The 72,089-nt window shown below is 33.6% G+C and overlaps 4 protein-coding genes across 4 annotated transcripts; 2 read left to right on the top strand and 2 right to left on the bottom strand.

Moving 5' to 3' along the window:
* The first annotated feature begins 10,993 nt into the window (after nt 1-10,993).
* LOC133183190 (membrane progestin receptor beta-like) lies at nt 10,994-13,135 on the top strand. Its single transcript, XM_061318140.1, has 2 exons — nt 10,994-11,133; nt 11,720-13,135. Exons 1-2 carry the CDS (start codon nt 11,127-11,129, stop codon nt 12,733-12,735), a joined length of 1,023 nt encoding a protein of 340 aa, XP_061174124.1. The 5' UTR covers nt 10,994-11,126; the 3' UTR covers nt 12,736-13,135.
* A 5,178-nt stretch (nt 13,136-18,313) lies between these two features.
* On the top strand, nt 18,314-26,624 carry LOC133181646 (double zinc ribbon and ankyrin repeat-containing protein 1-like). The gene is made up of 17 exons (XM_061316197.1): nt 18,314-18,401; nt 19,474-19,589; nt 19,842-19,995; nt 21,602-21,728; nt 22,038-22,134; nt 22,324-22,400; nt 22,540-22,640; nt 22,784-22,898; nt 23,058-23,159; nt 23,364-23,580; nt 24,224-24,327; nt 24,444-24,609; nt 24,895-24,968; nt 25,095-25,175; nt 25,497-25,630; nt 25,838-25,912; nt 26,020-26,624. Exons 2-17 carry the CDS (start codon nt 19,481-19,483, stop codon nt 26,180-26,182), a joined length of 1,896 nt encoding a protein of 631 aa, XP_061172181.1. The 5' UTR covers nt 18,314-18,401; nt 19,474-19,480; the 3' UTR covers nt 26,183-26,624.
* Nucleotides 26,625-26,902: 278 nt separating this feature from the next.
* On the bottom strand, nt 26,903-29,850 carry LOC133181656 (steryl-sulfatase-like). Its single transcript, XM_061316211.1, has 5 exons — nt 29,439-29,850; nt 29,107-29,229; nt 28,274-28,972; nt 27,896-28,180; nt 26,903-27,330 (listed from the first exon to the last, which is right to left on the bottom strand). Exons 1-5 carry the CDS (start codon nt 29,704-29,706, stop codon nt 26,975-26,977), a joined length of 1,731 nt encoding a protein of 576 aa, XP_061172195.1. The 5' UTR covers nt 29,707-29,850; the 3' UTR covers nt 26,903-26,974.
* A 6,789-nt stretch (nt 29,851-36,639) lies between these two features.
* On the bottom strand, nt 36,640-66,189 carry LOC133181491 (uncharacterized). Its single transcript, XM_061315982.1, has 27 exons — nt 66,168-66,189; nt 65,854-65,928; nt 64,966-65,181; nt 63,942-64,459; nt 63,472-63,621; nt 62,969-63,150; nt 61,081-61,267; nt 60,666-60,784; nt 59,948-60,056; nt 59,517-59,714; nt 59,129-59,176; nt 58,817-58,999; nt 56,778-56,930; nt 56,356-56,553; nt 55,685-55,812; nt 53,485-53,608; nt 52,774-52,964; nt 51,667-51,763; nt 47,090-47,306; nt 45,178-45,353; nt 44,794-44,952; nt 43,198-43,343; nt 42,941-43,083; nt 39,503-39,600; nt 38,744-38,894; nt 38,374-38,388; nt 36,640-36,813 (listed from the first exon to the last, which is right to left on the bottom strand). Exons 1-27 carry the CDS (start codon nt 66,187-66,189, stop codon nt 36,749-36,751), a joined length of 4,068 nt encoding a protein of 1,355 aa, XP_061171966.1. The 3' UTR covers nt 36,640-36,748.
* Between the last annotated feature and the right edge of the window lie 5,900 nt (nt 66,190-72,089).

Genomic DNA, 72,089 nt, shown 5'->3' with positions numbered 1-72,089 from the left:
CGAAGGTAGTCTTGCCATGCTTCGTTGTGTTCAACGCTTGTGTTGAAGTCACCCAATACTATGAGGTTCTCCAATCTATCGAGGTATTCAAGCATGCTTTAGAATGTATCTTTCGATTCATCTGAAGCTGCAAGTGGTGGAGTATAAGCATAGAGTATGTTGAATGGACCATCAGTAGTGTTTTTGACTATGAGGCGGTTAGTTCTTGTATGACCCAGCTGGACTTTATCCAACAGTGTGTTTCGCACAGCGAAGATAACAGCGTACTTTTATTTTGTTAAAAAACATTCTGATTGTACACACAAGTACTCTGAAGTTGACATTAAAAAGATGCTTGAGTTTCTGATTGACAATATCTATGTGGTTTGTGGTGACCAGGTCTTACAACAATCTATTGGAATTCACATGGGTACCAATTGCTAAACAAGAATATCAGCAGTCTCGTTTAAAGTCATCATTTCGTAAGTTCGTAAGTTTTTTGGTCGATACAATAACCTTGTCAGCAAATACAATTTATCATTGAGTCAAATGCTGACGTTTTTCATACTAATTGTTAGGATATTATTTACACACTGAATTGTCGACAGATTTTCCCGTTATTTCCCGATCATGACAAGGAGCACACGGCGGGTGTGACCGGTCGGCAGGGGATGCTCACTCCTCCATGGCACCTGATCCCACCTCTGATGTTTTGGAGGTCCGTGTTTGCTCTGCTCCTATTTTGTATTGTTTAATGGACTTTTGGGTTTAAATACTGTTCGTTATCTCCATATATTTCATATATATATATATATATATATATATATATATATATATATATATATATATATATATATATATATATATATATATATATAGACTTTTTGACATCATGGACAGCTGCTTTTTCAATAGAAATGTATAACTCGTAAATTTACGTGCTTTACCTTGTCATTGGTCATTTGCAATATTTGTTAAAAAATATTCTGATTGTACACCTAAGTAATCTGAAGTTGACATTAAAAAGATGCTTGATTTTCTGATTGACAATACCTAATGTTGTTTATGACCAGTTCGTCCAACAATCTGTCGGAATTGTCATGGGTACCAATTGCGCCCCTTTATTAGCAGACCTATTTTTGTATTTATATGAAGCAGAATATGTCCAAAATCTTATACGTGAAAAGAAAAAAAACACTTGTTGTGGCCTTCAACTCGACAATTAGATATATCGACGACTTATTGTCAATTAACAATGATTATTTCCATTCTTATGTCGATACGATATATCCCGGTGAGCTTGAAATAAAAGATACCACAGAGTCTGACACATCTGATTCATATTTTGGTATTTTACTAGAAAAAGACCTTAATGATTATATAACAACAATGCATTATGATAAACGTGATGACTTCAACTTTTCATCAACCTCTCTTGCTTAATAGCAATATACCTTTATCACCTGCATATGGGGTTTTTGTCTCCCAGTTGATTCGAAACGCAAGAGCATGCTCTACGTATGAACAATTTCTAAAACGAGGCAAGCTATTGACAAACAAGTTGATAAAACAAGGATATCAACAGTCTCGTTTGAAACCATCATTTCGCGTGAATACTGTTCGTTATCTCATTATTTCAATGTAAAATATATTTAGCAGCAATACATTCTCTGATGAATAATTTATTATAATTCAATAATTCGTACAATGCAGATGTGCATTCGATGCTTTGGGGGTAAGTCATTCTTTTTTCTAGAATTTGAAGAACTTTTAAAGTTATTCAAGCTTTTTTTAAACGAATGTTGTAGATTTTCTAAAAGAAAATCTTATTTTTATAAAGCGTTATATTTTGTGTTTGAAGAATTTTCGGTTTTTGACACCACTTACGTATTTGTAGTAGACCAAATAATTTAACTTGTTTTATTATGGCAATTTTGTACTATTTTCTGTTTACAAGGAGAAGACAAAGTTAAAAAAAAAAGAACTTATCATTATCCTTTTGTCTTTCAATAAAATAAGTTCAATTCAAAATTCAAAGAATGAAACTTTCACTAAAATAGAATAAATGTGTATGTTTAATAATCTTGGTCATCAAAAATCCAGAATAATTGATTTTTTTCTTACTAACAAGCCTGTCAAAAATCGTATGGCGTCTAGGCTTCACACAAATCTCTGCGCATGATCACTTGCGACAGCCGAGCAGACGACTTGTACTTTCACGGGACATGTGAGGGCTTTGATTAACCAAGCGCTGAGGATGATAGTCTTTAGGTTGATTCGTAAATTGGATTTTGATTAAAGGAGACTGTTGTCGACCACCAGCGTTTTATATTTATTACCCGAAAGATAGAAGATGATCCCAGATAAAAAACACATAACATTCACCGATAAGTCGCAGCCTAATTAACGTTTTGTTATTTTATTTTTTACAATGACAATATATCTATTGATCTATTATCCGGCTTTCCTTGGATAAAAGATGACCCCCGAGCATCAATCATCTGTACTTGGGTGACAAAGTTACCGACAGGAAAAGTTAATATCAATACACGTTCTTATATACATGTATACTTCTGGGTGGCACTTAGTTAAATAGATTAATACTTTATAATGGAAAATTTTTATTACAGTGATTACAAATTGCACACGTGTAAAAAGCAAATAGGATCCTCAATTACAAATTATTAAAACACATAAGGCCATATTTTTCACAAATACTTGTCGCCGAGGAAAGACAGACGAATTTTTTTTTTTTTTTTTTTTTTTTTTTTTTTTTTTTTTTTTTGCTTTTTTCTGGTTCAACATTGATATTTATAATCCCTGTATGTCGTTCACGATTAAACTTAATTATAGGGGAATTCACAACATTAACAATTTTTATAACTTTAATTATTATACATTTAATGTTATACTAAACGATTTTATAGGTCAAGATAGAAGTGATTATCTCGCTTTCCCTTGAAGAAAGGTATTACGGTACAACAATACAATAATCGATGCCTTGTGTACCATGGCCAAAAAGCGACATTTTCAAAATAAATTTTATCTAGAAAATTATATACATACATACATGTACACTCAATTCCAAGAAACTATCTTCAAAATCCAATATACTAAAGCCATCTTTAGAAAATTGTTTGCTTGCCCTCTCCCGACCGACTGGCTAAAAATAGCCCGACTCAAAACTTTTATTAATCCAGGAAACGATTATTTTTTTCTGACTATTCTCATCCCTTAAACGTGTATGTTGCATGTTTTCTGGGATAAAAATCACACCTACTTACCGACCCAATGTTTTTTTACCCCGAGTCGAGAGAGGGCGAACGAACATTGTTTTAAAGGTGGCCTAATCTTAAAGATTCAAAATATAATCTGAAAATCCTAAATAATAACAGCAAAATTCAAGATAAGATAAAATAAATGTAATTAAGGTTAAATCTCCAAAAATTTAGAAATGTTTTCCTGAAACAAGAAGAAAAAAATTGACAAATAATATAATGAATATATTAATATATGATATAATAAATATAATATAAAATACATAGTACAGTAAACTTCTTTAATAAAGTACCCCAAGAGACTGATTCTACACACAATTACTCTGAAATTACATGTAGTATTAAAACAATGCTGGAGTTCCTCAATGACAACATCTATGAAGTCTTTGAAGACCAGGTCTTCCATCAAACTGTTGGAATCTCGATGGGCACTAATTGTGCTCCTTCATTAGACGACCTGTTTATATAATCCCATGAAACAGAATTCATTAAAAAGAACTTGCACTGAGAAGGAGAAAACACTTGCTGAGGTCTTCAACTCAACATTCAGACATTTCGACAACCTTTTATCAATTAACAATAGTTACTTTCATTTATATGTCGACTCGATATATTGCAGTGAGTTGATTTGATTTCATAAAAGTCAATTGATACCAAAATAAGGACTTGGTTTGATATATTGTTTGATATTTACCAAAAAAAATCCATTTTGAGCGAGGCGAAGCCGAGGTCAAAATTAATATTTTTCTGGTGAATCACCACCAAGAGAATCCATTTTTGTTTTATTAATTAGTCTGGATTAGAATAAATAAGACATGGAGGCTGCATGACGACACCAATCTCATTAACGAACTTCTGTAACTGAAATATTTAAAAAAAAATGTCCAGATTACAACTTATAACTTCCGTATTTTCCTTTCGTTGGTTGCAAGACATTATTTTCCGTCGAAATATTTTTGATAATAATCCGGGGATAGGTGTGCCTAACGTTTTTCCTGCTTCCTTTTCCCTTTTCCTGCTTCAGCTGACTCGGGCCGTTGCAACCATTTTTTACAACCTTACATTAGGTTATTTACTTCATCAATAGAAAATAACAAGCAAGAAAACTCTTCAGATGATGAAATAAAATGGAAACTGGAAAAGTGCTGCTTAATAATTAAACAACTAGAGTTAAAGCAATAAACTTCTAAAATATTCCAGTCCTAATTTCCTCTCTCATTTTTCTAATTTTTACCCATATTTAATCTATTATTACAAAATTCTGAATGATAGGAACTCTGAACTATTTATAGCCTAAGTTACTTATATTGCCCTTAATCTGTTGGTATGGAAATTATATGAGGTCAATGATCAAAATCTTGAGATATGTTTTTTGGAATGGGTTTTGTTTGTATTTTTGATATTCTTTATTGCATGCCATTTAATTATTTGAAACAATACAGGAGCTATAACACACCTATTATTCGCAGAATGATGTGGGAAAAAACCCCACATAGAATCTTAACTTTCAGAGTAAAACTGTAAGAACAAAAAATGTTGAAAAATTAAAAATTAAAATTAAGTCATAAATATTTCCTCTGAATCACTATAAATTTACCTATAATGTTGCATAGTTTCTTCAACAAAGTACAAAATTTAATTTAATATTGATATTTCTTTATTACATTGTTATTTTGTGAAATATGGAGATAAGGAGCAGGATTCGAGCTCAAAGTCCATTAAAACAGTACAAATTGGGAGCAGAGCAAACACGGACCTCAAAAAACATCAGAGGTGGGATCAGGCGCCAAGGAGGTGTCAGCAACCCCTGCCGACCGATCAAACCCGCTGTGTGTCCCTTGTCATGGTCGGGAAATAAGGGGAAAATCCGTCGACAACGCTCCATAATTAATATGAACTTATCTCGTAAATTTTTTATGTATATTTCCGGGAATTATTTGAGAATTTTTAAAAATAAACATTTATCGAAAATATTGCATTAATATTAACATATAATTGAATGCTTCTTTTTAAACAAACGCTAATACTCCTTTCTTTCTTATGAAACATGCAGTTTTCATGAATAACCTCTCTTTTATTTTACTTACTTCCTATTGACTGCTGTTGTTCAAAACGAGTGCTTTTGAGAACAGAAAGTCTATTTAAGATATATATCATCAAGGGATTATAAAACTTGGTGATATTTCTGAAAGACTGAGTATTTTACTATCTACTTTATTGTGCGGTACAAAATATTGAAAATTGGTCCTCTATGGAAATTTACATTTACAGATCGATGGACACGTTGATATCTGTTTAGTAATCTAGAGAAAAAGCAAAGAAAAAATATACTAACTCCTTTTCCCCTTTTTCTATATTCTATATTTTGTCCCAAGTAAAACAAATGTAGACAGTGGAATACTCAGTGTTTCAGAAATGTCACTAGATTTTACATTCCTTTGATAATACACAACTACAATAGGCTTTCTATTTTAAAATGCAACTATTACCGAAATACCCTGGTTTGACGATACTGCAACAAAATTTGGGGGAAGGGGGACCAGCCTTTCACTGAACATTTTCAACAGTAAAAGACACGTTTGTGAAAAATTGACCCCACCCCCACCCCTCCCCGATACTACGTGCCTGCTAAGTATTTAGTATTAAGTATTTCTTGAAAACTGCACATAAGAAAGTAAGAAGTGTTGTATTGCACTGTTGACGATTAGTATTGTATATAGGATTTACTAGATTGATCACTGTTCACGATTAGTATTGTATATAGGATTTACTAGATTGATCACTGTTCACGATTAGTATTGTATATAGGATTTACTAGATTGATCACTGTTCACGATTAGTATTGTATATAGGATTTACTAGGTTGATTACTGTTCACGATTAGTATTGTATATAGGATTTACTAGGTTGATCACTGTTGACGATTAGTATTGTATATAGGATTTACTAGATTGATCACTGTTGACGATTAGTATTGTATATAGGATTTACTAGATTGATCACTGTTGACGATTAGTATTGTATATAGGATTTACTACATTGATCACTGTTGACGATTAGTATTGTATATAGGATTTACTAGATTGATCACTGTTGACGATTAGTATTGTATATAGGATTTACTAGATTGATCACTGTTCGGTATCTTTAATTTTTTCCTTATTTAAAAATATCAAACATTTCCAGCTTTTTTAATATCCAAATCCTTACATTAATATTCAAGTTGGGTTTCTTTTTCTACATACATTATCTAGCAGCAGTCAATTAATTAATTAATTTTTTTTATAGGTTATCAATGAGATACCTATCTCTTTTTAGTACTCCTTGCATTTTGTTCTTTAAAATACATTGCATTGTAATTAGATAAATAATGATTAAAAGTTTAAAAACGAGAATAAGTTGTCATGGTCACTTAATAACTGTAATGTCAATAAATAAATCTCTCTCTCGATCGACATTTCCGGTGTAGTACATGTAATATTACATGGACATATCACTAAGCAATATTTCAAGCTAAACGTAAAAACGATTGCATCAACTTCCTACTTCCGTGAGTATGTACATTATCAATCGTATGCCTGTATACACACAAACAACATCTGATTAAATATCCATGGAAACAGATCGATTTTTATATATCAACTCATATCGACAAAACGTTGAACAAAGTGAAAAGTTAATTAAAGAAAATGGTAAGTTCAGATTTTTTTAATTTTCTAAAAATTGATGAATGAATATTGGGTCACTGAGAGATATCCACCTGTTTAAAACACATTTATGTTAGAGAAAATTTCATATTGCAAAGTCATCTGTGCCCATGCTCTGGAGATGACTAGCCTAAATATTGTCCATGTTCAAATGTACCAATAAAATAATAAAATGACATCTCAGCAGATAGTCGCCCGCGTGGCACAGTGGTTAGAGCGTTTGCTCTAGAGTCGCGGAGTAAGAATTTGATCCTTCCGTCGCGGGTTCGAATCCCACTGTGGGACGTGGAGACCGATCCTTCGGATGAGACCGTATAAACCGAGGTCCTGCGTCGCAGTAGGTGCTGGCATGAAAAAGATTCCTCACTGCTCAATGGCCCAGAGTACCCAGTATAGGTCAAAATTTGCAGCTTTCCACCGGCAAGTGGTGGCGTCTCCATATGAGTAAAACATTCTCGAGAGGGACGTTAAACAACAAACAAACAAAATTGATTAAGATTATTCGAATGTAATGCATTAATTTAAAGATATCGCTCAGTAAGTAGCTCTGGGAAATATTGCTTTTCTTTTTACAATCCATGGAGAGTACGTCTCCGAATATGTTTATTAAACTTGCACGGATGATACAGTTCAAGATGTATACTATGGATATTTTTGTATTCCATTGTCCCTACCTCCGTTGAGCTTGACCATCAATATAAATGAATCTTCAGAATCTTCTCCTTTATTACTGGACATCTAACAAGAAAACTTGTGGCATGATTTTAATGAGTACTCAACATTTTACCACAATTGCAAAACTTCCTGGCACCCGGGTACATGGTTAAGGCGTTAGGATGCGATTTTATTGGTCATATATTGAAAATACATTATATCTTTGAAAATCTTCTCTATATATTCAAGGACATAAATCAGGCAAACTGTTCTCATGATTATTAAAAACTTAGCATCCTGCAAAATTAGGAAATTCATGGCTTCCTAGTTCATAGTTCAGGTCCCAGAGGGGGGCAAAGATGGTCATATATTGAAATTAAATACGTTAAATCTTAATTTGAAAATCTTCTTTACTCTTGGATATCTAGCAGAAAATACTGCATAAAACTCATGTCCCCTGGATTCGTCGTTCAAGCGCCAGGGTGGGGATAACTGTGTCATACATTAAAAAAAAAATACATTTGATATTTGAAAATCGTCTTTAATTTTGGACATTTAGCAGACAAATTATCAAAGATCTAAATATATTAAAACAAATACCTTATCTATTTTTAATGTTTTATTCGAGTTGGCAGGTATTGTCCATAATGTTCTTCACAACAGTGGTCAAAGGTATGATGAAAAAAATTACATATTTGAAAATCTTCCCCTTTACTCATTGACATCCAGCAGGTGAACGTTTTGCAGGATTACAATGAGTTCTTAAATTTTTACCAAAAACTGTGAAATCCATGGCTCCTGGGTCTCTGCTTCAGGCACCAGAGTGAATTAAAAATACAGCGTTGTAAATCTTCTTTTCTTTATAGTTCTTATTGTGGACAATTACTTAGCGAGTATACTGTATGATTACAAAGAGTACTTCACATTTTACCAAAATTGTAAAAGACATGTACCCTGGGTCCAACGCTCAGGCCCCAGGCTAAGATGGTCACGTATTGAAAATATACAAATAGTGTAACTTTGAAATCTTTGCTTGAGGAATCTAGCAGAATTTTTTGTGTTTGCATGATTATAATTAACCCTTAGCCAGAATTGCACAATTCACATCCCCTGGCCAATGTTTCACACTCCAGAAGGGTGAGGCTACATTGGTCATTCAGTTAAGAAAATAGTAATGAAGATTTTCAAAGATGACAGCTAGAGCATGTCCTTGAGTATCGAATAATATGACATAAACACCATATGCAGGTGATAGCGGAATATTACAACATAAATAAGGAATGTTGACAATAAATAAGCTGGCCATCTCGTTCTTCATACAAATTAGTTGATAGTTGGCCCTTATCGTCTATAGTCAGTAAAACATCCAAATTTGAAACAGATGTGACAGATTCTGTGCTGTTTTTTATTTCGAGTTTACTGGGATATATATAGAGTCGGCATATGAATATATGAATGAAGTATAACGTCGTCGATATATCTGAACGTCTAGCTGAAGACGACCACAAGTGTTTTCTTCTTCTCACGTAGAAGTTTTTGAATAATTTCTGCTTCATAGCATAATAAGAACAGATCGACTGATAAAGGAGCACAATTATTTGCACAATTAGCAGCTATCCCTCTACAAATACAAAATCAATATCCCCTTAGTCCAGGGATCAGACCCTAAGGTTTTGCTAAGTTGGTCATTATACAGCCAATACATTACTCTTTTTACCTCTACACAATGACACCATAAGGTGCAGTACCTGACATCATCAATAATACTGTCATATTGTACATTTTGTATTTACTATCAACCCATCTTCACAATTTCAAGGTATATTTTGTGTGAAACACGTAATCACATATCCATTCCGTTGTGAATGTTCTACCGCCCAATAGATTCTAGTTACATGTACAAAAATTTGACACTATCATTCCACTAACAGCGTGTCACTTTGTTTGGTAAAGCGTGCTAAAGTTTGAAATGTTGATCACCGTATTTCTCATCGACTGGAAGTTTGATTTCAAAGAAATTAATACTACTTTGCACATGAAACAGAGAGCCCAGCAATACACTGATAATAATGACCAATCGCATTGAATGATAGTTTGCGAGTACGACATTTGTAGTAAGCAACAACACGTGGCCAGTCAAAGACCATTGCTGGCTTCTCTGTTCATATGCAATTAAAGAAGCATTCATTTCATTGAAATCAAACATCCAATCGATGAGAAATATGGTGATCCGATTCCACTGAATAAAGTTTAATAATACTTTCACAGAATATTTGTTACATAGTGCCATTGTGCACCTCCTATTTTACTTTTTGATCGGACATATATTTCGGGTTTCCCCCCCTGACATTCTTTCTATAATATTGGGGATGCCCATTTATCCACAATTCTTCCTATATTACTGAGTAAAATTAAATGATACTTTCACAGAAACATTACATCGTGCCATTTGCACCTCCTGTTTTACTTTTTCGTTTGACACATATTTCCCATAGTCCCCAAGGTTTCCCATAGAAAAACATCTTAGACAATGTCATTCTTTTTATAAAATCAGGGGTACGCATTTCTTATCCACAACTCCTCCTATACCATTACATAAAATTTAAAGATACTTCACAGAATCTTTATTACATAGTGCCATTGTGCACTCCTTACTTTAGGTTTAGATCGAACAGATATTTGGATTTTCTCATAGCAAGAAATGGACTCATATGGAAGCGGGGGTATCATTTTGTGAGCTCATTGCTCACAGTTCCTCTAGTTATATTTAATACGACACTCATGACTTAGATTTGTCTAAAAGTATGTTTGAAAATTTATACTATTGGCATGCTATTTTTACAAGTATACAGTCGATTATTAGCAAAAAAGTTCTTTTTGCAATTCGCAAACTTTAATGGGATTCAGCTAAGAAATCCATTGACACCATTGAACGATAAAATAGTTCACCCTTTAACTGATAAACAGACAAGAAACATGAAAAAATAAACAGGGGACAAAAAAACATTTACTTTATTAAAGACCATTTAACCTGTAGGATTTTCAACAATAGCTACACACTAAAGCATTCATTAAATATCGGTCATTATGGTAACAACTAGTATTTTTATCTATGATACTTTTATGTTAACCATTGAATTGGATGTACACATGTGGAACCTATCGATTTCTTATCCACGTGTTCTCATTTACAGTACATCGTACAAGTGGGAATAAACTAACACGAATACGAGCGGGAGTAAACGTCTGCTGCTACTGAGCATTTCCCGCGGGAAAGAGCAATCTTAGTAGGAACGGTCTCTTCTGGAGCTGCAAAAGTTCAACAAGAGCCAAAATGGTCGACGATAAGGGGAGTCCACATAGGCCTTATCCTATTGATTCTTATCATTATGGTTTACTGTGAAGAAGCCATTGTATCACAAAGGAAATTTGTGTTCATTATTTATGAATTAGATAAAGAAAAAGCTGAAAGTTTGACGAACACAGACGGGACTCTGAATGTAGAGCTATGAAAGGTAAGAATTTATGTTACAGTATATCAGTCTGTCGTTACAAGTTGTGCTTTATGCTTCTTTTATTATAATAGTGAACGTCAAATTGTAGAATAATGGAAAACATGCATCTTAATTAAAGTATAAGACAGATATGATCCCATAATACTTAGGTAAACAGGTCTCTGTTTTTACTTCGTTCATCCGAAGTAACACAAGAGGTTGTGGTATACAGGGTATTAAAGAGACTTTCCACATCACAAAGCATTACATTTTACGATCAAGTTTCTGAAACATATTTAGATAGCCCTTGTGTAATTGTCACAACCAATTACATTTATGAGCTATTGAATAAACAAAGGGGTTTAATTTGTTGGTTATATTCTACTTTAAAAGATTAAATCTAGTGGAGTATAATTTTAGATATTTAACGATTTTAAGATAACAATGTTTTGTCACATCTATTCAGCAACTTACATGCTGGTTTGAATTGCAAGTTTAGGCGGGAATATAAATTTTCACATTGTGTACATCAACTTTTAATCTGTCAGGAGATTTTTTTCTACTGTGGTGTTTTATCTAAATTAATTTAAGTTTTTATTTTTTACAGTTTTCCACATTTTCGACATGAATTTGATTGTGGAAATTCAAAACTATCTGAAACAAAAATGGTGCTCTCCTCGGGACACACTTCATGTTTCTAAAGTTCCAAAGGTATTACGGGAACCTGCCATCTTTACGGGTTATCGTCCCGTCAACAGGTCGTGGCGATATTACTTCTTCAGTCTTTTTCGTGTCCACAATGAAACTTTTAACGTCTGGAGCCACCTTGTAGGCATTTTAGCGATCTTTCTACTACTTTGGAATCTCTCAGACACCTACGGATTTACAAGGAATAAGCATATATGGCCAGTCTTAACATTTGGCGTGTGTGCGATCATAACAAGCATGCTTAGTTCTGTCGCCCATTTATTTCATTCCAAATCTACGGATGTTCATTATACGATGTTCTTGCTAGACTATATTGGAGTGACGTTTTACTCTTATGGTACCGGTGTTATTGCAATGTATGCCTGTTCAACAAAAACATTTTACGACAATTGGTCACAGCACTACCTCCCAGCACTAGTTATTGCCTGCTGGCTTTCTTACATTGTTCTGTGTGTAGCGAAATGTCTTTATGGGGAAAATCCATTTAATCTTTCCCGGAAACTTTTACAACTTGGAGGTATTTTTATCCTCTCCGTACTGCTGATTGCTCCGTTATTTGATAGATATATGGCGTGTTTTATGCAAAGATCCTGTTCAATATCTTCACTTCATCATATCAGTATTTGTATACTCCTTTTCGCTTTACAAGCCTTCTTCTTTGGCAGCCATTTTCCTGAAAAGTTGTTTCCGGGTAAATGTGACATCCTAGGTCAAGGACACCAGATTTTCCATATTCTAAGTACCATAACCCAGGCGACCCAGATCCAGGCTGTTATCGTTGACATGGAGTCCGGGCACTCTGACCATACTGACCCAGTGCTCTCACAGCTTTTTGTTTATGGTATCCTATTGATGGCCTTGTCACTACTCACATTCCTATATGCACGAAGATTTAGACTTAGCAGAACATTTTAAGTTTGTTATTTTGTTCAATTCGTGATTTTTAATGATGACAATCGCTCTATTTATTTTGTAACTTCATTCCGATGAGTCTTTCAGTCACTTTTCTAGTCCGATATGTATGTCAGTGTCTTGTTATGAAATGCCATATTGTCTGTTCGATTATATCGTTTCTTGTGAAGGGTATTCTGTGATGAATAACATTTGTAAACACCAGTAATTTAAAGAAGCAGAATAACTGACCAAAACATGGAATGGGACATCGTTATATCAATATTTAAGACCAATTTGCTGAATTGAATTCAGTTTAATATATATACTCAGGTATAAAATACAGAGAGTGAAAAGGGGGTTGGGGTTCACGTGCAATTTACGGTTGTTTTGCTTACACACAGAGAGAGATTCACATGCAACACCAGACTATTTTTTTTTTACTTTTATACACTCTCATGTGTTTTAAATATTTTTTTTTTACTTTGATAATCTTTCTTTTGTCAATAAATATTTGTGTCAATAAATTAAGATACAAACTTGTACAAATGTTGTGTTTGACGATTGATGAAAAGGAAAACAGATTTTTTGACGAGTGTTTATAGTTACTGGTCGATTCCGTCAAAAGCTTACGTGAGACGCAAATTTTTCAAGGGTTTGTACCTAACGTTTTGGTGATAGAAAGAGTTATTTGACCGAATTCAGTTCATTTCTATTTAATTAGAACGAAAACGCTGGATACGTAATGACCAGGTAACCATCATCACATTTACCTTTTAAAAGGTTGGTTCTGAAATATCTTTTAATTGGAAAAGTAGTACATGTAAGGTTCGAACTCGAGTGGAAGAAAATGAGTGAAGCAAAGACGATGGCAAAGAATGTAATTCGATGGAACAACTGCATCAGGCCATATGTGGCAATGGCCACCAAAGAGATGAGATGCTTGTTCTCAAAATAGTTTCCCATTTCTATGGTATTTTAGCAAAAAATTGGATCGAATTGCTGGAAATAAAGAACAATCAAGAAAAATTCTTTTTATATAAAAGCAAAATAATCTGAGAATTTTCTATCTTGTTTCTTGATACAGTTCCTTATTTTTTTCACGAATCCACGGGAAAGTATGTAGATTATTTTACATGTCTGACAGATGCTACATTGTAGATTCTTTTTGTCAAGTTTAGTTTCCAATTCTGGCCATTAAATCAATAAAAGACCTCCCATTCTAGCAAGGCTATGGATTTTGTGTCATTTTGGCTCTCGCCTACACGCACGTTAATAGATTCCTTCCACTGTAAGTCATTGTTCCGGGAAGAATTGTAAAGGTTATCTATAATTCAGAGATGGATTGTGATGTAATTGGGCTCATATTACGAATGATCCTTGACGCATATGACCACATACTTGAATTGGGGAAGACTCTCACTGTTGTCTTAAAGCTTGCTTAATTATTTTGCAAAATATTTACTGGAAGAAAAATGTTTAGAATTTTAATTATGGGGTTATACAGTGTCTAGATAAAAAATAAATAAACTGACGAAACCATTCAATGGTTAACCCTCCTTTTTTCAGGTCACAGATGGTCACTTCGAATCATTTATCAAGCAAAGCTAGTCAGGATCTATTGTAAATGACAAAGCAAATTTAAAAGCTATTGTATGTTGGGGGAGCTAATTGTTTTGGTGAGGTTTTTAAAAACGTTTTAACTTCGAGTTTAGCACCTATTTAATATGGAACGCCCGAGATATGGTTCTAAATACTACATATCGATGGCATTTCTTTAGTTTATTTCTTGTAAAGATGGTTTTGTATTATATAATGCTGTACATATTTCTTAGTTACTTCACTATGTGATGGTAGTTTTGTATCATATACCGTGGGTATTTCTGCATTATCATAAAAATTTGGAATTCCTTATGCATTACAATATATTGTTAGATTCTAAACGCTTTAAATGTTTAATTCAAGAATCTTAATTGTTGCAGCAAGTAAATGCTAGAAATTCACGGGGTTCAGTATTTTGACTTTTCTTTGATCAAGGAATGGCAAATATAACTCACCCTGAAATTCTGCTCAGTAGCTTCAGTCGCAGCATTTGCCCTATAACGCTGTCTGTTGCAGACATGTGGTCAATTACTTTGAAAAGTAATTGACTAAATTACAATTAGTTTGAATTCTCATGATTACAATTAAAGTACTTCTTTTTGGATTGTAATTGATCAAATACAGTTTCTTTTTCTTAAGTATAATCATGATTACATTTGATTACGTTTTATTATTGCTATGTACTGTATATAAAATATACTACAGAAGAGACAAGTCTGTTTAGCCAACACTCGGCCGATTGTTTAGCCAACACTCGGCCGATTGTTTATAGCCAATACTTTGATACTGATAGAAATCGACTCCAAAGACCCAAGAAAATCCTCCGTTACATTCACGGAACAAAAAGTACAAATAAAGAACACAAATTGACAAGTGAGAAATTCCTGATACATTTGTTCTTTCCTCAGTCATTATGCTGCAAAACGGAGATTTTCAGCACTGTGACATTATTTTCCATAACTTCAATTTCACACCGCTGAATAATTTAATTTCGAAGGAGGTGTATACTTATACTTCGATTTCAACATGTAGCATTTTAAAACGATCAAATTCTGCTTTCCGGTCGATATAAAACTGGAAATTGTCGTCTTCCTTCCAATGACCAACATCCCAATTTCTCCAGAAAGCAAATATTTTTTGGTCCAAGCCTGATAATTTAAGGACAGAAAGCAACGCCGATTGATTTTGCTGAGTGTATCTTCTTAGGCCCCACTAATTTTCTCCGAAATAGATATTTGTTTACAGTCGACCTTCATCAGGAAAATTTCAGACACTTCACAAAAACTTGTGACTCTCAGAGAAAAGTCATAAAATTAAAACGCCCCTTTTCTCTATACTGTTTCTTTTTTTTCCAAACTCTAAACCTAACTTTTATGATTTAGGATTGGTGTCTGTATGCTGCAAAGGGAAAGCAAAACAAGATGCACAGAAGATGCCGTCATTTTTATTCTATTTTCATTCATAATTTTATTCACAAGTAAATGGGATTGGGTAGCAGGCATAGCCTATTTTAGCCCTCTCCCAACTACAAGGTCAAAATAACTACACACCGCATATTAAGTATGATATTAATTAAACAAACATTGTAGAAAAAGATGCAAGGAAAAAGGAGGGAAAATTACAATGAAGTACAGGTATATGGAAATATTGACAAAAGTTACATACAGAGTGTTTCAGAAAACATGCAACCATATCGATTGATTACATTTTACTGGTGTTTCATCCAATACCACCCACAAACATATCAAACTAGAAGGCACAATTTAAGAAAGAAGAAGGTACGGTTTTGGCTTTATTGTGCGCTAGAAATTAATGTTTTCAAAAAGTGTTGAAATCGGCATAAATATGAGTTGAGTATATGAGTGTGATAATTCATGAAAGAATAGGAGGACCATTCTGGAAATATGACGCCATTAATTTCGTCTTTTTCTAAGTTTTTCAAGTTTTAAGCTTGACGATAAAATGCTATGAATCTACAAATATACTTTAAAATTCCAAGTTGGAAAATATCTTTTGCTTTGAAAATGTTATTTACAATTTATTTTATCAGAGTTTTCAAATGTGAAGCGCATTGAAATGTAAATTATAGGCAATTTTTTACTACAACACCCCTCCTTCTCCCCCTTACTTTTTTGCGACACAGACTATTCGAGCTTGATGAAACATCGGATACATTGCAGATATAATTAGTCCATTGAATTCCTGAAGTACTAATTTGTTAATTCGTGTATACATTTTAAATATTGACTATTAGTATGTTTTGTATTTAAGTAAAACTTACTTAGGATTTTATTCTCCCGTGTCCGGTAAGTAGTCCACACTACAGGCCCTTAGTAGATCGCTTTAAAAAATTAAGGTGTTAAAAAAAAAATACTTTTATCTTTTTATACACCCCAATTTTTTTTAAGTCGGATTTAAGCGATCTAAAGGCCTGTGGTCCATACATATGCATTCATATTTCATATATACCTGGATATGAAATTCATTTGACATTGAAGTTTACTTTTATTTAATGAATTTTTATTTTACTCACAATAGCGTATGTTCAACTCTTCTGTGATATAAATGGAATATTTATAGTTTAAATTTTTTTTTTAAAAAAAAGGAGTGTGTGGGGATACCCCCTTTCACTTTTTCACTTTCGATACTTACTTTGAATATATTATAGTATTCAGTTCATCATCATTTATTTGGTATCATATGTCATCAGTTCTCGAGTTCATAGGCAAGTCTGAGTGTAAATGTATCTGTGTATTCGTGAAAAAAAACATAATTTTTCGGAAAACAGGAGGAATGTCAACTTAAGGGAGGGAAAACAAACATATCCCACATTTTTAGAGTTGTTCCTCTTTGACCAGTGAGCTTCTGAGGACGGTATCGATAATTACATTGTAAAATATGTTTTGTTCTGTTTTTCTTATTTGTTTGTTTGCTTGTTTGTTTTTTTATATATTAAAGAAGAACAAAAAATATTCATTTGGTGAATACATGATTATAAGACAGACCTGTAATCGGAATGTTATGTAGCCAACTGTAACGGAAAAAAAATGTAACAAAAACTTTCAGATGGAAAATGCTGTGCTTTGATCACGGATACGATTTACATAATATGAAATTAAAGAAATTTAAGATAAAACTACAAATAGTAAAATTACTAAATTTCTACATAAAGCTTCTGGTTCATCGATAGGCGTGATTTTAAAAAATCACGTGCGGGACGGGAGACAGAGAGAGAGAGAGAGGAAGACAGGCCCGTAGGAAGCAGTTTTAGTTTGGGGGGGGGGGCACAGCCATACATTTTTCAGTTGACAGTTAAGGGGGCACTACCAAAAATTTCCTGACAAGCAAAAAAGAAAAAGAAAAAAAAAGGTCATCAGACATTTAAATTGAGGGGGCACAGGCATATAGTATCTATGTTTATTATAGTAATCTATATATCGGCAAAATTAAATGGGGGAGGGCACGCCCCCCCCCCCCGGTTCGGACCTACGGCCATGAAAGAAGTAGGCGGGACTTAAAGATAGCACGCGAATTTACGGAATCAAAAGCATGTAAATATAAGGAATAACTGTCTGGGGTTTTTTTTGGGGGGGGGGGTTATGATGATGATCAAGCATGCACTTAATAATTGGCTTGCATGATAATAATATGCATAAACGCCGCCTTAATTATCACCTATAGTCTTTTTTTATAAGCCAATAATAGCTGCTTGATCACATCATAAAAAAACCCCCAAAAATAGTTATTCCTTAATACATTTTTCTTTTAAGAAATGAGTTACCAACGTTGTCATTTTTTGTCAAAAAAAAAGCATTTCATGAAAAAAAAAATTTGCATAAAAAAAATTCTATGATGACTCACTCGTGGTCAAATACTGCAGCAAACATCGGAAATTGAATTCCGAGACCAGCTTGACTTCTAAGTTTTCAAGCAGCCAATCAGATTTGGTTTAACATAGTATCTAAGGCGCGTGTTGCTATTGACAAAACATGGCAGGTGTCTGGACAAGTTATCGTTAAAATTTGTATAAGCTCTTTTTGAAAGATCCCAAGTTAATATTCTAACTGAAGACATATGACGTATTAAAGGTAATGAAGATGCTAATAAGCGGTTTTTAATGAATGACGTACCTTTTTATCCTTAAAAAAATAAGATATGAAGGATGCATGCAACGTTGCATATAGAAAAAAAATAGATGCAGATCACAATCGTGTACTAGAAATTGCATTATTGTTTAGAAAGCGTAAAATATATCTCATTTATAATATTGTGCGGTCAACATGAAGCTTGAGAACATTGCATTAGTTGAGTTTTTATGTGTTATTACATTGATGACCTGCATGTTCTTTGGGTGTGTCATGCAGGTCCAGTACAGACTGTACAATCTCTAGATTTAGCTATATAGCTCTAATTACTTTATTAAGCTATGTAGAATAGCTTGATTTAGCTATTTTATCTCACTTTTTTCTGACATGTGTTATTTTTTTTTTAGCATATACAAAAAGTCACACCTAAGTGCTGTGATATTGTTCAACCTTAAATTGTTCTGAATTTAAAACAATGCATGTTAAAATATTGCTCATCAAATTGTGTTTCCTTGAGAGACTTTTTACTGAAAGTTTTGGGACTATATAAAACAATGAATTTGTGACCACACAGGTACTTCTTGAATGAAATTATAAAGGAGGTCAATTATAGTAAACAAGATTATTGATTGGTAATAATTCAGCACAATGTGAAGCAATATTACTTATCCACGTCTCAACACACACAAGTTGGTGTACAGTTATCCCAACAATGGAAAATCATCTTTTGCTTAAAAGTATTCAAAAGCTGCAATGTTAAAACTACCGGTGTCTTTGATTTGGGTTGCTTTTTTGATAACATATAGTACATGCATACATGAATTGTCAAATACCTGCAATTTTTTTGTCTATTTCTTATTGAAAACTGCATATAAATACCTATATCAAGCTATTTTGAATAGCTTAATAAAGCTATATTGCTATTTCAATCTATAAAGCTAAATCAAGAGATTGTACTGGATTGGTGTATAAAAGAGCATTATAAGAGCATATGGAACAATGACAAGATACCTCTTTGATTGAGTGTGTGATTACTGTTTTATATATGACTATAGTTAAATTTCTATAATTTCAGTGACAGAATGACAGCTGGATCTATCCCAGTACCTGCTATTATTCCTATTAGGACACCTTTACCTGGTCGGTCCAAACTCTCCATTGACTCAAACACCAAAATTGAACTTTCCATTGGTAGGTGTCTAGTCATGTGATAGATTACTGAGTGAACTTCATTCAAATTTCTAGTTACATAAAATTTTACAATTATTTTAATTAAAAGTTATACTCATTCTTGCAGTTTTTTTTATGGTTGATCATAAATTTATTTAAAAGCTGAATTCCCTCTCCTTACCAAATTTAGACTTGTGCTGTTTAAAAAAAAAAAAATCATTTTTAGCTGCTGTTCACGTTTTTCTTTGCAATTTACATTTTATATTGTCATAGATGGTAAGCAAGATGCTACTATATATTACACAATAAATGGAACAAAACCAGACCCATTTCCCAAAGTTGGAGTGGAAAGATGTACAATGCAGTACATGGGTCCATTTACACTGCCGGCTGGGAAACAGACTGTCAAGGCTGTAGCAGTTTCTAAGTAAGCTGATATTTATATGATTTATACATAATAGATGCATGAATCAGCATTTATGAACCTCCTTAAAATTTACTTCCGATTAAAAAAAATATTGACACATAAAAAATCTTGTAATTCTCGCAGCAGATATACTGTATCTCTCTTGATATTAATCAGATGCTATGGGTATATTAAAATCAATTATATTGAACTGTCATTTTTATTGTGTAAAGTTTGTTCATTATTAACTAAGTTGATAATACATTGTTTTTTTATTGATTAGTAAATGTATTAAAATAACCAAGGAAATTTAATTTACTGTCTACAAATTGAATGAGTGTGATATTTTTAAAATTTATAGACATACCTTGTTAATAAAAAAAAAACATTAAAGCTCTTTGGATATCAGTTTAACAAGTAGAATAATCAATATATTGGAATCTCTAAACCAGATAGTGACAAGCCTGAGAGACCAATATGCTATGTGATGTATATCGAGACACTATAATGACATACTTCTGAGTGTTTCTTTGTGACATACTTAAATATTTGCATATTAGTGGCTTTTGAGTCAAATTTGGCATGAGAAATATACTTAAGAAATACATGTAGTTAGAAAGGAACTTACTACTAAGCCTTCGAAAGGGAGTGTGCATTGGGTGCAATCTTATCACATCCTTTTTTATAATAAAAACTTGAAAATATCATTTTCGATAAAAAATAAATTCTTTTTTCAACTGCTTATAAAAATGCTAGTGATGGGAATCGATAAGAATTTCATAATCGATGATCAGGCTACTGTAACTAACTAATTATCAATTATAATCGGACATTTACAAAGTCTGTCAATTTTAGTTTATTAAATGGTAAGAATGGTTGAATAACTACTTTCTGTGGTTGTCCAGCTGTAGTTGGAATAACTGTGTCTCGGAACAACCCCTAGTCCTTAGGACAATATCATTTTAACGACAGAATGTTCTATCTAGTCAAGCTGGTTCTACACTCATTTTGTAGAATCCAAAGTACGTCCATACCCCAGAATGAGCGTTGTTACCCGGGTATGAATACAATGTCTCTTCGTCTGTGCCATTACGATACACAAATAAGTTAATAGAAAAGTTGCGGCTGGAATATTTGGCTTAAAAACTATTACGCTTTTAAAATAAAATAAATAACCTGATTAATCAGAATAAAAAATTGTAATCGAGCACTTGGATTATGCCAGCAATCGACTGATTTTTGATTATAATCGATGATTGGAACACCACTAAAAAATGCAGCTTGATTTTGATTGTTTTATTTGAAAAAAAAATGACATTTTGAATGCATTAGAACCCACCAACATAATACCCATTTATTTAAAAAAAATTCTGGGTTTATAGGGGAGGAGATACCTCTCACAGGTACCCCCCCCCCCCTCATCCAGAAACCAGGTGATGATCCTGAACCGTTTAGGTTTTAAGGGGTTTATTGGGCTATATATATACATTGAAGCATGTGAAATTACCATGTGCTACAATGTATGATAAACTCTGAGGTAAACCTTAAAAATCTAGACTGTGTTATTTCTCAAATAAAAGTGTTATTTCATACAGATATAAAATGTAGTAAGTGCTTCCTGTTCTAGAGATGGAATGAGAGAGAGTAATATGGTTACCAAGGTGTTTGATGTGGAGTTTGCCCCAGCCCCACATTCAGCCCCAGTGGATGATGACCTTGGATTTCAGGAGGAAATCAATCAAGAACAAACCAGGGTAAGTGAAAGTAGTATTTTTTGTTCTGTGCAACACCCCAGCCCTGTCCAAACCTTCTATATATCCTAAAATACATATGTACTGCTAGATTGTAAGACAATTAAAGTTTATTGTAGCACTTTAGAAAATCATTTTTACCTGATAGTGATAATGAAGACAAGTTGTCTTTTTGGGGGGGAGTATGTGAAAAATTATTTCATAATCATCTGTATGATGCAATGATCTAATGTGAAGTTATAATGCAAATGTATTTAAAAAATGCAGTTTTACTATGGATAAAACTTAATACATGTATATGTTTTCTCACAGTTGAATACAAAGAGAGCAGCAAAAAATTTAATGTTGTCAGAAGGCACTGCCTGGACTGATGTCTCAGCAATGAAATCAGCCACTCAGAAATTAGCAGGTTAGTATGGCAGTAAAACTGTTTATTTCAATGTTCACTGTTTCTCAAAGATTTAATGTGACCTTTGATCTCTCTGTTCAGAATAAACATAATGCATCTTCTAAGAACTGGATAGATAAAATAAATAATACAATACATCTGTAAGCATCTCAGAATGGTTAGAATTATTGTAATATTTTTATATTTTAGATATGACTGTGTCTGGGACCTCGCACAGACGACCATATGCTGATGCCAGATTCTCCAGTGCAAGGAGGCACAGAGAGGTATAAAGAATGGCTCACACTTTATGACACTTACTGTCATTGCATGGGATTTTTTGGATAAGGACTATTTATATTAGTGAAATTTGAGACATTTAAGAGAAATACTACTTAAATGTCAGGACTGTTAATAATTTTTTAGGCCACTTATCGTAATGAGTCACCTCAGAGATCACATTCAGCCAAGCGCCTCCCTGAGAGCACGGCAGCCATGAGACTAGAGCAGGAGTTAGATCAGATGAGGTGTGTGTTGAGATTTTAAATGTTAAGGGAGATAACTTTTATTGAAATTTAAACAAACATACAGATTGTACATGACAAGATGTCCTAAGATTTATTATAAACTTAAGATTAATATATTTCTTACTGACTTTTCATATGTTTAGAACCTCTTATTACACTGGAGATTTAGATTTACATGGAAAGTATACAAATGGAGTGGATACCACCTCACCGTCCTCCCCACCTAAGGTGTCAATCCCAACTAGTGATATCAGAAAGGTATTTCTTAAGTTTTGTATTTAAAACACAGTCCTCTTAAACCAAAAACAAAATGGTCACTTTGATATGGTTCATGTAATCCTCTGAGAACGTATTTACTGCCTAAATAAGAGGAATTATCGTAATGTAAATATCAACTTTGATCCTTCTGTATTGTAGATGGGTATGTGTCAGTACTGCAGATCAGTTGTGCCTTTCTCTGTCCCCACCTGTGTGGTGTGTGAGGGACCTATACCAGGACAGCACAAACCACCTCCTCAGGTCAGGACATGTAGCAAAATGTTTTCTACTCAGGGTTTTTTTTTTTTCCTTCCAAAACTCACTTTACATCCTTTCTGCTAAATATTGTATGTATTTAGATGAGAGTATGTGGCACAATGTAACAAATTTGCCATTGCATATGAAATATAGTTACATTTGTATAGTAGATGGTACTGTATATAAGCTTACTTTTTTTAACTTTAGACCCAGTGGTTACCTGTCAGTTACCCGATAATGCCTCCATCCACCACTTCAGCACCCAGACGCCCCACTGCTAATGCCTCCACCCAGACTGTGGGCCTGTTTTACCCCTCAGACAGAGAGCTGTCAAAGAAACAGGAGCAGGAAGAGGAGAAAAAAACATTTGAGAAACAGCTGAGAGACAGACGACCACTGCTAACTGCAGTCAGTCCAGGCAAAGGTACAAACCAATCACCCGACTGAGTGTATTATATTGTAGATTCCTAAATATACGCAAAGAATTAATTATCGCGTAATTACGCGAGAAGCACCACATGCTGATGCCAGATTCTCCAGTGCAAGGAGGCACAGAGAGGTATAAAGAATGGCTCACTTTATGACACTTACTGTCATTGCATGGGATTTTTTGGATAAGGACTATTTATATTTAATAGTGAAATTTGAGACAATTAAGAGAAGAAATAAAATAACTTGCCTTTATTTTTATGGTGCTTTAATGTATGTAAAATCTCTAGGTAAATCACCCATTCGCAAATTATTGTTCTCGCGATGGGCCATTTCGCGATATTAAGTACTCGCGTAAAATAAGGAATATACAGTACTTTATAATATTATTAGTACATTTGTATTATTAGTACATTTGCCTGTCTAAAAACCTCATTCATCGTCTTTATCAGTGAAATAATACTGGATATGTATGTTTTGTTGCCTCATTTTCCCTTCCTGCTATTCAGGACTGAAGCAGCTAAACAGAAAATTTCAAGTCACTTTGAAATATTGAAAGTGGTTCATTTCAAATTGAATTTTTTTTTTACATCATTTTTAACATTTTCAGATTTTACATTTAAATGCTTTATTTGAAGGTTACTGGAGAAAACAAGTTGATCATATCTGTGCACACTTAAAAGCACATGCACAGAATGAGGCAGAGTTCAGAGCTCTCATCGGGGAACCTAAAATGGGGAAGGTAATGTTATGCAGTATAAAAAATGTCTCAAAATATTTTTATGTTGTAATCCTGTTTACATTAAACTTGGTTTTACTCAGGGATATGTGTGATTTTAAAATTTCTTTCCATTTCAGCTGTTGACAAGTACAGTACAAGAAGATGGTTACGAGTTAAGTGTCACACTTACGTTTGCCCTACGCAACAATAAAGATCCCCTGGCGGGTCGTAAGATAGCGATGAGTGGTGATTATCTTAGTCAACACACAGAACAGGATAGCTGGCACAACAGTGACTCAGAAGGTCAGTGTGGAAGCAGGAAGTCCAGGATAATCATTGTCTTTTGAATGCTTTTTCTATCATTTTATCAAAAATTTGAAAGTATTTACTAGTCCTATTAGATAGTTCTAATTTGTTGATTAAGGAACAAGTGTAATCAAGAAACAAAGCCAAGTACATGTCAATGAATATAGTAAATTTTTAAAGTTTTTTTTTATTCATTTAACTATATAACCATATAGAAAGAAGTACAACTCTCCTATCATCACATTCCTTGTAGCGAATAATCATTGGTTGTTCAATTTGTAGAGAGTGTTGAAAATGTATCAAGGAAGAAAACAAAAAAGACAAAACCAAAGAAAAAAGAAGGACCAAAAATTGCAGTAAGTTGAAACATTTTTATGAATATTTTCAATTCAAGCATTGTGTTTTTACATCAAAATCTTCATTGCAATATTCCTGAAACTTGAAAAAGAGCGTTTCAGAAATTTCTGTTTGATAAACTTCAGGCAATTGACCAGAAATTACTGAGAGAACTCGGACCAAACGGCGAGGGGGATCCGTCAGAGGTCCAGCAGCTGATAGACGAGGTCAGGAAATCAAAATTTATTATTCTCTTTGTCACCAATACAATCATTATTCCTATCTGTTCCTAAAGTTTTATTGGTAGAAAAAGGATAAATCTCTAAATTACTAAAGATGTCACTATTTTATCCATTGTTAATTGGCTTGTATGTACATGTATTACATATTCAAGAAAAGTTTTAATCTCATAAAAGCTCCAGTAAATTGTGGTTACATGTATATATAAATATTTATGGAATTCAGGTACATGTAATGGAAAAGATAAAGAAAACCAATACCAATTAACAAAAATTAAAGCATTACAGTTTGTTTGATATTATTTTCAGGGAGCCAATCCAGAGTGTACCAACAAAGACGGACTGTCCTGTCTGTATGTGGCCGTAAAGAGGAAGCGAGCAGCTTGTATCCCCGTCTTAGTGGAGGCAGGAGCTGATATCAACATGAAAGGACCATCCTCTATGTATGTGCTACTTTCCACAGCTAAACTAAGATAATTAGTACAATGTATACATTTTGTGTTACTGAATTCTACTCTCTTCTTAAGGACAGTGCAAGATATAAAATTCATTAGAGGCCACTTCACTTTGTGTGATCAATTAAGAATTACAAATATCTTCTTAATACATGTATTGATAAGGTTATAAAAATAATATCTGTTAATTTACAGCAAAGGCAACACACCATTACATGAGGCTGTTGGGCTTGGACCTTCAGGGTCAGAGGTTATTTCCGTCCTTCTAGAGTAAGTTTACAAATGTAATGTGGACTATTTTCAGACTTAAATTTTTGTAATGCAGTCTATCTGTATGAATTTTTCAGTTTTCTGTAATCTTTTCCGTTATTTTCAAGGAATGGTGCAGACCAAACCAAGAAAAATGATCGTGGAGAAACACCGTATGATTTAGCCGTAAAAGGTGGATATGACAGCATAGTGACCAAGTTTGCATCCGCCATGGGTAACTCACAACTAAAGAAAATGGTCAAACCGAAGACCAGAATACCTGCCTCATAATGACTCCTGTTTATGATAGGAGGATGTCATGTTCAGCATATTTGGTGGAAGTTGTATTGTAGGTGTTATTTAAATGCTGGTTTATAGTTGATTGTTATACTCAGAAAGAAATCATTGTGTCTGTCAGCTTGTGGATGCTACCAATGTAGACCAGTAGAGGAAAAATGTTGCTAAGTCTTTGTCCATTTACTTCTAAGTTGAATTTAATGGACATTTTCAGTATATGAGCCAATTTTTATCATCCTTATTTATCACGTTGAAGGATGTAATGAAGTATTGTGATATTAGTATATCACATATTAATTCCCATTTTTGTCTCAATTTAGATGAAATTAAAATATTGTCAAATTAAAATTAATTTCTACTTGTCCTATATATTGAATATTTGATGAACAAGATATTGTACGTTTTGACTTGTATATTACCTCCCTTTTAATTGCAATGTGATATTTTTTTCTTCTTCTTTTTTTTCATAGTTTACTGACTGTTAATTTATAGTATGTATAATACATCTGTATTGACATGATCATTTCTTACAGACATCATTCTTCTTTAAATGTTAATTTTTTTTTTAAGTTCTTTTGACTGGCATATCAAAGAGGTTAGCATACTGTAGACAGTAGAAGGCTATATATATATAACTTTATAACGGTATTGTGGGAAGAAATAAAGAGGCAAATCGTATCATAATTTACTTTTCATTGTTATGGATTTTATTATGCTTTTTCTTTTTACTATGCATTTTATCACCTAGGTTCTAATTTTAAAATAAAAATTATAAAAATAATTTAGCTATTGATCTACAAAGTCTTTGTATAAAGGATCTGAGCAAGAGCATGATGGGAAATTACAGCATGGTTGAAACCAAGGTCTCCATAATAATTTGAAAAATGTCATTCTACTCTCTGGTGTGCCCACAGATTTTTTATGCTCGGATATTGCATCTGTTATTTTCTCTACAATTTTTTGTAGCGTTGGATTTGATGTATAATTAATTGGATTTCTCTCCCCTGGATCTGACGTCATGTCGTACAATAATGGGGGGTCTTGTTTTATGGTGTTTGAACAGCTACACGCCAGACCGTAACACTTGTCTTCACCTGGTTTGTAATTTGGTAGTTCAGAAACTAGTTTCCAAACGCTCTTCCCTGAAAGAAAAAAATAGACATATTTATCCCGAATAAGTCTCCATACCACATTTAGATAGGGTTAATCCGTCTGACATACCATGGGGTACATTTTTTAATATTTTCCCAGTATGCCAGTTTGATTAATTTAAAAGCGATCAATGAAAGAGTTCTACGAAAGAACAACATAAATTCTCCATTATAGTAAAATAGAATTTAACATAGATGTGTAAAATGTAAGTTTTTCTACAGATCCAATGCTCTTGTTATTTTGCATACGTCAGAAAAATGAAATATCATTTACAGTTAAATTTAATACATGTAGAATAAGATATTTAATAAAAATATGATTAATTAGACATATTTAACTTCAGTAAAAGTGCCCTATGTTGTGACTGGACATGTAAGTGTTATGTTTCAATTTAATAAATGATGTAGATCTTTTTTTCTTTCCCATTGTTAATACAATATTTGTCATATTCTGGGGGTTTGAAATGTACATTGCAAGTCATCAGTGTAATATGATTGACATTTCGGACCACGTAACCAATTGCAATAGACTCCATTTTAACCAGTACAGTCGTACCTTTATCGGGTCTGTATCTTACTGCCTGTAGATGTGGACCACAATAATGGAACATAAAAGGGTTGGGTGTTTTGCTTTCTTTGAATTGTAACAACGGTAGAATGTCTTTCCCGTCGAGGATTCTATCCTTTGGAATTTTGCCACCGATTAGACCGACAATGGTGTTGAACATATCCATCTGCTGTGTTGGTTCTTCTATAACTTTACCCCGAGGTAACACCCCAGGAAACCGGATAACAGTTGGCACACGTATGCCCCCATCAACAGCAGGATGGGCTTTTCCACCTATAAAAATAACAACTCATTAAATTAATATATAAGTATATTTTTTCGTGAGCAATGGAATATGAGATTGAAGAAAAATTTGAAATACCGCACCCCGGAAAGGCGAATTGGAGCCCCCATCGCTTTGGCCATTCATCCCCGTTTCCTCTAAATGGGCCCCGTTGTCAGAAGTGAAGTATATCATCGTGTTTCTGCCAAAACCAAACTTGTCAAGAGCATTCATAATGTCACCTATTCCAGAGTCTATTTCTTCGATGGCGTCGCCATATCGACCGTGCTGCGATTTCCCACGAAATTTTTTTAATGTCTTTAAAGCAGTATGCACATGATCCCAAGAAACAACCAACAAAAATGGGTTGTTGTCGCGTTCTCTCTCCTTCAGGAACTTAATTGATTCCTGGGTGTACCGGTAGGAGAGGGTTTCTAAGTGAATTGGTTGTTCAACAAGCTCAAAATCTCGATACAGAAGTCCATTTAACCTTGTCATATTGTTGAAAACAAACACTATATAAATCATTGGTGAAATCATCAAGAATAATAGAAAGACACATAACCCTCGTCCAATTAGACCAACCTTCACCAAGAATATCAACGATAACAATCCGACAAAAAGCACAGCGGCCATTTCTTTGTATATATTTGGCCTCTGAGAAAGCAGCACTCGGTCTCCTTCGTTGCTCCAGTCTTTCATGTTTGTAAGAATGTGGCCATAATAGAAATCAAAACCTCGATTTCGAGGATGAAATGCCATATCTCCTCTGTAGTCTTTGTTCAATCCTAAATGCCATTTGCCTGAAAAGTAAAATAAATGCATATAATAAGAAAATCCATCATCAAAGTACGTTTGCTCCGAGAAGTAAATAAAATGTAATTTATGTCTCTGGTTTGCACCCTAAATGATGAAGACATTCTAGAGAACAACATGCCTACGAGGGCTGTTTTGTAGTCCACCGTCTTGGCAACTTCTGCCAACGTGACCTCGGACGTAGGAAGGCCAACACCGTTGGCGGCAAACACGTTTACCACTATTCGACCATCCGGAAACATTCCTGTCAATCAAAAATTGAAGAACATTTGAACACATGGATTATTAACTAAAAAGTTATGTGCATACTGTACATGTACATCTGAATTGCCAATTAAAAATACCTAAATTAAGATATTTTCTGCACAAAGGTGACTCCTGAATGAAAAAAAAAAAGGTAAAATTTTAATTCGATGTAAACATTGCTTTCAAATACATATAGGGCAGACATACCTGTTCTGATTGGGAGACGCCCTGTTAGTAGAGCGGACCTGCTGGGAGTACATACACTAGCCGCTGCCAGGTGATGTGTCAGTTTGATCCCATCGTGAGCGAGTGCGTCTATGTTGGGCGTCCGCACTGTGCTGTTCCCAAACACGCCGACATCTCCATAACCCAGATCATCCGCCAGGAAAATTACTATGTTTGGCTTGAAGTGAAGCGATTTGGACGGAATCAAAAGTTTGAGAATCGTAATCAAAAATATCACATAAAATTTCATCTTTTCACGTACGACAATCAGGATGAGTGTTAATTAATTAGATGAGTCTGTTCGTTGACATTGAAAATCCGTGATAAATTATTACACACAGCAAAGTCCTTGGTACAAAAGTCCGTGACTGGATATGTACATCCACTGTACGTTGTTTGTAAACATAAGTAGTTTATGGGACTTTGACCCTTATACTATTATCTCCATTAAAAGCCCTGCAAAAACAGTGAAAAACATAAATAGCATTAAGAATGATTTAACCAGAACGGAACTAAACAAAATACATGTACAATGTACAAACAGTTCTCATTTGTCAAGCAGTGTTTTCCACATAGCTTCAAAATTAAAGAGATTGGTATCTTTTATAAAGGGAAGGGGGTGTAAATATAGATGAACACATGTATATCAAAATTACTTGCTCTTGAAAGGCCTAAGAGTGCAGGCGCGGATCCAGGAATTTTTTCCATGGGGGTCCACCCAAGTCAAAAAAATTCACCCCCCAAAACATAAAAAAACAAAAAAAAAGAAACAAAAGCAGAAACAAACAATTCCATTTCCCAAACGTGAAAAAAAAAACTATTTCGCACAAGTGATGACGCCATCACGGTGGGGTCCACGTATTCGGGAGGAGGGTCCAAAGTCATTTTTATTTGCTTCATTATATACTTTTAGTAAATTAATAACTCTGCAAATTCCAGGGCGTCCGGACCCCCCCCCCCCCTTCTAGATCCGCGCATGTAGTGCATTAAGCATGAAAATGAATAGTTCTGCTACAAATATTCTAATTATAGGTACAGTTATAATTACTTATATCTCCATATACAGTTGCTGCATTCTACTCTCCAAGTGCTAATCAAATTTATTTTATCAATGGACCGATAAATCGTGGTCCAAACGGGTCAAATACTATTACCGAACGCATGGTGCGATTACATTTAGATTTTCTGAATAACATGCGAACTTGTTTTGCATTGTGAAGGATTAAATTACACTTTCAAACTGTAATAATGATTACTGTAGATGACCTTATATTACTTTACAAAATAATGTTATAGTATAACAAACGTCATTATTGTTTTTTAAAATAATAATAATGCTTTGTTTTGACTTCACAAATAATAGAACAGAACAGAACATTTACTTTCTAATTTAGAGCCCATAACAGACAAGTATGAAATTATTACAATAATAAAGAAAAGATATGCCAATGGATAGTATAACAATTTGTAAATGACATTGCTCATTTCAACAATAATATTGTACTATTTCAGTTAAAGGGAATACTATATATAAAACTGTATGGCTACTACATGTTATCATTTATGAATTTGCCCACAGAATTAAGAGTTTCTTTGTCTTCAGTATTGAGTAACCAAAAAAGTTTTTGTTCATCATCTAATGCCGAGAAATTTGGAGATTTACTTTTAATTGATTGAAAAATTTCTTTTCTTTGATGATCATATTTTTTACATGTTATTCGGAAATGAGTTTCATCATCTACACTGTTAGAGTTACATCTATTGCATAATCGATCTATGTGACTACTGATACAACTTGAAGCTGTTATCAAATACAAAATGCAAGGGGGGGGGGGGGGGGGAGATGTTCTAAACCCAAGAGTGAAATCTAGTCTAATGGATAACACTGCATCTTGTTTTTGAAAATGGAAAAGCTTGAATAATACATCGATATTTTTTTAATCATTAATTAATAATAAAAAAAAAAAGGTGTACACTTTCTTTTGATATTTAACACTGACATTAAAAGCAATATCAGATAATGGTATACGTACTTACCTGGAAAGTGCCTATACTGTCATTAAAGCATATATACCGTGAATTAAATATAAAACTCGTAGCGACCCAGTTTCCGACCTCGCCGCCGTTATACTTACCGACCTTTACATGCTTTAAGGACGACAAATTATGAATGACTAGTGTTCTTCAGTGATTATGGTGACCTCCGATAACCCGCTGGTCAAACCTGTTAGTGATGCCCAGAAAATATGCCGACAACTTTCACTAAGGATATGTTTGTTCGTTTATTACCCTAAGACCATGCATGTTCAATGGTAAATGAGATATATAACACCTATTCTCACATAATCCGTCCACATGCAGCCTAACTTTCATTAAAAAAATAAAGTCATTATTTGGGTGAGAAGTCGATGTTTTTTAGCAAACAAAACATGGGAGAATTATTTTTCAAAATATCAGAACTCAACCATGCATGATGACAAAAATATTCAATATGCAATATAGGTAGTGTATATACCTTCGTAATTTACGTTATTATCTTACGTCGAAATGAACCCGTCAAAAATCGTTTAAAATATTGTCAAAATGAATATTCAGTTTCACTTGGATTTTTTTAGCACTATGTCTGTACTAATAAAAACACTTCGAATATTTTGTTTTTTGCCAGTGTTTTTCTCTTAATTTGTAATTAACAAATTTTATTTGCTTTAATCTTATTTTTCAACTGAAATAATTCTGTTCCTTCTTACTAGAAATGTTTGAGCTGAATTCCTGTGCGACTTAATTTTATGTTTATGAATCATAAGAGAAGAGGATTTTAAAATTTAATTTGGGAAGAGACAGTGAAAATTCTAAATTGGTTTTTCTTTAAGAAATATATTGATAACGTAAATTACAATTTTACTGGTATTCAAACCAAAAATTAATATTTTCTTGAACTTATTTTCATCCATCTAATGACATGCAGTATTTTCAATTGCCCACAAAATGCCACAAACACTGATTATTTTTCATCCTTTTGAGAGATTCACAGTTAAATATAATGACAATGTAAGATCTGCTGTTGGTATGTTTTTTTTCCTTTCTTTCTCTAGTTATGCCTCTCCCTATTTTTTCTTCTTTTATTCCCCATATGCTTTTTTAATTTCTGCTTTTGACTTTACAATCTCTGTTAAATGAAATCTATGAAATATAATTACGGAGAAAGGCAATTAAATTATATTTAATTTATGTTATTTTTACTGTAATTTACGTTATGAATGTTTTGCTTCATCAAGTAATCAATGAAGAGAGATTTATGCGTAAAATATTGCTACAAATATATAGAAGTACACCTTGTTTGTAAAATCAACTGAAATTCACGCCAAAAATACATCTTTGAGGAATTATTTGAAAGTTTTTAAAGGTAACACGTAATTTACGTTATCTGATGGCGCTTCCTGCATCAGATCTACATCGGAAGTTCGGTGATGTTAAGATGCTTTCGAGAAGAAACCAATAACGTTTCCTGCATGGTTCCGTATTGTCCCGACGTCTTATTTGCAAGATAGGTACCATATATGTATTATACTGATAACGTAAATTACATAACGTAAATTACTTTCTATCAGATTAATTGGTGTAAAATGTGTAGTCGCACAGATCAATGTTCGTTTTAATATTTTACGTGTTTGGTAGGTCAGGAAGAAGAAATAAATTAATATGCAAAGACAATTTTACTTGTGTTCTTTAAGTATCGTTGATAACGTAAAATACATCCTTAAAACGAACCACTCACCTCTGGTTAAAAGACCAATGTGTTTCTGTAGGTATTCTGTCATATAACTTTTCTTTGTTTCTGATTGCATTTTATGGACTTTGTTGGATATTCTAGTAGATATTTTATGTTTTTAGATACCCTTTTATGCTGTTTACACAAATACTAAGATTTTGATAACGTAAATTACAGAAATTTAGCGACAACGTTATTATATATTTTTTAAAAATTTCACTGTAGACAAATATCTAAAAGTGTTAAAAATCAATATATTCATGCATTGTTATAGGTAAAAGTCGTGCTTTTTAGCATAAAATGTAATTGTTTTGTTTTATTCATTGGTCCAAACTTTGCCTTTTGCCTAAGCGACAGATCGAGAAGCCATTTATTAGACTATATACTTGGATCCCAGGGAAGTTTTAACCTGTGTATTAACACTTAACGATGTTGGTTTGGTAACTAGACGTATCACAAACGAAAACACTACAAAATTTACCAATTATTTTAATAATAATGTAATTTAAATTGCTTGCGACATCCAAATAGCGCATATGGACGGATTATGTGAGAATAGGTGATAAACATATATACAAAAATATAAAGTATAAGACAGGGTAACATGAAGAATATTACTTTTGCCAACATTTGGGGGGGGGGGGGATAAGCAAATATATATTGGTTTCTGTAATAATAAATCGACATCGCTGGTAGACCAGAAAGTATATAGGTCCCTGGACATTGAAGTCTTAGATTTATGAATGTTTACATGAGTACATATAATTTTCTTATCAATAAATTTTCCTAATGAGAAAAAAGGACACTCCATAACATAGTTGAATTCATCCAAGTTTTTATCACACAAAGGACATCCATACTTATAAATGATTACATTTTGCAAATAAATTCTGAAAATTCAAATACCTGCACCAAAGTTTATGCTGATGAAGCTATCCTAGGACTAAAACATCTCTTAAGACGAACTTGCGACATATCTTAGTCTGATTGGAGGCCAACGAAGCTATCCTATCTTAGGATACCTCTTAATCTTAGTCCTAACTTCAAAACACGGCGAGCTTAATAACCTAATACATATCTCAATAATTATTAAATCAATTTAGTAAACATTGTGCCGTATCACTATATATGTACGCATGTTCATGTACCTGAACAAATGCAATACTTTATACTTTTATTAACTCTAAAAATCTACATCCGCAGATGTGTATGATGTCATAAGGACAAAGTAAACAGATATATTTGTTTTACAAGAGAGAGAGAGAGAGAGAGACAGACAGACAGACAGAAACAGAGGAGAGAGAGAGAAATGCAGGCATGTTTACGAAGCTATCTTGTCGCCCGCCTGGCGCAGTGGTTAGAGCATCTGCTCTACAGTTGCACAGTAAGGAGTTGATCCTTTACGTCGCAGGTTCGAATCCACTGCGGGATGCGGATGACACCGCATAAACCGAAGTCCCGTGTCGCAGGTGTTGGCATGACAAAGATCCCTCACTGCTCAATGACCCTAAGTGTCGAGTATAGGTATAAATTTGCAGTCCTCCACCGGCAAGTGTTGGCGTCTCCATATCAGTGAAATATTCTTGAGAGGTACGTTAAACAACCAACCAACAAACAAACAAACAATCGAGGATATCTTATTCCTAGGAAACGTCGTAAAATAAAGTTACGACGTATTTTACTTCTCAGCGCGGTTTTCGAAAGCGTCTTAAAAATCTCCAAACTCTACGTGAAGACAAACGACCCTGTAGAGTAATGACCATTTGTAGATTTTATATGGGATATATTTTTTTCTTTTAATTATAAAAATTATAAATCAAGAGGCCCGTGGATCAAAATGCTCACCTGAGGCAAATTGAGGATAAAGCGTTGATCTATTGTTCTAGTTAAATCTTTCAAATGTCTTTTATGATAAAAGGACAACATTATCCGACTTCAATCTACACTGTGTGGAAATGCTGCCATATTGATTTGACTAATGTATCATTGTTTTGAAGTTTTTCGCTTATATTGTCCAGAGAGAGAGAGAGAGAGAGAATTGCTTATGCTGTCTGTCTACAATTAATCATAGGTTGCGCCCGAGTGCCTGTTTTCTAAGTCAACGATTTAAACAGTGTACATACATGTAATTTTCTGACATATAGCAAAAGTGTCTTACAATTTGAATAAGAAGATTTAAGTGATGTTTCAGACACTTTCGTACATTTTCGTGAAAACCACAAGAATAACACTTGATCCTTGTGCTTTCTACGTGTACCATCTTTGAGTTTCTGGATGCTCTCCTTTATCAAAGAAAAGTCTTTTCCAAAGAAGAAACATCAAATCTGTTCGAACAAATACGTAATTTGCTAAATTGTAAAGTAAATATCCAGTTAGTAAGAACTATTCCGCCCCCCCCCCCAAAAAAAATGATTTAGCGTACGAATATACCAACTTAATTCGTCTGAAAAAGGAACTTATTTATCCACACAAATATTTTGTTCGTCCGAAAGAACTAACTTGTGAGAACTATTATCTTTAATGTCAGAACAATTATCTAATTTGTCCGAACAATTATAACTCTTTTCTGGGCTTCAACAACATACTATTGCATTATATTCCGTATTTAGAAAAGTTATTGCCTTCATGGATTTTTTTTTTTCATAAATTTGCTAAAGTTATCAAGATTCTAAATTTCTGACAAGGTCATTATAATTCGAATTTTGATTGAGGCTGTTGTAAGCCCTGTAACATCAACTTATTTGTCAGTATCCTGCTCCTGTTTAAAGTTGATAGTACTCAGACTATGCTCTTGCGTACCGAATAAGTTGGAGACAAATAACATCATATGCAGGCGATATGGTGAAATTTTACTACATAAATACACGTAAGAAGTTGGCGATGGAAAAGCCGATTCTGAAGTCATATCGTTTGTTACTTGGACATAATCATCTATAATAAGTAATACTAGTATATGGAAATATGAAATAGATGATAAAACCGATGAAGACTAAAATGTTTGCTACAAAACAACCCATAAATAAATCACATGACAGCAGGTTTTCTTCCTCCAGAAAGAAGAAAAAAATCAAACTGTACATGTTAGTTAACTTGTTTGTTGTGTGAAAAAATTGTCTAACCGTTTCCTCGGCTTCACCTCATTCAATAATGGTTTCTTGGCTTCACCTAATGATTTACAAGGTGAAAATTTTAGTTACCCTCAAAACCATGTAGGCCTAATATTTTTATATTGTCGACACAAAAATAAATCCTGTTATGACTTTCTTATCAATGATTTACATACTAAAATATAGCAGCATTATGGGACACATTTTTTTTATTGCTAAATTAAGCAAAAATTGTGCTGAAATGTCACAGTTCCCAGTCTATCTATCTATTAAATTCCTTTTAAACTAATTTTTACAATAAATGACATTCTTTGGTAGTAATTCTGTCTTTAATGTGTTATTTCACAAAAAAAGCTCAGCATAATGAAGAGCATATTGAATCTCTTAAAATGTTTTGCTGACACTTGTCCGATTTTTCAGTACAGTATAACAGTAACGATCAGGATTGAAGTAAGGGGGGCGATACTGTGCTGCACCAAACCTATATAAAAAGGAGAAAAAGACAATGTGTTATAGGGGTTGATTGAAAATTTAAAATTTCAACAAAACTCTGGCAAGAATTTTCATGTCCTACCATGAATATGGCCAGGGCATATAGTGTTTGTATTGTCCGTCCTCTGTTTCTCTGTCCTTCCATCTTTCCGTCACATTTTGCATTTAACTCAGTTTCAAAGAAACTATTCAAGATATTTTTTTTTATAAAATTTCATATGCTGATACATATTGATGACAGCTATTCAAGTGCATCAACATTTTTGACTTTGGTCTTTCCTTTGAACCTTGACCTCACTAATCTTAAATTAGTGTTTAGCTCAATTTCAAGATATTTTTTATCAATCTCTATACGCTGATATATACTGATGAGAATTATTCAACTTCATCATCATTTTTTACCTTGACCTTTCCTTTGACCTTGACTTCACTTTTCTTAAGATTGTGTATAGATAAGATTCAAAGTCACTATTCAAGATATTTTTATAAAACTTTCTATGTACACACATACTGATGAGAGCTATTCAACTGCATTTTCTGACCTTGACCCTTTCTTTGACCTTGACCTCACTTTTTTAAATTAGTGATTATTTCAAAGAAACGTAAGATATTTTTATCAAACCTTGCTGCTTATAAATATTGATCAGAACTCTTCAACAGCATCAGCATTTTTGACCTTGACCTTTCCTTTGACATTGCCCTCATTTTTCTCAAATTTGTGTTTAGCTCAGTTTAAAAGAAAATTTTCAGGTATTTTTATGCACTGATACATTATTTGGTGAAAATTTATCAACAGTGTCCAATTTCTTTTTTTACCTTGACTTTCCCAATGACCTTTCACTTTACTATTTATTTGAATATTAAACTCAGTTTTAAAAAAAATTTTCAAGGTACATGTATTTTCATCAAACTTCGTACACTAATACAATTTTTTATGTTGCATTACTAATGAAACCTGGGCAGGGCATTCATGTCCTATGGACATATTTCTAGTTTAATTTTTCATTCACCTAAAGATCAGGCCTGGAGGTTATAAAACTTTGAGTACATACTCTGTGCTCAAACTCATACTCCGTTCTCTAAAACCTTACTCATACTCAAATTTTATATACAAATTAGAGAGGAATTTTTAGCATGAGTATGGTTTTGGAGTATGGAGTTTGAGTTTGAGCACTGAGTACATACTTAGAAAGTTTTATAACCTCCAGGCCAGGTCTTACTCATTGCTAAGGATTTGAGTAAGAATATTTTTAATTAAATACATGTACATCCTGCAGTTATACTATGATTTTTTTTTAATGTACACTGGAAATTTGACAGATTTACCCACTTAGACCCTGCAGTATGCTCATTTGAATATTCTTTGTTTTTGACATTGACCTTCCTTTTACTGATATAAACTCTCCACCAGTATAGTAGAGAGAAATTACCTATGTAATCTATATTAAGAGTACTCATATATTTTTATCATTTACAATTAAAAACACATTTGAGATTAATGAAATCAGTTTGATTAAAAGTAAAAATGATAAATAAATGTAACACTTACACATGCTGTGTGAACCTATTGAGGGGATAAAGAAAAGAGACCATTGACAAATCTTTACTTAATAGTAAAATGTTTTGACTAATGCATATCCAATTTGTATAAAATGAGTATTCCTCAAACATTTCCCCTTTTTGTCTTGAAATATCAATTTAGTTTATCAAATCAAGTTTGAAATGTGTAGCATATTGCAGCTAAATATGGAACTTGTAGCAAAGCTGTATATCAATCAATTTGTTAATTTGAATATTTTGCATAGTTAATTTCTGGAGTGAAGGACAACTTAATCGAAAAAATTTATTTTCACAAAGAAAGTTACAAAATGTAAAAAAGAAAAAAAAAACATTTTCTATAGAGGAAAGGAGAATTTTACTTTGTTTAACACAGGAACTGGTGTCTAGAGTTTTGCCTGCCACCTGCTCCAGAATGGTCCATTTCTCCTGACCTAAACCACATAGCTGCTCAACAGTGACAGCCTGGGCCTGCTCCAGACTGAAGTATCTCAGCTGATCACTGCTCAGTGCCTAGAAGTCATTTAAAATACATCTTGCTGAGTCACATGCACATTAATGAAAGTATAAATAGGTATCAATGGAAGGTATATTGTTTCTTGTTCTTCTGTAATTCTAAATAATTTGTTTCGAGTATATATATGATTAAAAAATAAAGTACATAGGGAATTATTATGCCAGGTTTGGTCAAGTTTGTCCAAATATTTGATTGACTTTTACAATTGTAGTCCTTTGGCTATATTTGTGCTTTGATATTACATTGGAAACACTTGCCAAATTCATAAAAGGTTTAGCAAACAGACTTTGGGGATAAAATTGAGTTTGTTGAACAGAAGTTATATGTCGAATCAGAAATATCACTCAAAACTATCAGTAGATTATCTATAATTAGGTTTAGGTAGTTAATTGCTATACAGCTGCTCTTGAAAAAAGCATAATTTTAAAATGTGAGGTTTTTTTTATAAGATTTAAATTGTAAGGTCAAGGTTAAACTTTAATGTCATTATGTTTGCATTATTTCACAGGCAAATAAATCCTAAGGTACACTTCACAGTCATGTACCATTACCTGTAGCTTGAATTATTATGTAAAAAGTCAAAATAAATTACCATTTGTCTTACCGATATAAATGTCTTTGGTAAATACTGAATGTATTTTGCTTCAATGGCATTCAACTGTGTTTCTCCAAAGGATGAAATGTCTTCAGTTAGCAGTCCCCCTAAAATTACAGTTATTGGTATTGCAATAAATAAAACTTATTGATTAAGGAATGAATTTAAAATTTATCCAAGTTATATGAGTTTACCCTGTGTTTGTGCAGTTTGGGCTTTATATCCTATGAGGCACTTTATAAATATGCATTATCTGTTCTATTAAAATTTGCAAAATAAAAATATAATGTCGAGTAGATTGATACTTTTTTGACATTCAATGTACACAGAATTTACAATATAAACTTATTTTTCATCCAACGAAATACCATATTGAAAACAGATTTATCTGCAGTGAAACAGACATTTGAACAACAATACAAAAAAACTTTACAAACTATTTAAGCGAGTACAAATATATATGCAAGGTAATCCCCCTCACCCGAAAAAAGCACCTGAATGAATATTTTTTACCAAAGTGAGCAGATGTAAATGTACTCATTGTTAAAGAAAAGGGTTTGAAACTCTGAACTGTTCAAACCTTAACATATACTCACCAATAGTTAGATTACTGAACCTTCATTAACATGTACATAACAATACCTACACAGCTAAAGGTGTGATTACTGAACCTTTATTAACATGTACTTACCAATAACTACACCTAAAGGTGTAATAACTGAACCTTTATTAACATGTACTTACCAATAACTACACCTAAAGGTGTGATTACTGAACCTTTATTAACATGTACTTACCAATAACTACACACCTAAAGATGTATTACTAAACCTTTATTAACATGTACTTACCAATAACTACACCTACAGATGTATTACTGAACCTTTATTAACATGTACTTACCAATAACTACACCTACAGATGTGATAACTGAACCTTTATTAACATGTACTTACCAATAACTACACCTACAGATGTGATAACTGAACCTTTATTAACATGTACTTACCAATAACTACACCTAAAGGTGTGATTACTGAACCTTTATTAACATGTACTTACCAATAACTACACACCTAAAGATGTATTACTAAACCTTTATTAACATGTACTTACCAATAACTACACCTACAGATGTATTACTGAACCTTTATTAACATGTACTTACCAATAACTACACCTACAGATGTGATAACTGAACCTTTATTAACATGTACTTACCAATAACTACACCTACAGATGTGATAACTGAACCTTTATTAACATGTACTTACCAATAACTACACCTAAAGGTGTGATTACTGAATCTTTATTAACATGTACTTACCAATAACTACACCAACAGATGTGATAACTGCACCTTTATTAACATGTACTTACCAATAACTACTGCTAAAGATGTGATTACTGAACCTTTATTAACATGTACTTACCAATAACTACACCTACAGATGTGATAACTGAACCTTTATTAACATGTACTTACCAATAACTACACCTAAAGGTGTGATTACTGAACCTTTATTAACATGTACTTACCAATAACTACACCTAAAGGTGTGATTACTGAACCTTTTTTAACAAGTACTTACCAATAACTACACCTACAGATGTGATTACTAAACCTTTTTTAACATGTACTTACCAATAACTACACCTACAGATGTGATAACTGAACCTTTATTAGCATGTACTTACCAATAACTATACCTAAAGGTATGATTACTGAACCATTATTAACAAGTACTTACCAATAACTACACCTAAAGGTGTAATTACTGAACCTTTATTAACATGTACTTACCAATAACTACACCTACAGATGTGATAACTGAACCTTTATTAGCATGTACTTACCAATAACTACACCTAAAGGTGTGATTACTGAACCTTTTTTAACAAGTACTTACCAATAACTACACCTACAGATGTAGTTACTAAACCTTTATTAACATGTACTTACCAATAACTACACCTACAGATGTGATAACTTAACCTTTATTAACAAGTACTTACCAAAAACTTCACCTAAAGGTGTAATTACTGAACCTTTATTAACAAGTACTTACTAATAACTACACCTAAAGGTGTGATTACTGAACCTTTATTAACAAGTACTTACCAATAACTACACCTACAGATGTAGTTACTAAACCTTTATTAACATGTACTTACCAATAACTACACCTACAGATGTGATAACTGAACCTTTATTAGCATGTACTTACCAATAACTACACCTAAAGGTACGATTACTGAAACATTATTAACATGTACTTACCAATAACTACACCTAAAGGTGTAATTACTGAACCTTTATTAACATGTACTTACCAATAACTACACCTAAAGGTGTGATAACTGAACCTTTATTAACATGTACTTACCAATAACTACACCTACAGGTGTGATTACTGAACCTTTATTAACAAGTACTTACCAATAACTACACCTAAAGGTGTGATAACTAAACCTTTATTAACATGTACTTACCAATAACTACACCTAAAGGTGTGATAACTAAACCTTTATTAACATGTACTTACCAATAACTACACCTAAAGGTGTGATCACTGAACCTTTATTAACATGTACTTGCCAATAACTACACCTAAAGGTGTGATTACTGAACCTTTATTAACATGTACTTACCAATAACTACACCTACAGATGTCATATCTGAACCTTTATTAACATGAACGTACCAATAACTACACCTAAAGGTGTGATTACTGAACCTTTATTAACATGTACTTACCAATAACTACACACCTAAAGATGTATTACTAAACCTTTATTAACATGTACTTACCAATAACTACACCTACAGATGTGATAACTGAACCTTTATTAACATGTACTTACCAATAACTACACCTAAAGATGTGATAACTGAACCTTTATTAACATGTACTTACCAATAACTACTGCTGAAGATGTGATAACTGAACCTTTATTAACATGTACTTACCAATAACTACACCTACAGATGTGATAACTGAACCTTTATTAACATGTACTTACCAATAACTACACCTAAAGGTGTGATTACTGAACCTTTATTAACATGTACTTACCAATAACTACACCTACAGATGTGATAACTGAACCTTTATTAGCATGTACTTACCAATAACTACACCTAAAGGTATGATTACTGAACCATTATTAACAAGTACTTACCAATAACTACACCTAAAGGTGTAATTACTGAACCTTTATTAACATGTACTTACCAATAACTACACCTAAAGGTGTGATAACTGAACCTTTATTAACATGTATCTATCAATAACTACACCTACAGGTGTGATTACTGAACCTTTATTAACAAGTACTTACCAATAACTACACCTAAAGATGTGATTACTGAACCTTTATTAACAAGTACTTACCAATAACTTCACCTACAGATTGATAACTGAACCTTTATTAACATGTACTTACCAATAACTACACCTACAGATGTGATTACTGAAGCATTCCATTGGCTGACATCAGATCCAAAGTAAGACTTGGCCATTTTTGTCAGTTCAGAGATTTTGTCACTGCTACAAGTAGTTACCTTTCCAACATCATCAGCAGCTAAACTGTCAAAATATAATTGAAATCTGATGTAATGTCTTTCATTGTTGTTATTTCCAATTCCAATGACTGTAAAGCTTTTTACATTCTGTGCACTATTGCAGATTACATGTACAAACCCATAAGCACTAGCAGTGAGAGTGGATAACTGGTCCACTGTGGCTCCACATAGAATGTGTCCCAGTGATCTGATATCAGAGGCTGTCAACTGACTAGCTGCCTGGTATTGAAGCTGAGAGATGATATTGTTAAAAATGGCACTTTTCTATTAAAAAAAAGAAAGTTTGGATATGTATAGCTCTTATAACAACATTTCTAAATTATACTTGTTTTGAAGCACACTTAAGGAATGAATTTAATAGCTTTCTAAAGTATATTGTATAACCTTGGTTGGGACAGTTTAATTAATATGCTTTATAAAGTGCAAACTGGTTTATAAACAAACATAAACTGTTCCAACCCAGGTTATACAAGTTTAACTTTGATAGCTATTAAATTCATTCCTCCTATAATTGATTTTCTAACATTAAGACTAGTGCAAAAATATGTCAATTTTCCTTTCAAAAATGCCTTCAAATTGTTCAAATTCTACATGTAATGTCAAACAGATTGATACTTTTTTGACATAAGTCATTGTCACATTGACAAAACAGGTTGCAAGATTTTAACCAATTTTTCTATACAATCAAATGGTGCATTACAACCAGAATTAAATCATTATCTGGTAATCTTGCTCTCTCTCTCTCTCTCAAAGTGCATAGTTATGATGAACAAGGGTGCATCTCCCAAAATTGTGAATTTTCATGGACCTCTGGTCAGGGGTTCTGGTGTGAGGACAGGGCTCTTTTGCTTATTTAGTCAAAATACATTATTTCTTTGAAAATGTTCTTCTCTGCTCCAGGGTATTTAGCAGATAAACTAAGTGCATGGTTATGGTTATGATGAGCAAGGATGCTTCTTCAAAAATTGTGAAATTTGTGGCCTCAGGGCCAGGGGTTTGGGAGGAAGGGTCTTTTGAAACTATAGTTAAAATGCATTATATCTTTGAAAACCTTCCTCTCTGCCCCTGGGTATTTAGCAGACAAACTAACTACATGATGATTAGCAAGGATGCCTTTTCAAAAAGTATATTGTCAACTTCCCTTACTTATGTAGCAATATACGCTTATCACCTGCATATGGGGTTACTATCTCCCATTTGATTTGATACACAGCATGCTTCATGTATGAACAATGTTTAAAATAAGGCAAGCTATTGACAAACAAGTTGATGAAGAGTCTCATTTTAAGTAATCATTGTGCAAGTCAATGACCTTGTCACCCAATGCAATCTATCACCAAGTTGATTGCTAATTGACATTTCTCATACTAATAGTTTTGCCACTATTTAGACACCGAATTGTCTACTGATTTTTCCGTTTGCCCGATCATGACAATAAGCACATAGCAGGAGTGACCAGTCAGCAGGGGATGCTTACTCCTCCGTGGCACCTGATCCCACCTCTAATGATTTTAGAGTTCCATGTTGCTCTGCTCCCAATTTGTATTGTTTCAATGGACTTTTGAGCTTGATTACTGTTTGTTATCTCTATATTTTATTCACAACCCATGGATCAGGGAATTTGGTGTTTGAATATATAGTAACAATGCATTATTTCTTTAAAAATCTTCTTCTCTGAATAGAAAACTATATAATTAATATCAAAATATATCACCTTGTCTTCACTCCAGACACTGAACTCTCCTAATTTGCTGGCTGCATTAAGATCTATGGACATCTGACTGATTTCTGCAATAGTCAGCCCCTGCACAATGACTGCTGCATCCTGAATGTTCGTAGACGTCCAATTGGTCGGGGAACCCCATACACCTGGCTGTACATTATATTGTTACATTAAGTACTAGGTAATAACAGAACTGATGTTCATTCCAGTGGTTTAATAATGTATCTGCTATATTGATTTTGAAGGTCATTTTAAATATACCCCAAAAAATAAACTTTTTTGGGGCACTCTGCAATTAGAAGAAATCAGCATTTTGTTCATCCAATCTAGTAGCTAGTTATAAATGTTTTCTAAGAGCAAAATTTTGAATTGTACCCTCTTAGCAACTGCTGCTAGAGCCTCTAGTTGTGCTGTGCTGTAGCCTGGCACTGAGCCAAGTACTGAAGCACAAGCCTCAAACTCGACATCGGAGAGTCCAGCTATCACCTCTACAGACAGGGTGGACAGGGTCTCAGCATCCATATCCTGCAAGTCTGAACACTCCATGCTACCTGTAAAAGGGAAAAAAGGAAGTGATTCAACACTTTCTATTCAGAACATTCAATAAATTTCTATTTGATACAACCATAACATACATTAATATTAGAAAGTTTTTACTATTGACATTTTGTTCAAGTTAAAAATATTTATTCTGCTCAATAAAGGCGAATGTTTTGCAGTATTTGGTTCATTTGACCAAATGTTTTGTACATGCAGTCATGTATACACATATGTGGTAACAGGACACTTTTAAGTTGGCAGTACTTAGAAATATTCCCTGAATGTGAGTGTTTTTTAAATTTAAATGCTAACTGATTTGTGTTAATTATATATCATTTCCCCATTTTTATAAACTCTTGAAGGTTCTGTTGATAAAATTCCATCAATTCTTTCATTTCTGACAGCATGCAAACTTTCAAGAGCAGAAGTAGAACAAGAGGTCCATGGACCACAAAGTTCACGTGAATCACTCTTCCTGACATACAAGTTTGTGCATTTCAATGAAACTTCTTACTGATGTCTCCAAATTAAGGATAAATAACATAAACAATTTTTTTTCTCCCCAAAGTCAAATATCCTTAATAAAATATGTGCCTCTCTCACTTTAGAAGTGATATTTGTTTAGTTAAACAGCTTATAATGTTTGGCCAAGCCACAAAATTTGGTGAAAAGTGCAAAAATGCAACTTTAAAGCTCAATATATTTTTTGAAAAGTTTTGGAAGTGTATGAAGTTTTATTTCTGCAAAGTTTCTGGGGACATTTTTAAGAGTGTATGTTAACATTTTACACAAATAAAACTTCTTAATTACATTTCCATTGAAAGAAATATTGAAAAAATGCCAGTGTAACTCTTCTGTGAGGGAGATAAGAAAATTTGTTTGTGGTATGTATCTTTAAGTGTCCATGACTTCAAAATTTTCAATTTACATTAAATTTATTCTTGATGTCAACTTTACAAATGCTTCGATCCAGATGCTAATCATTTTCTGTTTAAACCTTTGTTCCCCAATTGATGATCAATTAATCAAGTCCCTTATGCCATGCTTGAAACAAACCTGAATGTACAGTACATAGGGATACAAGCATATAAATGACTAATTATGGCCTTGCTCACTTGTGATGATGGTTTATCATGTTTTTTTTCCTATATATTACTAAGTAAAACTATGACCCCCAATTGTGCCCTTATCATTGCCCAATGGGTCATAGTTTGAACAAATTTGTGCCTAGACTACATGAAGATGCTTTGCTTATAATTTGACTATTCATAGCCTTAACTTGCTTATATTTAGAAACTTTTTTAATTTCTTCCCCAAAATGTTCCAATATAAATCTTTGACCCCCTATTAGAATTATCATTTGAAAAACCTGATTCTACTCTACATGAAGACAAAAGTTTAATTATCTGACTAATTTAGCCCTACTTTGACCATCTATAAGGCCCCACCCTAGCCCCAGAAGTCAAGGATTAAAAAAAAATTGTTTATACTCATCAAAGTTGCTTAATTTTGGCTTTTCTGGTCGAATGGTCACGAAGGAGGAAATTTTTTAAATGACCCAACCTATTATCCAAGTTTTCTAATGAGAGTGTCTTTAGCTAAGAGACCTTCCAGTAGTTTATTTAGCAACATTCACTTTGACTTAACTATAGCCCTGATTCAAGGCAAATCTGTTGTCTGATTCACAAGTCTCTGTGACTATCAGTGCACCTCTACACAAAAACCAGTGACCTTGAGAAGCACTTACTAGCTGTCTGTCTCTTTTTCCTGGCAGAAGACAGAGATTTGGAGACTATAATGGTTTGGATAATGAGTTTTCCCAGAGCTCTGTTTCCCTTTAATTCCTCTAGTTGCTCTGTCTCAGTGAGATCATTAGTAAACCCCCGCTCTGTTCTCTGCCTCCTCATCTCCTTCAGAGCTTTCTTTTCCCTTAACAACTCACTGTAACCTGCTAACATGGCTGACTAAAAGTAAAACAACATATGGAAACTATTTCAGAAAATACTGTAAAGCAACTATTAAAAGTGTAATTTTTTGCAAAATCGCCAATAGGAAAGCACTTTGCATCAATTAATATACACAATCCAGTTTACGGTTTCCAACAGTGACTAACTGGTTCCCAATAATAAATATCTGCGAGCTTAAGTATCTTCAGAATTTCATGGATACTAGGTATTTTTCATACCAGTCATTTGCATATACTGTAGATTCCTTATTTTCACGAGTACTTATTATGCCAAAATGGCTCTTTGAGTCAAATCCAGAGAAGAATAATTGCGATTGGTCACTTTGCTCAGGAGATCTTACATGGATTTTAGCATCACAAAAATAAAAGCGAGTAATTTTATTTTGCGAGTTGTGTTTCTCATGAAATTATGCGATAATTAATTCCACGCGTATATTTAGGAAAAGTAAAAGTTTGTTAACAGTTTGTCATATATTAAACATTTAACTTAACGTAGGTCGCGGGTTTGCTGACGTCGTTAAAACTGTGTACACAATTTATATGATTTGGGCGACTTTCTTGTGCACATTTGATTATGACGTCACAATGAAAAAGAAATCTGTGATGATTTTTATATTATTAAATTCTTCAGTATATCATTATTTAGCTATAACTTTTCTTGGAATTGGTAGTTTAGTGTTTTATTATTTAATCAACAACTTATCACAAATAATGAAGGCTTTTTACGATTTGTATAGTCGATACAATACTTGGATATAACTTTTGTTGGAATTGGTAATTTAGTGAAGAGGGCTTATTACGATTCAAATGATCGACACTGGAAGTATTAAAAAACGTTTAATTATATTTGTTATCAATCAAATCTTCTCGGGCCTTTCCTGCGAGCTTGTAAAAACAAGTGGTTGTTTTTCGGCTTGTCGGAAAGGACCGAGAAATTGCGATTGATTTGTTTTCACTTGGTATCGCGAAACGATATGAACACAAGGTTCAACTGACTTTTTTTCCTTTGATCGTATATGAATTAACAGTTTGATTTATTAATAAAGAAGCCATTATTTAAAAAAAAAATCGAAAATACACCTGTTACATCAAAAGATTAACTTTATTTTTAAAAAGGATATTTTTAAAATATATAGATCTACAAGTTTATCATGAATTAAATACTGCTAAGGTACGATGAAACACAAGACAATTTGTTAGCGACACTGACCTCCTGTTAGGATTTGATTCTGAAGGAGAGGGGGTGGCAAATTTTACCGAGACAGATTGTTTATTTTCATATCCGTGAAGGACAGAATATTTATTTTAAAAAAAACAAGGACAGATTATCTATTTCTTCTTCAGTGAAAAAAGTCTGACAAGCAACAAAAAAAAAAGGAAAACATCAAAGTTGAAAACTCCCATGGAGGAGAGGGGGGAGGGTGCTAGAACTAGCCATGGACAGTTTATTCATATTCTTGCCCGGTTGCTGACAGATTATTATTTCCAAAATCTGTAAGCCCCCCCCCCCCCCCCCCCCCCCCGAGTGTAATGATCGTCCCCTAAGCAATGCTGTTTAATATATACCTACAGATTTTATTTGCTACTTTGCTTTCCATGTCCAACAAGTAGAATTAATGTTCTAACAAAAAACTGGCTGTTGATTACGTCAGATAAAATTAATTTTCGTCCCATTTACCCCATTTACCCCTCTGAAAATGTGGTATGTAAAAATAGATATTTTGTTTAAGTATATAATACTGAAACTATATTGTATTTAGCCGGGGCGATATTTGGTAGAAATTCGTTGATTTGAGCGCCTCGCTGAATGGTCTAAATAAAAACATTTTATATACTTGAATTACTTGAAAAAGAGGATATCGTTTTCCGCCAGCACGCTGGAAAAGAAAAATATGTAGCCAAATGTAAGGATACGTATGGCACGCCAAATTCACAAAAATGAGATAATCATAGTTTCACAATCGATAAACTAGGTTTATCAGTTGTAAACTATAGTTTACGAATTGTAAACTATAATTAACAACGTTAATCTATATTTCACATCTGTAAACCATAGTTAACGCGATAATCTATGTTTCACAACCGTAAACTATACTTAACACCGAAAACAATCATTTGCGATTGCAAAACATAGATTTTCTGATAAATACAGTTTCACGATTTGTAAACTATAGTTTACAAACCGTTAACTATACTTAACGATCTGATAAATATAGTTTCACGATTTGTGAAACTATGATTAACAACCGTTAACTATAGTTTACGATTGTAAACTATAGTTTACAAACGTGAATCTATGTTTATCAACAAAATCTATTGTTAACGCTTATTACAGACAGATAAACTTAGATTAGCATTCGTAAACTATAGTTAACAACCGTTAAATATAGTTTTACAGATGAAAACTATACTTAACGAATCGTTAACTATAGTTTACGATTTGTAAACTATAGTTTACAGTCGATAAACCTAGTTTATCAATTGTGAAACTAGGTTTTACTCATTTTTGTAAATTTGGCGTGCCATAGATACGTCTAATCTACGAAAAAAAAGCAAAACAAAACAAACAGAAAAGAAATGGTAAGAAAACAACACATAAAGAAAGTAAATTGGAAGAAACTAAAGGATTGATTCATTTGATTGTTGTTTTACGTCCCTTGCGAGAACTTTCACCAATATAAGACGTACAAAAACCCTAATCTGAAGAGAAACATGTCTAGTAATCATTTCATTGATATTGAATTATTATGATATGATTCACGGGTCACTTGAAAGCAGATAGAAGTGAATTTCTTTTTTATAAAAATTATTTAATCTTATTTTTCTGCACTGAAAACCGGATAGATATTCACGACGTCAAGCATGACGTCGCGATATTTTATGACGTCGTTCTTAAAAATGTTACATTTTGCGATATAAAAGCAATTATCCACATTTAAATTACGCGAAAACTAACTCGAAGACATATTAATTTTTTCACATTGATTTATTTCAAATCAATTCTTTGTTAAAATACCAAAGGGGAAAAAATTTCGTCTGCACCGTTTAAAAGTTATTGATATTTTTTTAAAGAAAATCTTGCCTCAAAACGAGCCGAAAACGTTTTTCTTATATAATTCAATAGAATAACGCCGAAAATGTCACAACAACAATGGCGTGTTTGGGATTAAATTACTCAAAAATGATGCAGACGAATTTTATAAAATTTTCAGAGAATATAAAACGAAGGTAGAGGACACATATAACTAATTTTCATGGTATGTTTTCGGACACTTTTAAATGGCCTGCAAACCCGCGACCTACGTTAAGATCACCTTATAGAGGTTTAACTTCATCAAGATTGAAAGGTAACTGCTTCAATTTTTGTATGTAAAATGGCAAGACAAAACCATACTTATCTATATAGTTATTGAAGTATGCTTATGGGAAACAATGAAACCAGTAGGAAGAAAATGCAACAGCTAGACCCATTCAGGACTCAAACATTGTGTCCCCTGAATTCTAGACATGCAGGGACTCTATAAACTGAGCTGCCTGGTCACCAATGAACACCTGTCTGCAGACTGCCAATTATTCCTTTCTCTTAATTTGTCTTTGCCTCCAAAGATACTGACCTGGGAGTTCTTTCACCTGTCACTTCTATTGCATGGCAAGGCATTAAACTCAGTAATACCACAGAAATACATACTATAGTCCAGACCAAGATTGAAGCCAGAACCCTTGAACTCTTTTGACAAGTGTTCTACCAACTGAACTATCTAACCACCTACAAATGAATCTGGCAGACATCACAGATGAATGAAGATTGTACATGTATTCAAAGACTACATTCACACAAACACTTGTGTTTACAGTTAAGTAATTTACATACTACTAAAAACATTTCTAATATTTAAACACACAAGTACTTGCACGTATATTTATGTAACAGGAGAGGAAAAATTGTGACAGAGCGGGATTCGAACCCTGGCCCCCTGAATCTCCAATCAGGTGCTCTACCAACTGAGCTATCTGGACACCAGCGATCAAACCCATCTGACCACCACATTCCCTCCTTAAAGGTCTTCCTCACCCCCAAGACACCAACCCAGGCTCTTCCCTGGAAGGTCTTTCACCTGTCACTTCCAGGCCATGGCATTGCACCATATGTAACAGGAGAGGAGAAAAATGCAATGAACCAGAGCAGGATTCAAACCCAGACCCCCTGTATCTCCAGTCAGGTGCTCTACCAACTACCTGGCCATCAGCAATTGAACCTGTCTGACCACCACATTGATAAATGTTGGATGTTTTACATAGATGGCATTGTTAAGGAATGGGACTTTTACATAAGGAAATATATTGGTAGAGAGTCTTACTGTATTTATGGTAGCAATAGCACTTGGATCTTCTACTGTAATCAGAAGTCCAAGGGTGGCAATATCCTCCTCTGTGTAGATGGAGGGAGATGACCCACTACAAAATATTTATCCAGGTAGTTTACTCAAAGATTTATCACTTTTTTTTACTATTAATTAAAGGTTACAATAAATACTTATCAATAATCAAGCTTGGATTGGTGAAAAGTAAACCATTATCAGAGGAATCAGATCACTGTTAGCAAGTTGAATGTTTGTCAAATTAATAACTCTATACAGTAAAACTTGCTTATGTTGGCTATATTAAGGAAGTTAAACTCACTCATACCAGTTTCTGTATGCATTCGAAAGATGTATATTAAAGGAAGTTAAATTTGGATATAACTCTGGACATAAAGTCTTCAGAAACTTCTTTATTAAGGCAAGTTTTACTGAATGTGCGACATTATGCTTCATAAAATTTTAAAAACTTTACAAGTGAAAATTTTACATTTTAGAAATGCCCATGCACATCTTTTAAAGTGAAAGTAGAGAACACATAAAGTGCATGGTTATATATTCCCTTTGTACATCTGTCACTTAGTGCATTTGGGAGATTTTCCAGCTTGCAATTTACCATAAGCCTTTCATTAATAGCAGCAAGCATTTTTTTTTTTTTACTTAAATACATGGTGACTGTGTTGATCTTGTTTAATTTCATATTATGAACCTCAAACTTTACCATCTGATTGACCAAATAAACTTTTTAGTAGTTTTGTCATAAAATGACTAGATACTTTAGAAATCAATTGTTTCTTCTGCAATTATTATGGTTTAATTAATAGATGTTCCATATTTTTTCTATATTCCAATAATTAAGACCTATTAACTTTGAAATAACTATATCAGTCTACCTTGAATCCAGAAGTGAACTCATAAACAAGTCTTTCTAGTCTTATAGGAGCTAAATTCTTTGCATGTGCTAAATTGTAAACTTTCTTCTATAATTAGCAAAAAATTAATCTGTAAAAACAAAACAGGTTTGCCATAATGATTCAAGAATAACGATCTAAATTAAGTTCTAAATAGAAATTAAATTTGAACAAGAAATAGATCCGTTTTACAAACATGACTTGATTTTGCTTCATTTGGTTGACAATCTCTTTCTTTACAGCCAGGGAGACACATGGACACTTGGCAAATTCTGCCCCGGTCCCTGCCAGTGCCTCTTTTGTCATCAGTTGTACATGAGATTTAATAAAGCCACACTTCAGATTTCCCAAAGACTCCACAACCTCCAGACTCAGACTTGTCAAACCCTGAAAAGTAACCAGTCTTACATTCAGTCAAACCTCGTTATCTCAAACTTCACAAGACCAAGAAAATACTTAGAGATATCTGAGGATTCCAGATATTCAGGGTAAAATACTTAAGAAATAAGCATTTGGGACTTCAAGATCACTTAGACATATCCATAGTATTCGAGATATCCATGTTTGAGATACCAAAGTTCAACTGTATATAATCCTCGGATATTTCGAAGTATTTTTTACGGTCCCATTGTGTTCCAGATAATGAGGTTTGACACTGTCTATATATATATGTATATATATATATTCATGAGTAATGCGAATTTGAACGTTTATAAGATTCAGTACACATGGATATGAATTATCCAACAAAAATGAATTAAAAAGACATTAAACAGGACTAAATTTCCTCCTTTCTATTTCTATTGCCTTTCTACTACATAACTTTTAGATATTAACATTTCACAATTTTCAACACTTATGCAATGATTTCACTTGTAACCATTCTTTTAGGTAAAGATTTCAGTACCTTTTCCTCAATAACGAATGCTGTCCTGTTTTGGAGTACACTACAGGGTACAGTGTTCAGGTTGATACTGGACAGAACCTCTGTGATGGTATCCGTCATGTTCAACCTCCTCAACTGATCATTGCTTTAAAATGAATCCAATCACAAATAAATGCAGTGTTAAAGTTCTCATTAACAAGAAGTCTGTGCATGAGCCAATGCTCTCTAGTAATACCACCGCTCTGATGTGAATGTATCATCACCTAACATAGATCCAGGGTAGTATGATGATCACACGTTGAAAGATTGTACTTACTATGATTTTTTTTTAATTTAAGGTTATCATCTTTTTTTTATCATCATTAAAGTTTATCCAAAAAGTCAATGTCCACAGAAATAAAACATAAGAACCAAAGCAATGCAATGATAAACAGGATTAGTTTACATCAAATTGGTACAAAAATGATCCCACCATATGGCATGTCTAAACAAAGAAGGTGCTAAAATTTTGAGCATCTGCCTTGAGTATGTTTGCTGAGAAAACTGCAACAGAAATTTAGTATGGACAGGCGTATGAATAAACAGGAAGTTGACATTGGATTTGTACAAAAATGAATCCCACCATATGGCATGCTTAGACAGAAGAGTGTGCTAAAATTTCAAGCATCTGCCAAGAGTACACTGTAAAAAATGTGTTTAGATGATAGACACTTTTCTAAGCACAATCTTGTCACACTTTTTTTAATGCATTTAAATTCTAAACATGTTTAATTTCAATACACGTAATGGAAAGTGTTTTGAACCTAAATGCTTACATGTTTAGATTTTAAACACATTTCTAATCAGTTTTAGATTTGCATTTAGAACCTGAACACTTCAATGTTTTAAACAAGAATCTGCAAGAAAACTGAAAATATGACAGGACATTATACGTTTTATTTAAACATCATATCAAAGTGCTAAAAAAGACATAACACACAGTAAAATGTTCTCACGGATTCATCGTTCGGCGAAACTCCTTTCTCTTGAGAATGGTTTTCAATTTTTTGTACAGTCTTTTAGAAGTTATGACATATCATACTTTTTGGCATCTAAACAGTTAGTAACACCCAGTTGTTGAATTGTCTGCAGTAGCAAAATACAAAGTTAATAAATGTAAAGACTCCAGGTACACATGTATGGCGTGCTTCTTGCAGTGTGATGCAATACGGTTCACTATTTCAAATCCCCCGTGATGTAAACAAAACAGCAGAGTATATGGATAATCTTGAAAGTATTTTCTATGGTAGTATATATGTATAATTCATCTTTCACATCCATAAACAGAAATGAAGTTTGAAATTCTTTCTCTCGGCTATCCAATAAATTTAACCTGTAAGAAAGAATGTACGTTGCATTTAAGTTTAATCAATATTTATGCATTTTTAGAATCAATATTTACACTCATTAATGAATACATGATATGGCACCCAAAGACATCCTAGATATAAAGCGCAATGTTATTTACCTTTATTAATCTTCATGTAAATTTTATTTAATCCAAAGCATACATACCCTCTATAGAAGTAAACAAGAAGCCTTTCATATGTATTTCACTATTTCTGCGTTGACTGTCACTCAAGTCCTCATCAGTTTCCTTGATAACTTCGTTTACTGTTTTGTTGTGACTTTCTTTGTTTCGACAACCGCGCTTATTAACGTTCAAATATGTATCATTTCTGGGAAGATAACTCTGCACTTGACCGAATTTAAAACCAAAAACATGTTCAATATCTAAACGCGTATAGATTTTAAATACATCTAGACGTAAGTATTTAGTTGTTAAACACAAAATCAAACACGTTTAGATCTAAACACGTAATGGAAGTGTTTATTTCCTAAGCGCAATTTTTACAGTGTAGTTGTTTAGAAAACTGTGACCAAAATTTGGTACGAACAGACAGACAGCTACAAACACAAACAGACAGACAAACACACAAGGGTAAAACAATATACCCCCTCTCCTTCGGAGCAGCCAGGGGTATAAAAATAATATGTACATTTTCTGTGTTATTTTATTAACATCAAAACGTTTCATTTATTATGGCATTAATATCATAGTTTGTGATTTAATGTTTCATATAGTAAATATTCATTGAAATTCTATCATCAAATGAAAAAACAAATTATCAACATTACATGCTGCTTTATTTCTTTAAAATATTTTATTTTGAAATCTTACGAAAGTCTTGCTATGACTTCAGTTCCCACTTGTCTCACAACATCTTCTGTCAGACCACTGGTGGAAACATCAGCAGAAGAGTTGTCAAGGTTAAATTTCTCAATCAATACTTTCCCCAGCATTGTATTCTAAAAGATAATGGCCATCAGCATGATCAGTCTAAAATACGTTGTATGCTTAACTTGGAAAGACTTCAGAATACGTACAATTGTAACAGGAAAGGAGAAAATGTATGGCTGGACCAGGAATCAAACCCGGGACCCCTGCATCACTAGTCAGGTGCTCTACTGACTGAGCTACCCTGGCCAATATCCAAGGCCCAAACAATTACATTCCTCCCTCCTTAAATTGTCCTCACCCTCAAAGACACAACCCAAGTTCTTATTAGCCCCTGGCAGGACTTTCACCTGCAAGTCCAGGGGTGGTTAATGACACCAAATCCATAACAGGAAAGGAGAAAATGTATAGCTGGACCAGGAATCGAACCTGGGACCCCTGCATCACTAGTCAGGTGCTCTACCAACTGAGCTACCCAGGCCAATATCCAAGGCCCAAACCATTACACATCAAATGAAAACCTTAACTTATGTATTGAGGTGAATCTCAAATCTGGGTTGTATAAATGAGGAGACATCATACTGAGTAACACTTCAAGTAATTCTAATTCTTACTGATTTTTCAGAAACAACACCATCTTGGTTGAAAAGGTGGATGAACTGAAGACTGTTTGGATTGTTCCTGAGATCAATCATGTCTGCTGCCCTCACAAAGGTCAACAGGTTTGTCACAGCTATGTTGTTGACTACATCAACTGTCCAGGTACTAAGGTTTCCCAATTCCATCTTTAGACTTTTTAAAACTCTGTATGCCTACAATAAGATTATTCAGATTCTTAACTATATCTAGAACATTTTTGTTTTAATTTAACTAATGTATGTCAAGAAAACAAAACATTTACCTACTATTTGTCAAACTTCTATCTTTTTGGTTGGAGGGGAGCAGAAGGATTTCATAACCATGAATTAAAATAAAATACCTTTGAATTCAAAAGCATAGTGCAAATGTTAATTAAAACAAATTATAAGCATGAAACCTGTTTCCTTGTGAATTGGAAGTCCTGGATAGTCTCTCCATTCATAAGTTTATTAATCATATCCTCTAACATTGTGTCCCCAATATCCCTTACCTCTCCCCGGAACAAGGGGGAGGTCATCAAAAGCTCAGTCCCTCCTTCCTCTTTCTTCACCTACAATTAAATGTTCATCAAAATTAAAAATATAAATAATAAAATTAATAATAATAAAAATAAAATTAATAACAATAAAAATAAAATTATTTCTGTGATGCGTATAAACATAAGCTAACATTAATAAAGTAACAGACAAAATTTGCTGAGCTTCACCGAGAAAAAAATTTCCTTATTCCTTTTATATTGCTTTCCAGGCAAGAATCTGACTTTGAAGCATGCTTTGCATAAATTAACCAAACATTCATTTTTAATTTGTTTCTATATATATATAACATTCTTTCTTGTATTCTCATTCAATTAAATAACCTGTTAATTAAATCATATAAAAGAATTTCTTGATTAACACAATCTAGAAAAGGGGAGTAACTCTCATTTGCTTCACGTATTACAAGTGTGTACTCTGTTTGCCTCCTACATACCCAGGAGCAAAGAAAAGGCACATTTACAGTTTACTTATAAATATATTTAATACATTTACATTGCATTATTGCATTTAGTTTGTTTGCTTAGTACTCAGGGGCAGAGGAGAAGATTTTCAGAGCATTAATGCATTTCAGCTAATTAATCAATAGAGCCCCACTCAAGCACCAGAACCCCTGACCCAGGGGCCATGAAATTCACAATTTTAAGAGGCACCCTTTCTCATCATAACTATGTATTTAGTTTGTTTGCTTAATACCAAGGGGAAGAGGAGAAGATTTTCAAATCATTAATTCATTTTCAGTATATAATGAATAAGCCCCCACCCATCCAAAGAACCCCTGACCCAGGGGCCATGAAATTCAAAATTTTGAAAGAGGCACTCTTGCTCATTATAACTAAGTACTTTGTTCATCAGCTTAATACCCAGGGGAAGAGAAGATTTTTAAAGAATTAATGCATTTTCACTATATAATCATTAGTGCCCTGCCTTAACACCAGAACACCTGACCCTAGGGCCATAAAATTCACAATTTTGTAAGAAGCACCCTTCCTCATCATAACTATGCATTTAGTTTGTTTGCTTAATACCCAGGAGCAGAGGAGAAGATTTTTCAAGAAATGCATTTTCACTATATATTCACTGAGCCCAACCCTAGGGCCAGAACCCCTGCTGTGGGGCCATGAATTTCAGAATTTTAGTAGAGAGCTCAATGCTTTTTACGATCATGCCAGCAGTTTGACTGCTTGATGTCCAGGAGTAAAGAAGAAGATATTTAAAGTTTGCATTAATTTTGATGGTTTTTGACCCACCCCTGAGGCCCCAGGGGGCAGGGGCCATGACTTTCATAATTTTTACTCCCCTTCAACCATAGATGCTATATTGCAAAATTGGTTGAAATTGGTTCACTGGTTCCAGAGAAGATGCTAAAAATGTTCAAAAGTTTACGACTGATTGATGATGAACGACAAGTGACTCAGGTCACCTAAAAAGATGCCACCACATTTTCACAATTTTTAATTATCTCCCCTTGAAAGAGGGCATGGCACTTCCTGTGAACAAATTTAAATCCCCCTCACCCAAGGATGTTTTGTGACAAGTTTGGTTGAAATGGCCCAGTGGTTCTTGAGAAGAAGTTGAAAATGTGAAGACGACACATGGACACAGGACACTCTTCAATCAGAAAAGCTCATCTAAGCCCTAGGCTCAGGTGAGCTAAACACTGATACTATATACAGTTGAACTCTGGTATCTGGAATACCATGGATATCTCCAAGTGATTGGGAAGTCCTTACCAAGTATTTCTTAAGTATTTTACCCTCAATATCTCGAACCCTCGGATATCTCAAAGTTTTTTCTTGGTCCCATCGAGTTCGAGATAACGAGGTTTGACTGTATATATCAACAAAAAAGAAAAATGTTTCAATTAAGTCTTGAAATTCAGATCCATTACAACTCTTACTTTAGCAGCAATTATTCTAATGGCCTGCTTGTCCAGATGACAGTGGACTGACTGTGAATTTTCCAGAGTTTTGTTCTGCAAGAGTTGCATCAGCTCAGCGCCATTGATTTCCTCAAACTGTGTAGCCCGGAGACAGTGCACATTAGAACCAAATTTCTCCAGTTCATCTGCAGTCAAGTTACCCTAGCAATAAAATCTCTCTTTAATAAATCTAGGCTCTGTGATATTTCATATAGTAAAGAATCCTGCTAGTACTCGTATTCAGAAAAGGTAACATTAATGGGACTGTACATACACTCAACAGAAACTTACTGCAGCTTTTCCAAGGTGTTGTTTAAACTTTCTAAAAACATCACCTGCCTAAAAAATTACAGATCAGCATTATTTTTCTTTGTGAATTTATTTAAAATTTCTCAATTATCATCTGTAAATCTGTACAACGAATTTTCTTCTCATGTGACTAAACTATGCCAGTTCCACTAAGATGGAATGATTACAAAGCCTGGTGGTTGTCAACATAAAAATCATGTGTGTATTTTAAAAGCACAAAAAATAACCTTTCAAAATATGTAAATGATACTCGTTTCAGTGGTAATGTCACAAAAAGTGCTCATAAAGGAAAGTTGACTATATAGTAATTAAAAATACATCCATTTAATTGAAATCCAAACTAAATAACTTGATATCCCTAAAAACTTACAGCCTTTTTTGAAAACTGTGCACCAGTCAAATTCCCTGTACTGATGGCAGCTCCTATTGCAGCGGCTGGAATGTTTTTGATTTCCTTTGGTTGAAAAGCTCCAATTGTTGCTCCAAGATTTACCAGAGTGCCGGTGCTGATATTGGTAAGGTCTTGAAATTCTGAATCCTGCTTCAATTTTCTCCAAGTTTGCATCCTCTGACAAGGAATGTGAACATTTTCAGGTAAAATAGAAGAATGCACTACCACAATAGTTCTTATCCTCTCAGATTTCACCGTATGCTGATATCTAATTAAAAATATCTTGCTTACAATTGTATACAATGATAACTTTGAATTGCATATTTGTAGCTAATATGTAATATGTCCAAAAATTCCCTATTTGAGATATTTATGAATTAAAATACATAGCACTAGCTTGTATAAAATACCTCTGAAGGAGTCAGCTCCATTTTGTTGATCTCTGGTAATGCACTCTTCAACGTGGATGCATTCAGTTTGTTCATTTTTCTTTTATCATTAACAATCAGGGGCAGAAATCTGATGGAAACACAATTAACATAAGACATGCTATTAACAACAAGAAGTCTGTAAGCCAATGCTCACTAGTGATACCCCCACTCTGATGTGAATGAATCCCACCATATGGCATGCCTAAACAAAGAGTGTTCTAAAATTTCAAGCATCTGCAATGAGTATAGTTCCTGAGAAAACTGCGACGAAAATTTGGTACGGACAGACTCATGGATAAACAGGAAGCTGACATCAGATTTGTTCAAAAATGAATCCCACCATATGGCATGCCTAGACAAAGAGTGCGCTAAAATTTCAAGCATCTGCAATGAGTAGTTGCTGAGAAAATTGCAACAAAAATTTGTTACGGACAGACACACAGACAGACACACCAGGGTAAAACAGTATACCCCCCTCTCCTTCGGAGAGGAGGTTGAATAAATCTCAATTCAGGTAAATTTTTGCTTTTTTAAACTTTTTTTTTTTTTAATTTTTGAACAAATTATTATAACTTATATCAGAGAGTCTGAGATTTAGTTTTGTTGCATATTTGTTGGTTCCACAGATTTTTTTTTTAAAGAAGACCATAAAAGTAAAAGAAATGAGTCTATTAATTGATAATTAATGGTTCCTTACTGTTTGACTTCCTCCTTATTTAGACTTGTTAGGTTCCGTATTTCTGTGAGAAGTGCTTTTTTCATTTCTGCAACTTCCCGCAAGCTCAGTTTAACACTTGGATCATAGGTTGTCACCATCTGCAACAAAGGCAATAACATTTTTATCTAAAATTTGTAAGTACAACATTAAAGTATTAATTCCTATCAGATGAACAATAAAACCAAGACCTCAGAATTTAACTTCCCTAATAATAACTTATGTAACTTAGATACTATGTTGTGAATGACTTCTTTCTTAGAATTTTCGGACAAATGCAATGTATAATCTTTAGAATGTTTATTATACAATAGAGAACAGCTGTGACAAGTACTTACATGTACATGTACCAGACCTGACTTAAACCAAACTATACGACAACCATTTGTTCTCTTACTTCACTGTCTGACACAAACTGCTTCATCTCCGACATCCTAGCCCCACAGCTTGACAGGATCTTAACCAACACTGGTTTTATGATGGAGTTGTCCTTGTTTTTCTCCAACAAAGCCAATGCCTGCTTTCTTAAGTCTGTTGTTTTCACTACCCCTAGCTTCCTACAGCTTGCTATAATTTCTTCCTGCCTGAAACAATACTGAAACTGTGCACCAACATGTTCACCCGCAATCAAAATAAAAAGATTACCATTACTGTTACGTATTCAACTTAATTAACTGGTTTTAATTTAATTGAAATCAAATTTTACCGCTGACATGCTGCTCATAAAGATTATGAATAGTATTCGCATGCATTTTATATTTTTGTTCATGCAAATGCTGCTGAATCAAAGATACCGAAAAAAAATTATTTTTTTTTTCAGAAAAATTTTGCTGATAACTGAAAAAAACTGGTAATATAAATGCACTTAATCCTATCATAAATATGACAGAGATCTGTATTCATAAATTTTTGTCTTTGAAAATATCAAATTTTATAACATCAGAGAGATTGAAAGAAAGAGAGAGTATAATCAACACAAAATGAACTGTTACAATGTAATTACAGAATACTTATGCTGTTTTCAAATTCATTCAAACAGTATTATACATATTAGTACATAAAATCTGTTCTATTATGAAATTTTCTAACACTTTCAATTGTGAATATAGTATTTATTATAAAACTTTACACAGTTACTCTAAAAAAAAAAGTCAACTGGTTGTCACAACAGTTGCAGATTTCCTATTTTATTTTATTTTATTTTTTTTTTTGGGGGGGGGGGGGGAAGGAGAGGGTGTACAGCAATAAACTCTTATATAGAAAAGAAATAAAAAAGAGAAATGTCAATAATATTTTAAAAGTTTTCATCAGGTGTTGTTGCTATTAATGAGTTCACAAATCCCCTACCATTATATTATTGAAGTCTACATACTCTGACTAAAATTATAGTTTTGCAATATCAAAACTTGTCCAATATGGTCACTGTAAAGGCAAGAAGAACATTTTCATCAATACGGCATCATAAATTAAAGTCTTCCGACTTCCTTTGGAAGACCTTACTGTTTTTTTATTATTATTATTCCCTTTTTATTGTACACACAATTACTCGGAAACTAGTCGACTGAATTCAAAGATTTTTTTCAGGAATGACTCAACATTTTCATATCTCCAGACCATTTTTTTTTTAAATCACTTCCGGTCACATATTTTGTCCTATTTTAATTTTTCAAATTGTCATTTTGTCCATGCATTTTCTTAGAAACAACTCCAGAAAGAGTCATGAAATTTTCAAGGAAGCTAGAACATCTCTTTCAGTTATGCATAACCTTTTTGTTTTTGCATCCATCACTTCTGGAAGTGATATTAAATTTAGCAATTTTTAAAAAAAATTTAAGTTTTGAATAAAGGTATATAGAACTAATGCTCATATAGATAATCAACAAGTACAATCTACTGGAAGTACTTCTGGTGTAAACCGGATGTAGTCGAAAAAGGAAACTTTCTCTTTAAAATCATTATAAATAGTGTAAAATGATCTGTAATTGAGTTTTAATGTTTTTTCTGGCCTTTGTGACTTTTGATATCAACTGGAAGTGACGACCTTATGGCTGAAAAAGTCCAAATTGAAATTGAAAGTTGTCATAAAATCTTTTTATTGTGTAATTTACATAAAATTTGCCTAAATTTTATTCTTATTAGGAAAAAAAATGTTAAATTTTTTTACCTTCAATGTTCATCGTCCATCAGAAGACCGTCTCGTTGCTTTGCAACGGGCTTTGCTCTATTTTTCTAATTATTATAAATTATGATTATTTATTTATGTATTTATGAAGTTGGATTGTTACCTCTCTCTAAATATATCAGCTGTATACTGTGGTCTGAGCTGTTTTATCACGTACTCCGTACTGACGTTCATTAAGTAGCTGAGGTCACTGGAGGTCATCGTCTTCTGTTGAATCTGTTTAACCCTCTCCTCTATACAAAACTCCTCAAATCTATGGAGAACTGCAAGTGGCCATCTGCAAACCTAATTAATCAAAAAAAATTACTTCAGTTCCAAACACTTTATATCTGTACAGATCTACGATTCTGTCACATGTTGTCTGGGTGACAGCTAACATGTCATACCTGTACAGATCTGAGATTCTGACATGCTGTGTGGGTGTCAGCTAACATGTCATACCTGTACAGATCTGAGATTCTGACATGCTGTCTGGGTGTCAGCTAACATGTCATACCTGTACAGATCTGAGATTCTGACATGCTGTCTGGGTGACCACTAACATGTCATACCTGTACAGATCTACCATTCTGACATGCTGTCTGGGAGTCAGCTAACATGTCATACCTGTACAAATCTACGATTCTGACATGCTGTCTGGCAAAGTAAAGGCTTGACTGTCTCCCTTGTGATGCAGTCAGCTTGTACACCAAATCCACAAAAACAGGTCTTGGCCATCTCATCCCAGGATTGAATCAATCTGCTTAAGTTTTCTGTCTAGTAAATAAAATTACTCAATATGGTTTTATATCAGAGAATTCTAAGCTTGCATTTTTGTTGATACATGTACATGCACTTCTATCTCAATGATCACTCTCATGTTAGAAGAATTAATTCATATTTGGTAAAGTCATTTTCCTTCAAATGTTTGGCATATCGGGTTGCATACATAAACATTTTTTGCAATGATTTAACTGTTATAGCCCGTATAACAAAGAATAAAAGACATTTCATTGTTTTTCTGCAATGTTGCAACCTTTATCTCACACAATTAAAAAAACAAAAAAAGCCTCTGATGTTGAAATGAATATATGTACCTTTATCAAACTTAACAATATTTGGGTAAAACTTGGATCAAACATCTTAGAAACATCTCCTTTTTCTAAAGCAGTCTGTATTTCAAATTGACTAATGGGTCCATTTTGAACGGTGCCCCCTTCTGTTTCATTCTTAAAGTCTGTTTCTTGCTTGGTAGAATTTTGCACTCCTGCAGACTTATCTGTTTCTGTTGCATTCTGAGATGCCTGTCTTTTACTTCTAGAAGTACCATTCTTTAATCCATCCCCTTGGGTATCATTTTGATAGGTAACACCTTCAGGTGTAGTTCCATTAGACTGAGTACTGTCAGCTGATGAATTGCTCTGTCCTTGGTTTTTTCCAGGCGTGGGGAGTACAGTAGAGATTTCTAAACTGTAAATCTGATCAATAGAATGTGATGATGGGGTTGACGTGTTACCAGACAAAATCTCATCTAGGACATCCCCCAGTTTTGTTGTTACCATTTTAATGAGAAATGTCTTCAGCACTGGACATGTTAGTTTTCTCTCATCAAGGACTAATGTTAAAAAAGAGAATTAAGAAGAACTAAAGAAAACAGTCTCTTCATGAAAAGTGTTATATCTCCAGCTATATTATCAGTGCAGAGTAGTATACAGGTAAACACTGGAATAAGTCAATGTTGGGGAAAACAATAAATGTTTTAACAATTATTTAAAAAAATGAATGTAAACAAGGTGAAGAGTGCTTGAAAGGCTTTCGTGTCATGGGGGTATATTGTGATTGATATTTTAAAAAAAACTTTTAATAAGCTGTCTATATAATTCATGTAACAGCTTCTTATAATAATTTATAACATCTCATTTAAATATGAAGGCAGTATATTATACCCATTACAACTAATTTGTCTATGTTTAAATACTGTTAAAATTTGAATCATGTAAATATAGACTGGTAGCTATTATAGACTAATCACCTGCATATCATATGGTCTAAAATTAATGTAGATCAATATTGCATTTTTTTCTAAAGAATTTATCTTCCAGATTAGATTTCAATACTCACACCTAGCATTCAGAACACTGGTAAGTTTATTTTTGGCAAACTCAGCAATATGTTTATATCTGAAGTTGTATCCAATGTTGGTTATAAAATCTTGTACAACATTTCCATTGGCATCAAAAGCTGTTCTGCATTTTGACTGTACACTAGCTTTCCTGCACTCATAAGGACATTTTAAGGATGGACATGTTGAATCAGCTGGTTGTGTATTAAGGAAGTCTGTGTTAAATGAAAATCAGAAATAATGTCACCTGAAATTCCAACTACACTTCTGTATAAACAATGATAAATTTAAAATTAAATGGTAATTAGCAATTAAATTTTGTAACAATACAATAACTAATATTTAAAGTCATAGAGGCAAAGAAGCTGTTATTATACCTTGGAACACTCTAGTTAAATATTTTTCCCAATTAATATATTTCCATGTAAAACTGATCCCCCATCCCCCCCCCCCCTCAATTTAAACCAAGTAATGAAGCCTTCACATAATAAAGTTTCATCTTTTCTAGATTCCATTAAATTTTCCTTTCACTCAAGGTGAAAATGAGCTGATTTTATAGAGCTCTGCATATTTTTAAAATATTAAAATATTTCTACATACATGATGTATGCGTACATCAGACTAAGACTCCAGCCCAGGATCGATTTATATTGGCTTGGCCAGATATTTGGACTGACTCCTTTACCGCCCCAGGCTTGCAGTACCAGAGTACCTTTGCTAGACCCTATGAATGGGCAAATGTACGCTGTATCCATTTCCTTACATTGTGAAAAGTCCATGGATATTGAAGAATTCCCATGCTAGCTAAAAATCTTTATTAATTTTGGGTTTCAGATTGACATTGGCCTGAGGAAAAGCGCTAAATCTGTCAAATGGACTTTACAAACCAGTTCTCTGATCCTTGGCAGTGCCAGTCTGGGCAAGGACACAAATGGATGAACTAACACACAGGATAAACGCTGCTGTCAATAAGAAAATGATTTATTTTAAATGACCCAGTAGGCTAATAAACGAGTGTGCTCTCTCAATTTCAAATTTTGTACCAAGACTACTAAATTTCTATTCTGGTACCATATTCTGAAATAATTTACGATGCTACTATGGGATTGATGCTATAAGTACAAGTACACTGAAAACTATGTATTGTTTGATAAACATATTTACATAATAACTAGTCTATAAGAATTTGAATATTACAAACCAACTGATTTAAAATCAGCCATGTTGTCGAGATACATGACGCAATATCAGACTTGTGACGTAGACTAAAGGCGGATCTACGGGAGTGGAGTAACATCGAGTTTCTGAGGGAGCATATTTCAATCAGTCGCCCGTCAAACAAGCCCGTAGCAACAGTTTCAAAAGTTGATGGATGGGTAAGGAAACCTCCCAAAAAAAAAAAATCTGACGGGCAAAAGAATTAAAAATTGAAAACAAAACAAATAAAATTTTTTTTTTTAAAAATTAACCCCCTTTAGGCCTTTAGTTCTTAACTGTCCAAATCCTGGAATTTGCTAGTGTTCGACCTTACAGCAACAAAAAGAGGGTGGGGGGCAACCAACATCTAAATGAAAATTTACTATAGCAAAATACTATACTCAGAAAAAAGTCCTCCCATCCCACCCTCTTCTCAGTATTCTACGGACCTGTCAAATTATATATTTTTCACTGAGTCACAGATCTACAGCTAATTTCAAGGCCATCGAAACAACAGGTGCGTTGGGTGCGATCGCACCTCCTTTAAAAACAAAATACTCAAGAATATCAGTAATTTTTAGAAGAAAATAAATTCATTATTCATCTTTTAAAAGCATTTGCTGCTCATTTAGCTTATTATTTGAAAGAATGACCAGAACCCACCAAATCTGGGCCCAGTTATGAAAATTTTCTGGCTCAGAGAAGGGGGAACCCCTCCCAGACCTTCGCACTTCTTCCCAGGAAAATGGCAACGGCCGCTGAATTGAATCAACATTGAGAGGGGAGAAATATATTTAACTTGACTGAATCTACAATACAAGGTTCAGAAAAAGTATTAATTCCACCAATCAATTCGAATTTGAAATAATCGAGGTGCAATCTGATAAAATTGTAATAAAGTGTACACATGTCAAAAAATTTAACATTACTTTTACCTTGGTCATAACAGATAAGGCTTTCATGTTTTACATTACATGTAACAAGACTTTTCCAAATATTCCATGATTTTCAACCCTGTGACCTTGACCTTGAAGTTTGACCTTTCTAAAATTTTAACATTGGTAAAAACTTTTAAATGAGAGAAGACAGGCCATTTGTATTTGACATGTGCATTACCAATGACAAGACATTTCTGAATATGCTATGGGTTTTTTTTTACCCCGTGATCTTGACCTTGAAGTTTGACCTGATTTAAAAAAAAATATATAACATTGGTGATAACTTTTGAATGACAGAAGAAAGAATGTTCATATTTGACAAGTACATTGGTAAGTGCTTTTGAATAAGAGAGATATGACTTTCATATTTAAATAAACATTACTTATGATATTACTTATGACAATACCTTTCAGAGAGGTATATCATTTTTGACTTCATGACCTTGATCTAGGAGTTTGAAGGACACACAAGCAAAACAGTTACAATATGCCATAAATAATTGCATCCCATCCACTAAGACACCAAAAGCGGGGGACCACAATTCTTCGAATTTGCTTGTTTATTCAGACTTTTGTTTAATTTTCTGACGTTTAAAAAAATGTAACAGGCGGCCACGAACCTATGCATTTTCTCTGATTATTAATCACATTAAAATATATTATGTGGAAATCAATGCTGTTATTTCATTAAAAGTGTGAAGATGGAGACACCTTAAACTGTACGTTATATATAGATATAACATTTGTTTCAAGCATAACACATTATTTAAAGACTGTGACCAGTTCCTATGTAGTACATATGGTACAGTGTGCATATATATTATTGTATATATGAATTTCGAGATAATTTTCTTCGTAGTTCGTCATTCGCATCAGAGCTAAGCGATATCATTTACTAAGTCAAGGTCAAACATAAGGGTTTTCTTTAGGCCATAAGGAGTTGTGATGTGTAATTTAATTGCAAAATCTCAAAGATTTTTTTAGGTATCATCCAAAAACAAAAGTGTTACACAAAAACAGAATTATGAATTTATGACCTTGACCTCTGAAGTTTTGACCTCAAAATCGATAAGGTTCTACAGGCCATAAGGGGTTATGATATTAAACAGAAGAGTGCTAATGTTTTGAGTCGGGTAATCTTCAGTCAGAAAATTTATCAAAGATGATCTAAAGTATTACACAGATAGACAGACATTTATCCAGAGATATGATTTGTTCAGAAATTCGGTCAATGGCCATTCTCTCGCTCTCTCACCCCCCCCCCCCACACACACTTTACTGTATATATAAATACATGTAGTTAAGATTTGTCCATAGCGCACGCATCTTGCCACAATTACTTTATCGATTTCAATATCATGATTTCTTGGACAAATTCATCAGCTTTCTTTCACTACTGCCTTAATGAAGCAATCATATTTTTTTTATATTCATAAATACAAAAAAGGTTAATGGCATTTAGAGACGTCACATATTCCATCATTTTGTCCATCCAAATTATCGACTGGTGAAGAACAGCGCACTGAAAATTCCGAACTATTATATCCGGACCTAATTGACTGTGTGGTGATGTGCTTAATTATTAATTATTTACGACGTACAAGTCTATAGGTAAATTCATTACGTTCTTTTAATCATGGACCAACTTTGTCGTTAACCTTTTAAAAGCACTGTAAAGATGTTTCTGATCAGAACATATTGGTTCTCATTGTCGACTAGAAAATAACAAAAACACTTCCCAAAACATGTATGGGGGATTTTAGCATAAATCTAAATTTCTCTTTGTTTTTTGTTGTTGTTTTGTTTGTTTGTTCTAAACGCATTCTAATATTCTTGCGCCATAAAAAACGTGACGTCATAATCATAAAATCTTGGAATATATTAAAAACACGACTAATTAAAATAAAATTTATACATTTAATTAAGTGATTCAGTTGAAGAAAATTGCAAGCATTTCTGTTAAACAATGGAATAGAAGACTGGAACTCACTACCTCACCAGATTAAATCAATTAACAATGAATCTAGGGCTGGGTATCGGTTGGAAATTTCGTATTGCGAAATATTGCGATATTTGGAACTGTATTGCGATATGTATTGCAATGTTTTTAATAACAGTTAAAATGCTCTTTTCTTATTTTTTAACCTCCATTTATAGCAGAATGTATAAAACTTTTATAAATACGTTGTAACAAAAAAGTTCTATTTGATTTCACTACAGTTTGGCAACGAAATGCAACCATACAACAAAAACCTTTACCGTTTGGTACTGTTTGGCACGATTGAAAACGTTTCTGACATCTTAAATTTTATATTTTACTTCATTAATCTAAAGACCAATCATTTTGCCGGTATATCGGTACTTGAAAAACGTATCGCAATACGATGTTTATTGTTAACAAATTGCAATATACCGGAATATCGATATTATTGCGCAGCCCTAAATGAATCGTATGAGGGGCCGCTTGGTATTAACTGCCATTAAGTGATATCACCTCTTCAATTGCTGATATCACCTATTCGAATAGGCACGTGATATCACCTTTTCAATTTAATTGAGTAATATCACCTACTCAAATCAGCACCTATTCGAATAGGTGATATCACTATAAATGGCAATAAATACCAAAACGGCGCCTCAGAGAATCGACATTTAAAAAAGAGGTCAACTGTTTTAATGGATTATAAAATGTCTAAAGATGACTTTTTATACTATTAGAATTATTACTCAACTGTTCTTTTTCTTTCTTTTACAATTAAGAACCAGGGGTCCGTTTTACAAAAGAACTTACGACTAAGACCAAAAATTTGAGATAATTGTAAAATCTTGCACGATGGATGTTTCAATTACAATTTGCCAGCATAGATTTATCTTTCTAAATCCGTTTTCAAAAGATTAAAACTGTTGTCACGTTAACGAAAAAAGGAGAGTTATTTGCAAAATTACATTTTGGTCTTAGTCGTAAGTTCTTTTGTAAAACATGGCCCAGTACTTTTTATTTACATTGTAATTTGTGTTTTAAGTATATTGTGTGTGTCTTATGTAAGTAATTTATAAATTACATGTAAAATGACTTCACTTGGAATAAGCCAAACTGGTTTTCATTGGCCCTTGGGTTTGGGCATATACAACATATATTTCTATACATGTAATTAATATAAACATAAGATTTATTGTTAAATCACTTTTAAAATTTATTGTCCCCCGCTTCTGCCATTAAATCTCATTCATCTGTCCGTCTGTCAGTCTGTACACCTGTTTATCTGTATAAACGTGATGACTTTAACTTTTCAATCGTCAACTTCCCTTACTTATGTAGCAATATACCCTTATCACCTGCATATGGGGTTTATGTCTCCCAGTTGATTCGATACGCAAGATCATGCTCTACGTATGAACAATTTCTAAAACGAGGCAAGCTATTGACAAACAAGTTGATGAAACAAGGATATCAACAGTCTCGTTTGAAGTCATCATTTCGCAAGTTTTACGGTCGATACAATGACCTTGTCAGCACATACAACCTATCATTGAGTCAAATGCTGCCTGACGTTTTTCACACTGTTAGGCCATTATTTATACGCTGAACTGTCTTCGGATTTTTCCGGGGTTTTTTTCCCCGATCATGACAAGAAGCACACGGCGGGTGTGACCGGTCGGCGGCAGGGGATGCTCACTCTTCCATGGCACCTGATCCCACCTCTAAATTTTGAGGTCCGTGTTTGCTCTGCTCAAAAATTTGTATCGTTTCATTGGATTTTCAAGACTGAATACTGTTCGTTATCTTCATATTTCATTCAACTAATTTACAGGAAAGTATAATATATCTGAGACGTTACGAATGTTGGTGCCATTTTACAATTTTAGTTCCTGACCTATTGAACCCATCGATGATTTGAAAAAAGAAAAAAAAACTCGCAAAATGTGTGATTTTGGTATGAATGGATAGGTTTTGAATACAACTACCCGATTCCAGTCAGAAAATAACATTTAGATAAATTTATGCAAACTATAGAATTTTACAGCGCAAAAAAGGTATTTTAAGCGTGTAACGCGTTACATTTTTTAAGCAGGGACCGCGCTTTTTTTAGGTCACCTGAGTCACTCAGGTGACCTATTGCTATCCGTTTTTGTCCGTCGTCGTCCGTCGTCCATCGTGCGTTAACATTTAAACATTTTCAGCTTCTTCTCTGAAACCGCTCAACCAATTTCAACCAATTTTGGCATATAGCATCTGTGGGTAAAGGGGGACAAAAATTGTGAATTTCATGGTCCTTGCCCCCCTGGGGCCTGAGGGGTGGGGCTAAAACCACCAAAATTAATGCAATCTTTAAAAATCTTCTTCTTTACTCCTGGACATCAAGCAGTCAAACTGTTGACATGATTGTAATTAGCATTGAGCCCTCTACCTAAATTGTGAAATTCATGGCCCCAGGGTCAGGGATTCTGGTGCTAGGGCGGGGCTATATAGATCATATAGTGAAAGTGCATTATTTCTTTGAAAATCTTCTTCTCAGCTCCTGGGTATTATTGAAACAAATTGAATACATAGTTATGATAAGCAAAAGTGACTCTACCAAAATTGTGAAATTCATAGCCCCAGGGTCAGGGGTTCTGGTGCTAGGGCGGGGCTATATAGATCATATAGTGAAAGTGCATTATTTCTTTGAAAATCTTCTTCTCAGCTCCTGGGTATTATTGAAACAAATTGAATACATAGTTATGATAAGCAAGGATGCCTCTTCCAAAATTGTGAAATTCATGGCCCCAGGGTCAGGGATTCTGGTGCTAGGGCGGGGCTATATAGATCATATAGTGAAAGTGCATTATTTCTTTGAAAATCTTCTTCTCTACTCCTGGGTATTATTGAAACAAATTGAATACATAGTTATGATAAGCAAGAGTGACTCTACCAAAATTGTGAAATTCATGGCCCCAGGGTCAGGGGTTCTGGTGCTAGGGCGGGGCTATATAGATCATATAGTGAA

This window comes from Saccostrea echinata, unplaced genomic scaffold (assembly GCF_033153115.1).
Source record: "Saccostrea echinata isolate AGI-Se365-2 ecotype Australia unplaced genomic scaffold, CSIRO_AGI_Sech_v1 ptg000009l, whole genome shotgun sequence".
Lineage (NCBI taxonomy): Eukaryota > Metazoa > Mollusca > Bivalvia > Ostreida > Ostreidae > Saccostrea > Saccostrea echinata.
The sequence above is the reverse complement of the archived record's forward strand: the minus strand, read 5'-3'. Positions and strand labels throughout refer to the sequence as shown.

Excerpts from the sequence above, each read along its gene's own strand:
- LOC133181646 (XM_061316197.1), top strand. The coding sequence starts at position 19,481 with ATGACAGCTGGATCTATCCCAGTACCTGCTATTATTCCTATTAGGACA. Across the intron at positions 22,135-22,323 it reads AGCCACTCAGAAATTAGCAG|ATATGACTGTGTCTGGGACC; the intron begins GTTAGTATGGCA and ends TTTATATTTTAG. Across the intron at positions 22,401-22,539 it reads GTGCAAGGAGGCACAGAGAG|GCCACTTATCGTAATGAGTC; the intron begins GTATAAAGAATG and ends ATAATTTTTTAG.
- LOC133181656 (XM_061316211.1), bottom strand. The coding sequence starts at position 29,706 with ATGAAATTTTATGTGATATTTTTGATTACGATTCTCAAACTTTTGATT. Across the intron at positions 28,973-29,106 it reads CTACAAAACAGCCCTCGTAG|GCAAATGGCATTTAGGATTG; the intron begins GCATGTTGTTCT and ends TTTACTTTTCAG. Across the intron at positions 28,181-28,273 it reads CTCCAATTCGCCTTTCCGGG|GTGGAAAAGCCCATCCTGCT; the intron begins GTGCGGTATTTC and ends TTATTTTTATAG.
- LOC133181491 (XM_061315982.1), bottom strand. The coding sequence starts at position 66,189 with ATGGCTGATTTTAAATCAGTTG. Across the intron at positions 60,057-60,665 it reads AATAAGGAGGAAGTCAAACA|ATTTCTGCCCCTGATTGTTA; the intron begins GTAAGGAACCAT and ends TGTTTCCATCAG. Across the intron at positions 53,609-55,684 it reads GAAGTCATAGCAAGACTTTC|CAATGATCAGTTGAGGAGGT; the intron begins GTAAGATTTCAA and ends TTCATTTTAAAG.